The sequence below is a fragment of the Aegilops tauschii genome, chromosome 3, assembly GCF_002575655.3.
Source record: "Aegilops tauschii subsp. strangulata cultivar AL8/78 chromosome 3, Aet v6.0, whole genome shotgun sequence".
Classification (NCBI taxonomy): Eukaryota; Viridiplantae; Streptophyta; class Magnoliopsida; order Poales; family Poaceae; genus Aegilops; species Aegilops tauschii.
Window position 1 is genome coordinate 514,762,016 of NC_053037.3, and position 72,089 is coordinate 514,834,104.

Genomic DNA, 72,089 nt, shown 5'->3' on the forward strand with positions numbered 1-72,089 from the left:
GACCACCGTAACCATTAAGGCGCGGTGCTCCTCTGAAACGGACGCCTGTCGCAGCATGTCCGTCAGCGTCTTCGGCACTCCTGGGTCTTTGAACACCGTTGCCGGAGCACGATATTCCTTTAAAGGAATCCGCTTAATTGCCTCCAGAATCATCTCCGGTTGTGAGCCGGACAGTTCGGGGCCACCATTCTTGACCCCCGAACCCAGAATGACAGAGGCACCACCTTCGGGTAACTCCTTCCTCGTTTCCTGTGCTACTTCCCGGTCGGGAGGGGCCCTCCGGGACGACACCTCCATCATCTCTGGAAGAAGGTCCCCCGAGGAGGAGGACGATTGAAAAACACCAGGCGTTAACCTGCGAGGACGTGCACATGTCGGAGAACTACTTCAGTAATAAGAAAAGAATGAGGTATGGTTAAAGTACCTCGCTTAACTTACGGTCTGGCCAGAGGTTGGTCCTCATCATCAGGCTCCACATTGACATCGGTCGCCTGGCTCAAGCCGACCGATGATGGCATTTGTCTTTTCTTGGAAAGTCTCCCCTCCTGGCCTCCAGAGGCAGCCCTCTTCTTGCCGTGGCAGGCATCTCCTTTGGGCTCCACGCTCTCACCCCCCTCTGCAGACACCCGGTACGGTGTCGGAATTGACATCCGCGTCAGCAGGGTGGATGCGGGATCTTCGGGAAGGGGCGCCGGACTCCAAATTAATACCGCTTTCTTTATCCAGTCCTGCGTAGGGGCGGAGTGCTCAGTATCTTGTAAAAAGATGTTGAAACAAAAGGTGTTGAATACTTACCGAAGTGTCCGGGTGATTGCAGTCGAGGCCAACATCTTCGATGGTGTCCAACCATTGCTCTCGCTCCCCGAAATATAATTTCCAAATTCCTTCGTGCGTCGTGCCAAAGAAGTGCTGAAGGGTCCGCCGCCCTTCTGGATTGAACTCCCACATATGGATAGGCCGCCGCTGACATGGCAGGATCCGGCGGACTAGCATTACTTGAACAATGTTCACAAGCTTGATGCCTCTCTCGATAAGGCTTCGGATGCGACTTTGCAGAGTCTGCACCTCATTAACGGATCCCCCGTTCAATCCCTTGTTGATCCATGAAGCGAGTTGAATTGGAGGGCCGGGTCGGAAAGCAGGAGTAGCCATCCACTTGGAGCCCCGCGGCTCATTGACATAAAACCATCCCTGCTGCCATAGTTCGGAAGACTCGGCGAAAGATCCTTCAAACTAACCCACGCTGGCAAGCTTGCTTATAGCAACGCTGCCGCAGTCTGCCTGCTCCTCCTCTGTCACCTGCGGTCTCACATGAAAAGTCTTGAGCCACAAACCAAAGTGCGGAGGAGTCCGGAGGAAGGCCTCACACGTGACGATGAATGTCGAGATGAGAAGAATGGCGTCCGGGGCCAGATCGTGAAAGTCTAGCCCATAGTAGAACATGAGCCCCCGGACAAAGGGGCTAAGTGCGAACCCTAGCCCATGAAGGAAGTGGGATACAAATACTACCCTCTCGCCAGATTTGGGGATGGGAATAATCTGCCCCTCGGCAGGAAGCCGATGAAGGATTTTTGGGGTTAGGTACCTCGCTACGCGGAGCTTCGCAATATCCTCCTCCGTGACAGAAGAGGCCACCCACCGGCCTGTACGGCTGGGCCCGGACATGATTGGGGCGGCTGGTGATTGGAACTCAAGGGCTAGAACTCGAGGACGCTGGGATTGAGGAAGAAGCAAGTGCAGAAGAGAAAGACAAGTCCGGGTCCCTATATAAAGGCCCAGAATATCGAGCGTCTCCTCCTGGGTCTTGAAACTTACCTATCCTCAAAGAGTTGTACCCAGGGGACGGTTGGGTTACCCATACCAACATTATTGAAAATCCCGTGAATAAGGGGACACGATCTCTGCTTTGACAAGATGTGCCAATAAAACCGCTTCCCGAGACATGGGGCGATAGGATAGCCAACGGTTGGAAATAATAACCGGGCGGGCATGATGAAACGTCGCAACAGTAGTCGACCGATTGGACTCGTGGAGTATTGTATTTTCTGCAATTATGTACACAGGTCCGGATACAATCATCACATCCGAAGACTATATCGGAGTTCGGAGGAAGGGGAACCCGCCTTGTAATGCCGAAGACAATCTGCGCGCCGGACTCCTCGTCATTGAAGCCAGGTTTAGGGGCTACTGAGAGAGTCCTGGACTAAGGGGTCCTCGGGCGTCCGGCCTGTTATCCATGGGCCGGACTGATGGGCTATGAAGACACGAAGACCGAAGACTATACCCGTGTCCGGAATGGACTCTACTTGGCGTGGAAGGCAAGCTGGGCGATTGATTATGAAGATTCCCTCTTATGTAACCGACCTCGTGTAACCCTAGATCTCTCCGGTGTCTATATAAACCGGAGAGCGTAGTCCGGATAGGACATATTCATTACCATATACTCATAGGCTAGACTTCTAGGGTTTAGCCATTACGATCTCGTGGTAGATCAACTCTTGTAACACTCATATTCATCAAGATCAATCAAGCAGGAAGTAGGGTATTACCTCCATAGAGAGGGACCGAACCTGGGTAAACATCGTGTCCCCTGTCTCCTATTACCATCGATTCTAGACGCACAGTTCGGGACCCCCTACCCGAGATCCGCCGGTTTTGACACCGACAATCACCAAGAACATGAGCAGCCCTTGACGAAAACCCTGAGCACCACGAAAAGCTTCTCCCTCGTCATGCTTCACAAATCTAACAAGGCGATCATTGCCAAGTGCTTGAGGCGGCAGTTGCAAAAGCGGGTAGCGGACCGCAACATCTCTAAGCTCAAACAGACCAAGAGCATGAATCCATGGGTGCACAAACCTCACAAAAACCCCATGGGCTTGAAGCCATTGAACTACTTCTTCCCTAGCAGACCCAATATGATCAGGCGGAGGATTGGCATTACCTCAACGAGCATGAACTCTTCATGGCGGCGCACAATCGGGGTATGTGGCGTCACAAAAGTCCGAGGCACCCAAGCTTCTCCACCATCCACAATGTGATGGCCCACCGGCATGTACAGCATCAGATCAAGGTGAAAGTTGGCCATCGGAGCAAGGCTAGAGGAAGGACTCGCCCTTGACGGCGAGCACTCCGGTGGTGGTGGGGTTTCGGGCGGCGCAGTCGATGGTGTCTTAGGGCCAGGGCTGATGGAACTGGCCGCAGGAGTAAATGTGGAAGTGCAAGGGAGGGTCAAGTTTGGTAAAAGCCTTGTCATAGAAATATTCCCGCTGCCAACCAGGCTATCCTCGGAAGTCGCAACGTTAGTAGGTTTTGGTTGCCAAACCAAACCCAAAATCTTTGCAAATCTATTGCAATCCTTTTTGGTAAGGCCAACCCGTGAACAAGCAATACACCGGAGTTTGGACGTGCACGCTGAGGCAAAATGACCCTTCCGTAGACACTTTTGGCACGTATGAATTTCATGAACCATTTCAGAGACCATAGCATGAAAATCATCCCGGGCCTGCTGAGAAGATGGCACGTCAGAAGGCCCATTAATATTTTCAGGCTCGATCCGGCCCGTGGCACGCACATTTGATGGCCCAACATGGCCTGTAACGCCCACATTTGAATCAGCGGTATTCCTGCCCGAAGATGACGGCGCACGATCAGCCGGAGAAATCAAGTCTTGCACCGTTCCAAAAGATATCGGCGACATTGTCGATGTCCACCGGAGATTAGCCGGCGGCGTGGGGTAAATGACCACCCTTTCACGCCTAGTAATCGTATAACCGGCATCTTCAGTAGTTTGAATACAATTTTGGGTGGCCGGGTAACGATAACCATGACAAGTCGGATAATTTTGGAAGACGGCAAAAGATAATTTCTTGCAAACAGAACGATCAGATCTAATTGAAGGCTTCACCGGCTTAGAATGCATAGCCAACAAACCAAGAGCAGCATGCCTTTTTGAGGGACTCACAATGACCCATTCGGCATCACATTCTAATTTCCAAATCTTAAACTCATGATGTCGGCTAGGACTACGTCGATATTTGCCCAAAGAGGAAGGGATGATGCAGAACAGTGACGGTAGGTATTTCCCTCAGTGAAGAAACCAAGGTTATCGAACCAGTAGGAGAACCAAGCAACACAACGTAAACAGCCCCTGCACACAGATGACAAATCCTCGCAACCCGACGTGTTAAAGGGGTTGTCAATCCCTTCCAGGTAACGACGCCAGAAATTGGCAAACGAACTTGAGATAAAATTGTAGTAGATTGATAGATCAAACGCCAAATAAAATAAATAAGAATAAAACGCAACAAGGTATTTTTTATTTTTGGTTTAATAGATCTAAAAATAAATGCAAAGGAAAAGTAGATCGCAAAGGCAAATATATGAGAAAGAGACCCGAGGGCCGTAGGTTTCACTAGTGGCTTCTCTCGAGAAAAATAGCAAACGGTGGGTAGACAAATTACTGTTGGGCAATTGATAGAACTTCAAATAATCATGATGATATCCACGCAATGATCATTATATACGCATCACGTCCAAGATTAGTAGACCGACTCCTACCTGCATCTACTACTGTTACTCCACACATCGACCGCTATCCAGCATGCATCTAGTGTATTAAGTTCGTGGAGAAACGGAGTAATGCAATAAGAACGATGACATGATGTAGACAAGATCTATCTATGTAGAGATAGACCCCATCGTTTTATTCTTAGTAGCAACGATACATACGTGTCGGTTCCCCTTCTGTGACTGGGATCAAGCACCGTAAGATCGAACCCACTACAAAGCACCTCTTCCCATTGCAAGATAAATAGATCAAGTTGGCCAAACAAAACCCAAATATCGGAGAAGAAATAAGAGGCTATAAGAGATCATGCATAAAAGAGATCAACGAAACTTAAATACTTTCATGGATATAAAAAATATAATTGATCATAAACTCAAAGTTCATCGGATCCCAACAAACACACCGCAAAAAGAGTTACATCATATGGATCTCCAAGAGACCATTGTATTGAGAATTCAGCGGGAGAGAGGAAGCCACCTAGCTACTAACTACGGACCCGAAGGTCTACAAAGAACTACTCATGCATCATTGGAGAGGCACCAATGGAGGTGGTGAACCCCATCCGAGATGGTGTCTAGATTGGATCTGGTGGTTCTAGACTCTGTGGCGGCTCGATCAATATTTTGTCGACTCCCCTAGGGTTTTGGGAATATTGGGGTATTTATAGAGGAAAGAGGCGGTTCGGGGGGTACCTGAGGTGGGCACAACCTACGAGGGCGTGCCTAGGCCTCCTGGCACGTCCTGGTGGGTTGTGCTCTCCTCGGAGCACCCCCCAGGCGCAGCCAGGGCCCATTAGGTGTTTTCTGGTCCAAAAAAATCTTTGTGAAGTTTTGTTGCATTTGGACTCCATTTGGTATTGATTTACTGCGATGTAAAAAACATGCAGAAAACAACAACTGGCACTTGGCACTATGTCAATAGGTTAGTTCCAAAAAACGATATAAAATGATTATAAAACATCCAAGATTGATAATATAACAACATGGAACAATCAAAAATTATAGATACGTTGGAGACGTATCAGCATCCCCAAGCTTAACTCCTACTCGTCCTCGAGTAGGTAAGTGATAAAAACAGAATTTTTGATGTGGAATGCTGCCTAACATGTCATATCATATGGACATTTGGACTTTTATGTGATTCAAAGCAATAGTCTAGTTTAGACATGATAATTTAAATACTCAAGCATATCAACGAGCAACCAAGTCTTTCAAAATATCAACGCTAAAATAAGTTATCCCTAGCCCATCATGCTCAACCATTGAACCAGTCATGAAACACACTCGCATATTAACTACACCCAATACTCAAGTACGATCATATTGCCTCCTAGTTGGTGCTTTTATAAGAGAATATGGAGACTCAAATTAAAAATAAAAATTGCATAAAGTAAAAGAAAGGCCCTTCGCAGAGGGAAGTAGGGATTTGTAGAGGTGCCAGAGCTCAAAGCGAAAAACTTGGTGATAAAAACATTTTGGGAGGTGTATCCTTCCCACCAACGAAAACGACTTAGAGTTACCAACACTTTCCATGCTATATATATCATAGGCGGTTCCCAAACAGTAAATAAAGTTTATTCCTTTTTCAACCATACTTTCACTTTCCATGGCTAGCCGTATCCACGGTTGCCCTCGATAACAACACTTTCCAAGGAATTTATTATTTGACAAACATAAAGTAAATTCATTTTTCATTTCGGGACTGGGCATCCCTAATACCTTTGCCTTAATCTCGTGAAATGACAAGTGAATGAACTCTCATCGTGAGAATAACACATCTAGCATGGAAAATATTAGCCACCCCTCACCGCTCCGCGAGCGGAACGAACACACAAAAGAGAAGTTTATTTTTAAAATTAGAGATGGCACATACAAATTTGCTTAGAACGCCAAAAGAATACCGCATATAGGTAGATATAGTGGACTCATGTGGCAAAACTGGTTCAAAGGTTTTTGGATGCACATGTAGAGATCATACTTACTGCAAAATGAAGGCTAGCAAAAGATTGAGAAGCGACCAACCAAGAAATGAATAATCTCATAAGAGAGCATTAAGCATAATTAACACCGAATAATGCACCACAAGTAGGATATAATTTCATTGCATAATTATTGACTTTCGTGCTTGCATAGGGAATCACAAACCTTAACACCAATATTCTTACTAGAGCATAATTACTCATCAACATAACTTACATATTACATCATCATATCTCAAAACTATTACTAAGAATCAAGTTTATTTTGTCCAATGATCTTCATGAAAGTTTTCATTATATCCTTCTTGGATATCTATCACTTTGGGACTAATTTTAATATGTTGCTTTTGACAAGCTCAAACAAATATAAGTGAAGATCATGAGCATAATTTTTCTTTCTCTCAAATTAATTTAAGTGAATCAAGAGAGAATTTCTTGAAAATTTTATTAACTCTCAAATAAATCTAAGTGAAGCAAGAGAGCATTTCTTCAAAAATACTAAAGCACGCCGTGCTAAAAAAGATATAAGTGAAGCACTAGAGCAAGTCCATAGCTCATAAAAGATTTAAGTGAAGCATAGAGAGCAATTCTAACAAGTCATGACATAATTTTGTCTCTCTCAAATAGGTGTTTCCAGCAAGGAATCAAGACTTAAAACACAAAACAAAACATGCAAAGAGTCATATCATACAAGACGCTCCAAGCAAAAGACATAGTATGTGACGAATAAAAATATAGCTTCGAGTAAAATACCGATGGTCGTTAGAAGAAAGAGGGGATGCCATGTGGGGGCATCCCCAAGCTTAGTTGTTTGCTCATTTTTGGATAAAAGCTTGGGATGCCGGGGCATCCCCAAGCTTAGGCTCTTCCTACTCCTTAGTCCTTCATCCATCGTAAGATAACCCAAAACTTGAAAACTTCAATCACACAAAACTCAACAAAACCTTCGTGAGATCCGTTAGTGTAAGAAAGATAAATCACTACTATAAGTGTTGTATCAAACCAATTCATTTTTTTGCATTATATCTACTGTATTCCAACTTTTCTATGGAAAAACTCATCAAAGAAAACCATAGAGCCATCAAAATAAGCACACAACGCAAAGAAAACAGAATCTGTCAAAACAGAACAGCCTGTAGCAATCTGATTTGTTCGAATACTTCTGGAACTCCAAAAATTCTGAAAAATTAGGACGACCTAAGTAATTTGTATATTAATCTTCCAAAAAAATAATCAGGGTAAAAGCACGTTTTTGTGATTTAAGAAAATTATTTTCCTGAGTGCTTAAGTTTCTGTTTTTCAGCAAGATCAAACAACTATCACCCAAGAAGATCCTAAAGGCTTTACTTGGCACAAACACTAATTAAAAAAAACACAATCATAACAGTAGCATAATTGTGAAAAAAGCAAAAAATATTTATTCATTGGGTTGCCTCCCAACAAGCGCTATAGTTTTACGCCCTTAGCTTGGCATAAAGCAAAGATCTAAGTTTTTTCTTCTTTGTTTCGAGATCCATAAGATGCTCTCATGATTGATTCATAAGGTGGCCTAATTCTTGTTCTAGGAAAGTGTTCCATACCCTTCCTCAAAGGGGAAATTAATATTGCCTTCTTTCATATCAATCACGACACCGATAGTGCGTAAAAACGGTCTACCAAGGATAATTGGACAAGACGGATTGCAATCAATATCAAGAATAATAAAATCTATGGGCACATACTTTCTATTTGCAAGAATAAGAACATCATTAATTCTTCCCATAGGCTTTTTAATAGTAGAACCCGCCAAGTGCAAATTTAAAGAGCATTCTTCAAGATCAGTAAGACCAAGCACATCACATAAAGATTTCGGAATTGTAGAAACACTAGCACCCAAGTCACACAAAGCAAAACACTCATAATTTTTAATCTTGACTTCGATAGTAGGCTCCCATTCATCATGCAATTTTCTAGGAATTGAAACTTCCAATTCCAATTTTTCTTCAAAAGCTTTCATCATAGCATCAACAATATGTTTAGTAAAAGCTTTATTTTGTTCATAAGCATGGGGTGAATTTATCATGGATTGCAACAAAGAAATACAATCAATCAAGAACAACTATCATAATTGAAGTCTTTGTAATCCAAAAGAGTGGGCACATCACTAGCTAAAGTTTTGACCTCTTCAAACCCACTTTCATCAATTTTCTCAACAAGATTTTCACCCTCCGAAATATCGGGACGCCTTCTAGCTAAAGTTGACTCTTCTCCAGTCCCTTTTTCATCAATATTAACTTTACTAAACAAGGAATCAATAGAAGAAACACCCATCATTTTAAGATCTTCATCACTTTTGCGAAAGTAATAACTAGAAAATGATTTTCTAAAAATTCTCTTTTAGCTCAAAGCATAGCGGTTCTTTTCTTACTTTCATCCATAGAAACATAAAGAGCTTTAATTGATTCATCGACCTTAGGCACAAAAATTTTCATCTTGAGGTTTTCCACATCATGAGAAATTCTATCAACACTTCTAGACAAATCATCAATCTTATTCAACTTTTCTTCTATGGTAGTGTTGAACACTTTTTGTGTGTTGATAAATTCTTTAATATTATTCTCAAGATCAGAGGTGTTCCTATAATGATTATAAGATTGATTTCCATAGGAATTACCATAATTATTAGAGGAATTACTAGGAAAAGGCCTAGGATTAAAATTACCTCTATAAGCATTGTTGTTGAAATTATTTCGAGAAATAAAATTCACATCTATGGCATCACTATTTTGCTAAATCAAAGTAGACAAAGGCATATCATTAAAATCAATAGGAGCACTTTTACTAGCAACCAATTTCATAAGAGCATCAACTTTTTCACTCAAAGAAGAAATTTCCTCAACCGAATTAACTTTTTTACTAGTAGGAGCTCTTTCGGTATGCCATTGCGAATAATTTGCCATAATATTATCAAGCAATTTTGTGGCCTCACCCAAAGTAATTTCCATAAAAGTACCGCCCGCGGCGGAATCTAAAAGATTACGAGAAACAAAATTCAATCCCGCATAAAAAATTTGTATGATCATCCAAAGATTTAACCGATGAGTTGGGCAATTCCTTAGCATCATCTTCATCCTTTCCCAAGATTGTGCAACATGCTCATGTTCAAGTTGCTTGAAATTCATGATCTGGGTTCTAAGGGAAATAATTTTTGCGGGCGGAAAATACTTAGTGATAAAAGCATATTTGCACTTATTCCAAGAATCGATACTATTGTGAGGCAAAGAAGAAAATCAAATTTTTGCAGAATCACGCAAAGATAACGGAAATAATTTCATCTTCACCACATCATTGTCCCCATCTTTTTTATTTTGCATATCGCATAATTCCACAAAGGTATTAAGATCGGACGCGACATCCTCATTAGGAGTACTGGAAAATTGATCTTTCATAACAAGATTCAGCAAAGCAGTATTAATATCAGAAGACTTCGCACTAGTGGCGGGAGGAGCAATCGGAGTGCCGATAAAATCATTGTTGTTGGTATTTGAGAAATCACATAACTTGGTGTTCTCTTGAGTCATGATGACCACACAGCAAGATTGCACTCTAAAACAGATCCGGCAAGAAAACGGTGAACGCAAAAAGAGGGGCGAATAAAACGACAAATTTTTGTGAAGTGGGGGAGAGGAAAACGAGAGGCAAATGGCAAATAATGTAAATTGCGAGGAGATGAGATTTGTGGTTAGCAACCTGGTTTATGTTGAAGATCCTCCCCGGCAACGGCGCCAGAAATTCCTTTTGATGTCCGAAAGGACTACGTCAGTATTTCCCCGAAGAGGAAGGGATGATGCAGCACAGCGATGATAGGTCTTTCCCAAAGTGAAGAAACCAAGGTTATCGAACAAGTAGGAGAACCAAGCAACACAACGTAAACAGCCCCTGCACACAGATAACAAATCCTCGCGACCCGACATGTTAAAGGGGTTGTCAATCCCTTCCGGGTAACGGCGCCAGAAATTGGCAAACGAACGTGAGATAAAATTGTAGTAGATTGATAGAACGAAGGCCAAATAAAATAAATAGGAATACAACGCAGCAAGGTATTTTTTTATTTTTGGTTTAATAGATCTGAAAATAAATGCAAAGGAAAAGTAGATCGCAAAGGCAAATATATGAGAAAGAGACCAGGGGGCGATAGGTTTCACTAGTGGCTTCTCTCGAGAAAAATAGCAAACGGTGGGTAAACAAATTACTATTGGGCAATTGATAGAACTTCAAATCATCATGACGATATCCAGGCAATGATCATTATATAGGCATCACGTCCAAGATTAGTAGACCGACTCCTGCCTGCATCTACTACTATTACTCCACACATCGACCGTTACCCAGCATGCATCTAGTGTATTAAGTTCATGGAGAAACGGAGTAATGCAATAAGAACGATGACATGATGTAGACAAGTGGCGGTGTTAAAACCGGCAGATCTCGGGTAGGGGGTCCCGAACTATGCGTCTAAGGATCGAAGGTAATAGGAGGCAGGGGACACAATGTTTACCCAGGTTCGGGCCCTCTTAATGGAGGCAATACCCTACTTCCTGCTTGATTGACTTTGATGAGTATATGGGTTACAATAGTTGATCTACCTCGAGATCATAATGGCTAAACCCTAGATGTCTAGCATGTATGATTATGATTGCCTCTACGGACTAAACCCTCTAGTTTATATAGACATCGGAGGGGGCTAGGGTTGTACAGAGTCGGTTTACAGAGAAAGGAATATTCATATCCGCACGCCAAGCTTGCCTTCCACGCCAAGGAGAGTTCCATCCGGACATGGGGGAAAGCCTTCCATCTTGTATCTTCACGGCCCATAAGTCTGGCTCATGTCGCATAGCCCGGACGCCCGAGGATCCCGTAGTCCAGGACTCCCTCAAAAAGATCTATCTATGTAGAGATAGACCCCATCGTTTAATCCTTAGTAGCAACGATACAAATGTGTTGGTTCCCCTTCTGTCACTGGGATCAAGCACCATAAGGTCGAACCCACTACAAAGCACCTCTTCCCATTGCAAGATAAATAGATCAAGTTGGCCAAACAAAACCCAAATATCATAGAAGAAATACGAGGCTATAAGAGATCATGCATAAAAGAGATCAAAGAAACCCAAATACTTTCATGGATATAAAAAGATATAACTGATCATAAACTCAAAGTTCATCAGATCCCAACAAACACACCGCAAAAAGAGTTACATCATATGGATCTCCAAGAGACCATTGTATTGAGAATTTAGCGAGAGAGAGGAAGCCATCTAGCTACTAACTACGGACCCGAAGGTCTACAAAGAACTACTCACGCATCATCGGAGAGGCACCAATGGAGGTGGTGAACCCCATTCGAGATGGTGTCTAGATTGGATCTGGTGGTTCTAGACTTTGCGGCGGCTGGATCAATATTTCGTCGACTCCCCTAGGGTTTTGGGAATATTGGGGTATTTATAGAGCAAAGAGGCAGTCCGGGGGGCACCCGAGGTGGGTTGTGCTCTCCTCAGAGCACCCCCCAGGCGCAGCCAGGGCCCATTAGGTGTCTTCTGTTCCAAAAAAAATCTCCGTGAAGTTTTGTTGCATTTGGACTCCGTTTGGTATTGATTTCCTGCGATGTAAAAAAACATGCAGAAACAACAACTGGCACTTGGCTCTATGTCGATTGGTTAGTACCAAAAATGATATAAAATGACTATAAAATGATTATAAAACATCCAAGATTGATAATATAACAACTTGGAATAATCAGAAATTGATACGTTGGAGACGTATCTACTCACGACCCCAATTTGGGCCACCGTTACCCCAAAGATGGAAGTAACATTTAAAATGATCACATGAAAAAGATCCGAGACTAAGAATATCATTGCTACTCCTTTGCAGGAGACTTGAAATCCAAATACCTTATCTTTGATAGAGAAAACCAGGAGCTCAATGGCCGAACCACCAATGGCAGCCTCAAGTGCCGCCGCCACTGAATCCTCATTGAGACGAAAATCATGACGACCAAAGGAAACCACCATGGTAAACAAGCCCAAGTCATCCATGGGGTGAACTGAGAAACTAGTTGATTGGAAAACCTTATCTGCAAAAGCCAAACCCTTGGAGAAGTCCAAGCCAAGGGTAGATCCATCACAACCCATATGAGATGGGTATGGGTGTGTAGATCAGGAGACGCCGAAGAGATCTATTGGAGAGGAACTAAAATTTGGTGGCTAGTGGTGGAGATCGCCGGAGGTGGTGGAGATCGCCGGGGTGGGGTGGGAGAGAGCCATTGGTGCATTCTTAGTCATAGACTTAGAATGTCGTGTGATCTACCGCGTCAAATTTTCATCCTCGGGTAACTTGCCACGAGTGAGATAAGACAGATAAGGCAGGGTCCAGTCAGGAATAGCATGAAGAGCCGCCACCAATTGTCCTTCCGGGTCAGGTATAGCCAGATCTTCCTCAGATGCTAACTTAACCGAAGGATTGTGTAAGACATCGAGGAATACATTAGGGGGCACCGACTTACGTTGAGACCCAAGCCGGGACAGTGCATCAGCCGCCTCGTTTTCCGGTCGATCAATGTGATCCACCTGATAACCCTTAAAATGACCAGCAATATTATAAACCGCCTAAAAATAAGCCGCCATGAGTGGGTATTTAGAGTCCCACTTGCCTGAAACTTGCTGAGCCACAAGGTCTGAGTCGCCCAGACATCTGACTCGACTTAAATTCATCACCTTGGCCATACGAAGCCCATGGAGCAAACCTTCGTACTCAGCTGCATTGTTAGTACAAGGAAACACGAGTCTTAAAACATAACAAAATTTATCACCTCATGGGGAAGTCAAAATAACTCCAGCCCCGAGCCTTCTAATTGCCTGGACCCATCAAAGTGGATTATCCAATATGTTTTATCAGGCTTCTCCTCAGGTGTTTGCAATTATATCCAGTCATTTATGAAGTCCACCAAAGGGTGAGACTTGATAGCTGTTCTTGGCACATACTTCAGATTATGAGGTCCAAGCTCGATTGCCCACTTAGCAACCCGGCCAGTGGCTTCTCTATTTTGAATAATATCCCCCAAAGGAGCAGAGCTGACCACTGTAATAGGATGCCCAAGGAAATAATGCTTCAACTTGCGACTCGCCATGAACACCCCAAACACCAGCTTCTGCCAATGTGGATATCTTTGCTTGGATTTAGTCGAGACCTCACTGACATAGTAAGCCGGCCGCTGGACTGGGTACTCTTTCCCTACCTCATTGCGCTCCACAACAACTGCTACACTGACTGCCTTATTATTAGCCGCCACGTACAGGAGCAAAGGCTCTTTGTCTATAGGAGCAGCCAAGATGGGCGGCTCAGCCAGGTGCTTTTTGAGTGCCTCAAACCCCTCATTAGTGGAATCACTCCAAACAAAGTGATCCGTCTTCTTCATTATCTGATATAAAGGAATCTCCTTCTCTCCCAGGCGACTTATGAACAGGCTTAAGGCCGCAATGCGACCTGCCAACACTAGACGTCATTGACACATGCCGACTTAGAAAGTGAAGTGATGGCCTTTATATTCTCCGGGTTAGCCTCAATGCCCCGTTCTGAGACCAGAAACCCCAGCAGTTTACCTGTAGGCACACCAAAGATACACTTGGTCGGGTTAAGCATCATCTTGTAGACCCGGAGATTGTCAAAAGTTTTCTTCAAATCAGCAAGTACAGTCTCCTTCTTGCTTGACTTGACTACAATATCATCCACATAAGCATGAACGTTGCACCCAATCTGACCATGAAAACAATTCTGGACACAGCGCTGATAAGTCGCTTGAGCACTCTTGAGCCCAAAAGGCATAGACACATAGCAGAAAGCCCCAAAAGGTGTGATGAAGGACGTTTTCTCTTGGTCTTTAACTGCCATCTTGATCTGATGATAACTAGAATAAGCATCGAGGAAGCATAAAATCTCACAACCCGCCGTTGCATCAATGATCAGGTCGATCACTACTAGAAAAAGGGCTATAGATGGGATTGACACTAATGGCGCACCAGACAAGCGGTGCGCCATTAGTATATACTAATGGCGCACCACCTTCTGATACGCCATTAGAGTTGAAACTACTAATGGCGCACCAGGCGCAGGGTGCGCCATTAGTATAAAAAAATTTAACTAGTGCGCCTGTCCAAACATACTAATGGCGCATCCGGACACAGTGCGCCATTACTAGTTGTAACTAGTAATGGCGCACCTTGCCCAGGGTGCGCCATTAGTATCAAAAAAAATTTTAACTAGTGCGCCTGTCCAAACATACTAATGGCGCATCCAGACACAGTGCGCCATTACTAGTTGTAACTAGTAATGGCGCACCTGTCCCAGGGTGCGCCATTAGTATCAATTTTTTTTTAAACTAGTGCGCCTGTCCAAACATACTAATGGCGCATCCAGACACAGTGCGCCATTACTAGTTGTAACTAGTAATGGCGCACCAGGCCCAGGGTGCGCCATTAGTATCAAAAAAAATTTAACTAGTGCGCCTATCCAAACATACTAATGGCGCACCCTGGGACATTAGTAAGTGGGCAGCAACAAGATATTTTGGACAGCCTCTCCTACCCACACTCACTTTCTCCCCACTTCATTCTCTCCACCTCCGCCTTGTCTCGGGTGCCTCCTCTTTTTCACCTCATTTCCACCATAGATTCATTCAATTCATGGATGGCTATCGGTGGCAAGGTGATGAAGATGACTACGAAGTCGTCCATGGGGGCCGGGCAAGAAATAAGGAAGGGCAGCAAGACAACCACCGCGGCTCGGGCGGGCGAGAAGACGAAGAATCCCCAGGAGATGATCACGACGGTGATGCTGTACACAGTCATCATGTAGAAGATGCAGGACATGATGATGAGGAAGATGCCGGAGCAGACGACAGGCATGATCATGAAGATGATGATGCTGGCGGAGCAGACGACGCTGGACCATTGATGGGCTGGGTGCAGGACCCTCATATTCAAGAGCTGCTTCTCAAGCAGACGGATAACGCAAGAGCTGCCGCCCGAGAGAAAGCCAAGATGGATCAACTTGAGTTAGACGCGGTTACTCCATTGTATGAAGGATGCAGGCCCGAGGATACCCGCCTGAAAGTAACGCTCATGGCTCTGGAGATGAAGGTAAAACACAAAATGACCGACGCATGCTTCGACGAGAACATGTCATTCTGGCACGAACGTCTTCCCAAGGGGAACAAGTGCCCGACCAGTTTGGAGGAGGCGAAGAAAATCGTGTGTCCTCTGGATTTACCGCACGTGAAATACCATGTGTGCATGAACAATTGCATCATTTATCGGGACGAGCACGCGGAGTCTACCATATGTCCGGTGTGCGGCGTCACTCGATACAAGAAGAGGAAGAAAGCTCCTCGAAAAGTGGTGTGGTACTTTCCGATCACTCCTCGTCTGCAGCGGTATTTCGCGGACCCTAAGGTAGCAAAGCTCCTGCGTTGGCACGCGGATAGGGAGGAGAAGAAGCGAGAAGATGACGCAAATGATCCGGAGATAGATAAAGAAGACAAGATGCTGAGTCACCCTAAGGATGCGAGCCAGTGGCAAGCGTTGAACTTCGAAGACCTAGAATTTGGGAACGATCCAAGGAACATTGTGCTGGGCGCGAGCACCGATGGAGTCAATCCGTTTGGTAGCCAGAGAAGCACACATAGCACCTGGCCTGTGTTTGTGTGGATGTACAACCTTCCCCCCTGGTTGTGCATGAAGAGGAAGTACATTCACATGAGTATGCTAATCGAAGGACCGAAACAACCAGGGAATGACATGAGAAGCTTCTGTCGTACCCTTTACATGAGGATTCTTCCGCGGAAGAACAACTCATATTCGCCTTGTCACAGGGCGCCGAGCACAACCTGATGACCTATGAGGCGTACGATATCAACGGCTACACATTCTACACCGAGGCCAAGGACATGAAGAGCGATGGTTATCAGAACTCCGGGGTAACGATGGAATCCTACACCGGTAACGACAAGGACAGATACAACGGAAGGATCGAGGAGATCTGGGAGCTGAGCTACGCTGGAGAGAAGGTCCCGATGTTCCGTGTCAGATGGGCCAAGAGCGTCCTAAAAGAAGACCGGTATTTCACCACCATGGTTATACCCGAAGCCAAATCCAAGACCGCAGGCGCAAACGTCACCGCGAAAAATGAGCCATGGGTACTGGCTTCCCAAGTGGACCAATGCTTCTTCATTACCGACCCGTCAAAGCCCAGTCGTGTTGTCGTGAGGAGAGGCAAAAGGAAGATCATCAGAATGGATGGAGTAGCCAATCAGCAAGACTTCGACAAGTACGGCGACCCGAGAATCGAACATGACGACGATGATGAAGTAGCAGCATACACCACAAGAAGAAGCAGGACCACCCTACCTAAAGGACGTCCGTTCCACAGAAGAACTCCATTTGCGAAAAAGAAGGGCAAGAAGATTGTGAACAGATAGCTAGCTAAGATCGATTGTATTTAAATCGTAGCCTTCATTTCTCGATTGTATTTCATGGGCACTTTTTGAACTATCATGAATATTTTTAAATTTCATGGACACTCGATCTCGATCCCCCTCCATCTCGATCGCTATCCCACCTCGCCAGATCCGGTCCCCCTCGCCGCCGAGCACCCCCCGGTCCACCGGCCCCCCGCACCCCGCGCACCCTCCCCCGCTCCACCGGCATTACTGTTTGATGATATTTTTTAAATAATTATTACTGTCTTATAAAAAAATATTACTGTGATGATTTAAACAAATTTGAACATATTTAAACACAAATAAATATCAAACAGCATTTTAAATGCATAAAAAAAATTTGTGGAGCCTGGGAATCGAACCCAGGACCTCCTGGTGTGAGAACTGGCTGCTGACCAGTCGAGCTAGTAGAGGGAACTTGGTGTGAATCAGGTCAGGTGGAAGATAACCTGTTGGCTCGAGCAGAAATCAAAAAAAAATACTAATGGCGCACCAGGGTGAGGTGCGCCATTAGTATGGATGTACTTATGGCGCACCGAGGGGTGGTGCGCCATTAGTATTGTGCCCTCGCCCTCGCCTATCCCCGGCCCAAACCTATCCCCTCTCTCTCCCTCGCCCTCGCCCTCGATCCCCTTCCCCTCTCCTCTCCCGATGCCGCTGCCCCGCCGCCTCGACGCCGCCCCGTCGTCCTCGTCTCCGCCCCGACGCCCCGACGCCGCTGCCCCTTCCCCTCTCCTCTCCCGACGCCGCTGCCCCGACCTCCTCCTCGCCCCTCGACGTCGCCCTCGATCCCCTTCCCCTCTCCTCTCCCGACGCCGCCGCCCCATCTTCCTCGTCCTCGCCCTCCTCCTCGTCCGCGCCACCGCCGCGCCGCTCCGACCTCCTCCTTGTCCCCTCCGGCCTCCTCCGCCTCCTCAGGTACTGCCCCACCTCTCCCTCCCCCTCCGGCCTCCTCCTTCCTATTTGAATGCTTAATTGGGAACACAACTTACACTATATGCTATACTAGTAGTATGTTGCTATGTCAAGAACACTAGAACGAAGAGTATGATGAATAAGACCACCAGGAAGAGGATGAGCATGATCTGCCCCTTGATACAACCGAAATCAATACAATTGTTCAGAAAATCAATACAATTGTTCAGAAAATTATCATATAATTTGCTATCATAGAATTCAATTCCTGAGCTTGAAGAATTGTTATTCTCCATAGCTGAAAAACATAGGAGAAAGGCTACATCCCATGTATTAAATTAAATCGAATTACTAGTGGCAGCGTCAAGGTATATATTCTTCTGGTGATGTTTTGTGATGGACTGACACACTTGTTGAACTAAATTCATATATAGTCTGACGAAACTGAAACTCCAAAATTGTATGTGCTCCAAACTGTTCCACCTAAATATTTTTTCAACAACCGGCAAGAAAGCTGCCTAAACATCAAAAGATGCAAAGTGGCTACCATCGGCCAGAGATAGTCTGAACTTGCTTTACCGATACATCAAACTGGTGCAACAGGGCTGCAGGAGTCAGTCAGACAAACAAGCACCAGAAAGAAGAACTTGAGCAGAGTATAGGACTACCACCTTCTCACTATAAGTCTATAACACAACATGCATGTAGCAAGTGAACATTACTATGAATCATTTCTCCAATTGTTCAGAAAATCAATACAACCGAAATCTAAAGTCGACTGCACTTTCGAGGAGACAGTACCCAATTAACACCAATGGTGTTCTAAAATAACAGATTTAGTTACATAGCTACAGCTATAATTCAGTTACGTCAAAGTTGAAGTTCTAGAAAGAGCAGAGCAATAGAGATGTTTCTAAAAAATCTATAATCTAGTCAGAAGTACCCAAATAACATCCGTGGAATACTCAGACGGTAACACGTTTAGTTACAATACTACTCCAGTAGTAATCTACACAGAAAAAGCAACTATGGAACAAAACAACACAGCCAGGGTAGTCAGGTTAGCTTCAAAAATGTTACGGCACTTATTCTGGCAGTCACAGGAGCTGACGGAGTAGTCCAAACAACAGTGGCAAAAAAATTAGGTATAAAAACAGTAGCAAATAAAAAAAGAGTAGCAAATATAGCTAGGGAAATTTTGTTTAGGTATAAAAACAGTAGCAAATAAAAAAAGCAGTAGCAAATTAAAAAAACAGTAGCAAAAAATTAGGTATAAAAACAGTAGCAAATATAGCTAGGGCAATTTTGTTTAGGTATAAAAAACAGTAGCTACAATTTGTAAAAAGCATGAGCAACTGATCTGATTCATCTCATCCTCTCTCGATTTGCAGGATACAAGTGGAACAAGGCAGGGGCGTAGGTGCTTGCTACTCAGGCACGGCGGCAGAGCCAAGCACACCCTCCTCTCCCAAGGTACCAACCCCTCTTCCTCTCCCCCTGTATATACTGCTGTCCAGTACATTTTTTTGCTCAATTTGCTGTTGTCCAGTACATCTTGTTAAAATTGCTGCTGACCAGTACATCTTTGCAATATATGGTGATGTGTACCATTCTTGATAGGATGTATCAATTGTAGTAGATGGTCAAGAAGATGTATCAATTCTTGACATGCCAATGTATTTTCCATGTTGTAATGGAGGCCTTTTTTGCCTTGTCCACCCGAGAGGCCCTTGAGTTTGCCGGAATGTCGATTAACTTCCGTTCCGGCAAATTCGGGTACTCCATATGTCCTAGTTTCAGCAAAGGTCATGCTGAAATTTTCCGTGAATTTTAGCATGACTTTGCTAAAAATAGGACATATGGGGCACTTCCGACTAATGCATGGGCCGGGGTATCTTAGTACTTAATTAAGTAGGATCAACTGCCTCTTGTGTTATTCATATAGAAGTGTGATATCTACTCATAGTTATTACTAATGTCAGTTGCTCGTCATCGATAAACCCTAATCTGGTAGGATGACCTACTAAAAAAGCCCATACCACATATTCTATTTGGATGGGCGTGTTTTCACCACACTGTGGATTATCTTATTGGACCCAACAGAGATGATGTAGTTTTGAATTATGAACATAGGAAATGTCGTCATCGGACGACGAAAGTCTCTCGGGGGAGTGCGACTGGTGCCACGACGGTCGAGGTCTGTGCGACAGGCCTCACCTAGACGATGATCGGCGCTTCAGCATTAAGCTCGAGGAGACCTTTGAAGTTGAAACGGTACGCAACGACGACAAGTGTTTTTTTCATAATTAAGCATGACTTCAACTATTCCAACGTGTAATTTCATCTTTTACAATTCGAGTATAGTTTATCCCATGCCATGCAAGACGCTATGTCTTGGAGAGGATGGATTTTGAAGATCATGAAAATTTTGAAACGAAGAAAATTCACCTAAGGACACATCATGATGTGGATTTTGAAGTAAATCTGTATAATGCTGAGAGTGTAACCCATTTTGGTTGCAAAAATTGGGAAGCATTTTGCAAGATGTATGGTTTTGATGAGGGTATGCTTGTCACCATGGATCTTGGTGATCCTGGCATCGACCAAGACAATATGGACATTTGGGTCCTTGTTGATACGCCTCCAGTTCTACCGCTATGTGAGTTTCTCAAACATAGTTAATTATTAACTAATCTATATTGTTTATTTCAAAATAGTTGACAACTTATTTCCATTGACAGCTTATTTTGATTGTTCAAAAAATGTGCGGAAAATGGTAGACAAAACCCACTACACCGATGGCTCCGAGTTAACTTATCAGGAGAAAAATCATCTGGTCGGATTTTGTACTGATCTTGAGAATTACAATATCTACAATCAAACTCCTCAACATTATGGTCAATACGTGCCACTAGTGCACGTGTTGAACTACGGTAACTACCATGGAGATACCCTGGTAAGATTTCTTACTATTACGACATCCGTGCATCTTTTGCATACTTCTAAAACTAGTACATCATTGCTAACTGTGAAGTTATTACTATGTTTTTCAACAGAGAATCCCAGAGGATTGTGTGCCTCATTTGATGTATCAGAATGGCAGCCTTCAAGTTTTGAACTTATATCCAGGTCATCCTACAAATCTCAACTGTCCATACCGGATTTCTAGAAGAAGTGGAGACATGCTAATCAGAGAATGGAAAAAATGTATGGACAGTCGTAAGGAGGTTCTTGGAAGCAAAAGGAAGCGCCGCGCAAGAATTGGAGATAGGATGATCTCCATTCTCCATAATGGAGAGTCAGGGTCTATATTGTTTTATGCTATTTTACCTTAAATAGGGTATTTTAGGTCCTGCCTAATACTGATGATCATGTGCTAAGAACAATTAAGTAGGGTTGGTTCGATGACTATCAGGATGATGATCGTATGACTTGTTATTAATAACGAGTAGAAGTTGTATGATGATGATTAGTAGGACTTGTTAGGATTAGTATTAATTTCGACAAACTCGCTACTCGCGGTCTCGAGACTTGTAATGTTCTATCTTTGTTTGGTCTTTTGATTTCGGAGACTAATATGATGAATTGTATTCGGAGACTAAAATGATGAATTGTATTCAAAGACTAATCTTCTATTGTATTCGATGAATCTGTTGTTGATGTGTTCTGTCTATATTTTGTCCAATTATACATTTTGTAACCTGTGCAAAAAACAGAAAATAAAAAAACAAAAAAAAACTAATATTCATACTAATGGCGCATCACATCATAGTGCGCCATTAGTATGCCAGAGGATACTAATGGCGCATCACTAAACAGTGCGCCATTAGTATGCCGAAGTTACTAATGGCGCATCCCTTTGTTGTGCGCCATTAGTATGCCAAAGCACCTGGGTATAGATGGCCCCCTGGGAGGCATACTAATGGCGCACTGTTGTATATACTAATGGCGCATCTGGGGTGCGCCATTAGTATACCAGATACTAATGGCGCACCAGTGGTGCGCCATTAGTAAAATATACTAATGGCGTGCTACTAATGGCGCACCACTAATGCGCCATTAATGGCCAAATTAGGTGCGCCATTAGTAGGCCTTTTCCTAGTAGTGGATGCGGGGAGAGCAAATGGATCATCTGGACAGGCCTTGTTGAGATCTGTGCAATCAATACACATATGCCATGTTCCGTTTTTCTTAAGTACAAGCACAGGGTTAGCCAACCACTCAGGGTGAAAAACTTCCACGATAAACCCGACAGCTAATAGTCGGGCTACATCTTCTCCAATAGCCTTACATCGTTCTTCATTGAAACGATGGAGGAACTGTTTGATCGGCTTAACTTTGGGATCCACATTAAGGTGGCGCTCAGCAAATTCTCTCGGTACACCCGGCATGTCAGAAGGTTTCCATGCAAAGATATCCCGATTCTCACGGATTAACTCGACTATTTGGGATCCATGTTAGCCCCCACAGTGAACTGCTGAGATGAGTCACCAGGGACAAAATCCACTTGCTTGCTATCATCAGCCGACTTAAATTTCAACAGAGGGTCATTCTCAGTACTAGGCTTTTTCAGAGGGGTCATATCAGCCGGGTCAATATTGTCCTTGTAAAACTGGAGCTCCTCAGTGGCACAAGCCGACTCTGCATAAGAAGCATCTCCTTCCTCGCACTCCAGGGCAAGTTTGTGATTTCCATGAACTGTGATTGTCCCTTTTGGCCCTGGCATCTTAAGTTGCAAGTAAATATAACAAGGGCGAGCCATAAACCGAGCATAAGTCGGTCGTCCAAATAAAGCATGATATGGACTCTTGATTTTGACCACCTCAAACCACAACGTCTCTGCTCTATAATTGTATTCATCACCAAAAGCCACTTACAGTGAAATCTTTCCAACAGGGTAAGCCGACTTGTCGGGCACCACGCCATGGAATACTGTGGATGATGGCTTGAGATCCTTGTCAGTTAAATTCATCCGGAGAAAAGTATCATAATTTAGGATGTTGATGCTGCTACCACCGACCATTAGTACTTTAGTGAACTTATAGCCACCTACCTAAGAGGCCACCATAAGGGCTAAGTGACCCAAGTTATCAACCCGTGGCGGGTGATCCGCTCTGCTCCACGATATTGTATGCTCAGACCATCTCAAATATTATGGAACAGCCGGCTCTACTACGTGACCCTTCCGGTCTCGTTTGCAAAGACTTGTAGTGAAAACGTGGTATTGACCTCCATTAAGCTATTTTGCATTACTCTAATATCCTGACTGATTATTTTGCTGCTGGTTGCCCTGGCCAGACTGTTGATTATGACCGCCTTGACTCTGATAGCCAAAATTTGAGCCGCCGCCACCAAAGCCGGATCCTTGAGAACCGGATCCTGACATGCCAAGCGGTCCATTACCGCTACCATGATGTTGGTTAAGGTTGTAATTCCTGAACTCCCACATAACATAACAATCCTTCCATGCGTGAGTGGACGGCTTGTTAGGAAAACTATGTTTTAGGCAAGGTTCATTAAGCATCGCCTCAAGGTTAAAAGGATTTGCTCCGCCAAAAGGCGGCTTACCATTACCATGGCGGCACTAGTTTTTGTACCCGGTGTTGGTGTTAGCCACTAGATCTAACCCGCCATCTGGGTTTCTTCGCTTACCACCGTTACCCTGGTTGTTGCCGTTATGCCCTGCTATATTCTGCTGCTGACCCTTACCATTGCCATTCTTCTTACCTTGTTGGATTTCTCATCATCGAATACAGGGTCGTTTGCGTTATCTGAGTCTACATATTTAATGAGAGCCGCCATGAGTTCGCCCATGTCATTGCAATAACGCTTAAGCCGCCTGAGCTTCTACTTAACTGGGACAAAGTGACAGTTCTTCTCTAAGATCAGAACCGCCTGACCCGCCGCAATACTATCAGACGAGTAAATAATAGCGGAGACCCGCCGGACCCAATGGTGGGCTGACTCATCCTCATGTTGCATGCAATGATCCAGATTAACATTCGTCAGAGGTAGCTTGCATGCCCCTTGAAAGTTTTTGATGAAACACACTTCTTCTTCCTCCCAAAAAAATCACCATCACTCTGCCCATGAACTGATAGAATTAGGAGGTAAACTTTTTAACCATGTACGAGCTAGCCCTTCCAACATCATAGTAAAGTATTTGGCACAGACAGCATCATTAACATCCAACATCTCCATGGCTAACTCATAACTCTCAATCCAACCCTCAGGAGATAGATCAGCTGTATAATTGGGCACCTTGCAAGGACCCTTAAAATCTTTAGGCAGACGTTCATTACGCAAAGCCGGTACTAAACACGGCACTCCAACCGTCCTGGAAGTTGTCCCGGCTCCTACTGAGGCCGAAGGGGTCACCGGAGGCTGCTGATAAGCCCCCTGTTGAGCCACTACTGCTGCCTCACGGCGGACTTTGGCTTCATCCACGATCGCCTGGGCATCAACCCTTGGGTTAAGGGGCGGGTTATCATCACGGGGCGGGTTACGTCACCGTTCACTGCTGGAGACTGCGGGCGACTCAATGCGCCGGCTATAACTACGGCTTGGGGGAGGAGTTGAGTGCACCCGATCGCGGATGTATGAATAAGCCACTTGTTGGGCAATGCTGTCTGTTAGAGCTCGATTGCGTTCCCGATTTTGACCGCGACGGGCGACTCGCCAGTAATAGGAATTGCCGCCAGCCGGGTTGCTGCCGCTAACATGTTATCCACCGGGTTAGAAAAATGCCCGGGTGGTGTCAGGACCACATGGAGGCGGTGTCCGATTGGGGGCGGGTTAGGTGCCCGCTCCTCCCTCTGTGCCGGCTCAGGCTGGCGAGGTTGAGCCATCGCCCGATTCTCTGGCATATCCGGGTTTAACTGAGGATTCACCCGTGCATCTGGAGTGCTTGGACTCGCCCAGGAGTGTTAAACAAACGCCTCGGGTCATCCGTCAACGGTAGGCGACTCTAATACCTTCTCTCGAATACTTTGTTGATGACCTAGAGTATCTGCCCCGCACTATTTATCATATTATCAGGCAAACTCTTTGGCCTATCAAGGGACATTCTCCTGCAGCGAAGCTTGAAGGAGCAATGAAGACATTGGTTTTCTATATCTTCAATGGCATCAGCTTCAATGCTCAAGACTTCTTCATCAGGAAATTGGCTGCATCTGTCTCTGATATCTTTGGTCTGAAGTTCTATGCTCCATGGGTTATGCGCCTTATCAAGTTTCATTCAGCTGTCAACTATCAGCCCTCTGCACGCAACCATCTGATATTCTTGCCAGAGGTTGATATGTCTGTTCAAGCCATTTACCCAAAACCTACCAAGGAGCCTGTTTATCTTCACAATGTTGATCACCAAAGCTTCACACAGCCCATCGAAGGAGTTCAGGCCGTCACTCGTGTTTATCCTTTAGTTGGCAATACACGTGCACCTCACCGTGCCCATACTGAAGCCACTGAAAGTACTATTGCTCAAAGGCCTCGGAAGCGATCTCGTGTTCTCAATGACCGAGAGCTTCTCGTCACCTCGCATCAAAAACCGGATAAGCATCATGACTGGCTGAAGCGACAGATGCAAAGCCTCTTGGTGGATGTCAACCGCATTTGCAATCTTGCCACCAAGAATGCATGTCACTCATGAAACCTGTAGGAGGTCATGGAAGAGTTTGACATTGCTCAGTGCTGAAGCTGATCTTCAAGACGATGGCTTCACAGAGAGATTCAAGTTTGACTCCACTCCTCCAAGGAATGTTGTCTTGCGCCGGACTCCCTCACTTGAAGACTCTGACTATTCCTCCTCAGCTGCAACTGTTAATGCCAGAGTCATTGATGACCAAGATGATGCTACTTCACCACCTCCAACTTCGGCGCGTATCGACACTGCACCAAGTTCTTCTGCACCACCAAACCTCAACGACGACCCTGCTGCTTCACCTACTCATGGCAACGAGTAGAGGCTCTATGTCTTCAACCTTTTTGGTCCTTACTGACAAAAGGGGGAGAAGCATATGAGTTGATAGTCTTCAAGCGGGTCCATATGGGTGGATGCTATACTTTTGCCAAGTGTTTACAACTCTCGCTTTTCATACATTTGGTTCTTTGAGTTGTAACACTTAAACTTGATGGCCGTCTGCTACTTTTTCTGCTATTCTGTGGTGCGATGATAAATTCCGCATGTGTGATGATAAATCTCACACGAAGTCATATTGCAGACGTCCATTTTTCATTATGCATATCATTATCTTCGTTATATCTTTTATGCATGATGAATTGTCTTCATAAGTTGAAGAGGATCTCCACAAGTACAACCTGCCATTTGCATTTGCATTCCAAAAGCAAAATACTTATATGCACATCTTCAGGGGGAGCCTTTTGCTACTTATGAAGACAATATCTTAATCCTTTACAATTTCACATAATTTTATCCCCGTTGAAAACTTCAACCAGTTTGTCATCAATCACCAAAAAGGGGGAGATTGTAAGTGCATCTAGTGCCACCCCTAGTTGGTTTTGGAGTATTGATGACAAACCTGGTTGAGGGACTAATGTGTTTGTGAGAATTGCAAGATAACACAGGTAGTAGTCCCACATTGATTCGGTTTACCTACCGGAGATGACCCCTAAAAATGTGTGAAGACATTGAAGACAATGGTGGTATGTGAAGACATTCACATTGAAGACTATGACATGAGAAGACATCGCATGAAGACTTTGGGGCGCGAAGACATAGTTGTTTCGTAGTTTCATTTTCTTCTTTGTTGAGTCATAGGAACCACCGTACTGTTAAGTGGGGTCCAAGTGAACAACGTCAGAGTGACTGAAGTGATGCTCAACCAAATCCTATGTCTTCGAGCAAAGACAATAAGAGCAAATCTTATCCAGAGGCGGATGAGTCAGCTTTACTTGTAGCCCAAGTCAAGCTGCCGCGTGTGTTTGAAATCTGACCATTGGAACATGTGTCAGTTCCTTAGTGACCCAGGGTCATTTCAGAGAAATTAGGTCGGGTTGCCTAGTGGCTATAAATAGCCCACCCCCTACACCATAAATTGGTGGCTGCTCAGAGTTAGTGCACGGCTTTTGTCGTTTGAGAGCAACCCACCTCCGAAGCTTTTGAGAGAGAGAAATCCTTGCGAGGACAAAGCCCAAAACACCCAGAGCCAAAGAGTGTTAGGCATCACTGAAGTCTTTCTGTCCGCGTGACCTGAAGACTTGTTACACTTGAGGACTGTGAATCCTCCAGCCGGTTAGGCGTCACGTTCTGAGCATCCAAGAGTCATTGTGGATTGCCGGTGAACGAATAAGGGGAATAAGGTGAAGACGCGGTCTTCTGAGTTAAATCTCAGCCTCCCTAACCAGACGTACAGTTGTCACAGCAACTGGAACTGGTCCAACAAATCCTTGTCCTCACCAAGCGACTAGTTCTATCTTCTCCATCTCTTTACTTACAGTTTGTCTTCGTGAAGTCATTGCCTGCTTGCGTTACCTGTTTGACTTCACTGTGTGACTACTATTGTTGTTTGGCTTCATACTATCTTCCATCCTGATCTTTACTACCTAGCTGCTATTAGTCTTCGTGCTTTTACTTCATTGAATACTTGACAATGGCTTGCCTAGTGTAGTCTACCTTCCGCTGCATGTCAATATGTTCATTTCTATTGTTTGTCTTCGAAACTCTCATGTTTTGAAGACTTTCATAAAAATCGCCTATTCACCCCCCTCTAGTCGATAACTGGCACTTTCAATTGGTATCAGAGCCTGGTACTCCCTTGTTCTGTGTGATTCGGTTTAATCACCTGGAGTTTTAGCTATGTCGACTGCAGGGATAATCAAAGTCTCCGCTGCGTGCTCTATCTTCGATGGCACTGAATATCCCTACTGGAAGAATAAGATGCACATGCATCTTGAAGCCATTGATGTCGACCTCTGGTATGTCGTCAAGAACGGCATTCCCAAGACCGGTGAAGGTGTTACTGTCGGTGTCAAAACCGGCGGATCTCGGGTAGGGGGTCCCGAACTGTGCGTCTAGGATCGATGGTAACAGGAGACGGGGGAGACGATGTTTACCCAGGTTCGGGCCCTCTCTATGGAGGTAATACCCTACTTCCTGCTTGATTGATCTTGATGAATACGAGTGTTACAAGAGTTGATCTACCACGAGATCGTAATGGCTAAACCCTAGAAGTCTAGCCTATGAGTATATGGTAATGAATCTGTCGTATCCGGACTATGCCCTCCGGTTTATATAGACACCGGAGGGATCTAGGGTTACATGGAGTCAGTTACATAGGAGGGAATCTTCGTAGTCGGTTGCCTAGCTTGCCTTCCACGCCAAGGAGAGTCCAATCCGGACACGGGTATAGTCTTCGGTCTTTGTGTCTTCACAGCCCATCAGTCCGGCCCATGGATAACTGGCCGGATGCCCGAGGACCCCTTAGTCCAGGACTCCCTCAGTAGCCCCTGAACCTGGCTTCAATGACGAGGAGTCAGGCGCGCAGATTGTCTTCGGCATTGCAAGGCGGGTTCCCCTTCTTCCGAACTCCAATATAGTCTTCGGATGTGATGATTGTATCCGGACCTGTGTACATAATTGCAGAAAATACAATACTCCACGAGTCCAATCGGTCGACAACTGTTACGACATTGCATCACGCCTGCACGGTTATTATTTCCAACCGTTGGCTATCCTATCGCCCCACCTCTCAGGAAGCGGTTTTATTGGCACGCCTTGTCAAAGCAGAGATCATGTCCCCTTATTCACGGGATTTTCAATAATGTTGGTATGGGTAACCCAACCATCCCCTGGGTACAACTCTTAGAGGATAGGTAAGTTTCGAGACCCTGGAGGGGACGCTCGATATTCTGGGCCTTTATATAGGGACCCGGACTTGTCTTTCTCTTCTGCACTTGCTTCTTCCTCAATCCCAGCCTCCTCGAGTTCTAGCCCTCGAGTTCCAATCACCAGCTGCCCCAATCATGTCCGGGCCCAGCCGTTCAGTACGGTGGGTGGCCTCTTCCGTCACGGAGGAGGATATTGCGAAGCTCTGCACAGCGAGGTACCTGACCCCAGAAATCCTTCATCGGCTTCCTGCCGAGGGGCAGATTATTCCCACCCCCAAATCTGGCGAGAGGTTAGTATTTGTGTCCCACTTCCTTCATGGGCTAGGGTTCGCACTTAGCCCCTTTGTCCGAGGGCTCATGTTCTACTATGGGCTAGATTTTCACGATCTGGCCCCGGACGCCATTCTTCTCATCTCGGCATTCATCGTCACGTGTGAGGCCTTCCTTCGGACTCCTCCGCACTTTGGTTTGTGGCTCAAGACTTTTCATGTGAGACCGCAGGTGACAGAGGAGGAGCAGGCAGAGTGCGGCAGCATTGCTATAAGCAAGCTTGCTAGCGCGGTTTGGTTTGAAGGATCTTTCGTCGAGTCTTCCGAACTATGGCAGCAGGGATGGTTTTATGTCAACGAGCCGCGGGGCTCCAAGTGGATGGCTACTCCTGCTTTCCGACCCGGCTCTCCAATTCAACTCGCTTCATGGATCAACAAGGGATTGAACTGGGGATCCGTTAATGAGGTGCAGACTCTGCAAAGTCGCATCCGAAGCCTTATCGAGAGAGGCATCAAGCTTGTGAACATTGTTCAAGTAATGCTAGTCCGCCAGATCCTGCCATGTCAGCGGCGGCCTATCCGTATGTGAGAGTTTAATCCAGAAGGGCGGCGGAATCTTCAGCACTTCTTCGGCACTATGCACGAAGGAATGTGGAAATTATATTTTGGGGAGCGAGAGAAATGGCCGGACACCACCGAAGATGTTGGCCTTGACTGCAATCATCCGGACACTTCGGTAAGTATTCAACACCTTTTATTCCAACATCTTTTGACAAGATACTGAGCAATCCGTCCCTACGCAGGACTGGATAAAGAAAGCAGTATTAATCTGGAGTCCGGCGCCCCTTCCCGAAGATCCCGCATCCACCCTGCTGACGTGGATGTTAATTCCGACACCGTACCGGGTGTCTGCAGAGGGGGTGAGAGCGGGGAGCCCAAAGGCGATGCCTGCCATGGCAAGAAGCGGGCTGCTTCTGGAGGGCAGGAGAGGAAACTTTCCAAGAAAGGAAAAATGCCATCATCGGTCGGCTTGAGCCGGGCAAGTGATGTCAATGTAGAGCCTGATGATGAGGAAGAACCTCCGGCCAGACCGTAAGTGAAGCGGGGTACTTTTACCATACCTCATTCTTTTCTTATTACTGAAGTAGTTCTCCGACATGTGCACGTCCTTGCAGGTTAACGCTTGGTGTTTCTCAATCGTCCTCCTCCTCGGGGGACCTTCTTCCAGAGATGATGGAGAGTGACACGCCTTCTCCGGCCTCCTCGCCCAATAGGGCGGATAATCTTGAGGTGTCGTCCCGAAGGGCCCCTCCCGACCGGCAAGTAGCACAGGAAACGAGGAAGGAGTTACCCGAAGGTGGTGCCTCTGTCACTCTGGGTTCGGGGGTCAAGAATGGCGGCCCCGAACTGCCCGGCTTACAACCGGAGATGATTCTGAAGGCAGGTAAGCGGATTCCTTTAAAGGAATGTCGTGCTCCGGCAACGGTGTCCGAAGACCCAGGAGTGCCGGAGACGCTGACGGACATGCTGCGACAGGCGTCCATTTCAGAGGAGCACCATGCCTTAATGGTTACAGTGGTCGAAAAGGTTCTCTCTGCGAAGAGCGGGTTGAATGAGGCCTTCATGAGCCTTCTAAGGGGTTTTGAGGTTTGTGATGTAATTTTGTCAATGGAATATTATTGGCCGAATGCACCTGTTGTATATGCAGTAGCCCCTGAGACTCGGATTGCCTTCGAAAAGAAGCGATCGGAGGATCGAAAAGACACGCTCAGGTACTGACCTTGGTTTAACTTGGAATGCAGACTGTCTCGCTTCCTACGGCTACCCGTGGTACGGAAGTGGCCGAACTGCAGCGAAAGCTGGATACTGCGGAGGATGACATTGCATTGATCAACAGGCGTCTTGACGACTCGTAAGGTATGTTTTGTGGGCATTCCTTACACCATTGTGCTTGTAATTTAAGCCTGACTCTGAAAAGATTTTTATATGGAATATGCATGAATGCAGATGGTGCTGCCGCCGTGGAAGCCCTTCGGGCGGAGCTAGCCCGGGCCAAGGAGCAGGCCCGGTTTAGTAATGTGGCCGCCGAAAAGGCATCGGCCGAGTTGAAGGCCGAACAAGCCGCGCGGCGCCAGGACAAGGAGGCCATGTCCACCATGGCGCGCGAGTTAGAAAATGCAGCTGGCCGCTGTAAACTTCTTGAGAAGGAAAATGAAGCCAAAACGGTTGAACTTGACAAGGCCTTACGAGAGGCGAGAGAGGCGCGGTCTGAATCCAGAGCAACCCGTGAGGAAATCCGGCAAGCTGGGGATATTGTGGCTGGCAAGCCCTTTTTGCTACAGGCTAAGTTCGGCGATCCGAACTATGCTCAGCTTAACCAAGTATGGAGTTCTCCGGACAATTTTTTAGACTTGCCGAAGAGTTCTTCCGATGTGGCGCAGTTTTATCAGGCACAAGAGGGCTATGCAACGGAGAAGCTTTTCTGGTCGCAATTCGGCGCGTCGAAGCGCCCTCTGTTGCTGAATGAACAGATGTCCCAGTGGCCCGAGCTGCATAGGATATCCGACGCTGCCATGAAGAACATCGTAGTCCATTTGTGGCCGACTGAACCTGTTCCGAGTAGTTACTTCAGCCTGGTGCAGCGGCTTGCTGACGCGGTGCCGCGTATCGACACTATGAAGCGGTCGGCGTGCATTGAAGGTGCACGGATGGCCTTCGCCCGAGTCAAGACGTTTTGGGGGAAGATGAAGGCCATCAATATTGCGACGAAGAGTCCACCCAAAGGCAAGGACCGTCCGGAACCGGAGCATTATTTTGGAGACGTCCTAGAGGCCGCCCGCTTGATAGAGGGTCAGTGCTCAAAAGACATAATATTCGAGTGATGTGTACAAGGGTTGTAACAGACAACTTTATAGTTAATCTATTTTTTTCTCGAAAGCTTGTATTCCTCCTGTGCGGCCATGTTAATGTAATTTGAATGTTTTCCAATCGTCGGCTTCAGCCCCCTCGTAGGAAATACGGAGGTGTTCAGAAAAGCATTGAATCACTCTTTATCCAACGTCTTGGTCCATAAAGGAGGTGATAATGCGGCGAACCAGGCAATCGGACTATAGGGCGTTAACACTTTCACTTAGCCATAGGAGTTTTATGGTGGGGCTACGACATAGCCCCTAGTATGTATGCTGCGTATCGTAATATTGTGCCTTACATGTTTTGATCTGAAAAAAGACCCTTCGTGTGACACGGGGAATCGCTAAAGATTCGAATAAGTCGTCAAGTGGTTGACCAGCTCTCGCCGCATCATGACAGTCAGTTTTCGTCTTTCTCTACTGAGGTGCTCATCCGGTCAAAGCCAGGGCACAATCGCAGTAGTTCTCCCTTTACTACCCTAGCCGATAGAGCGGAACGTAGGGTAGCAAACACAGGAGCTGGGCAACCCAACTATTGACCAAAGACAATGATTCAGAGCTGATGCATATAAGGCCAAACTTGCGATGCCGAAGTATGCTATAGAGCTGTTCGGGCTTTTATTGGCGACTCATTTGTTCCCAAACCGAGCCCCTGGCCGGTTATGCCGAGGTGCGTCTTGTAACACCGCCGTTGCGGCCGTACTCATTGTAAAAAGAGTATAGAAGATTAGTTCGGATGAAGTTTACTGGGAGTGGAGCAATAAGCCAATGATAAATTCATATATGAAAAAGGAAAAATCCACAACCCCGCCATTTGACATGCTCAGGGTCAGGAACGGAGGAAAAAAGGCATAGTACAGGCTCAAAATAAAGAGTGCGGTCTACAAAAACTATTTTGGACCTCCTGTCGCATGTCTGCGCCACCCGTCCTCTTGGAGGGGAGTCCTTATCTGAAGTAACCCCTTAGGTGAGTATGCGGATCCGAACTCCGACAGAGTCCGTTGTATATCAAGTCCTGTCGGTCACCTATTTATAATAAAGAAAAGTAAAGAAGAATGGATAGAAAACTTTACGGGAATGCTTGCAGGGTTGTCCGTATTGTGCTTCCGCCGATGCCCATGGTATCTTGAGCGCGCAGTGATGTACGCGTGGTGTAAATCCTGCCATCATAGTGAGTGGGTGGCGGAAGCCGAACTGCTATTTCCGCTCCAGTAGTGGTCGAACGTCGGAGGGAAACTGCTTCTGGCTCCTGGTGTTCGGCTGGCGAGCCTTGCCGTCGTCTTTATCGCTTGGTGGCCTTCTCCCCTTGTATTCGGCATTAAGCTTGCCTGCCTGCTTGAAGACCCAAAAGTTTCTGTTGGTATGATTAGCTGGCGTATCAGGGTGGCCGTGAATCTGACAAGGTCGGTCCAATATCCTGTCAAGGGCGGATGGTCCGTCCTGTTTGGCCTTAAATGGCTTCTTCCGTTGACCGGGTTTCGGATTGTAAAATCCGGCGTTGACCGCTATGTCACGCAATCTTTCGTTATTGCTGCGACTGTTATGCTCGTTTAGTCGTGGCTTGCCGTTGTCGTCTCGGATTTCGGAAGTGCCCGGGTCACTCGCGTTGTTGCTTTTGCGAGCGAGCCAGTTGTCTTCTCCCGCACAAAAGCGAGTCATTAGAGCGGTAAGGGCTGTCATGGATTTAGGTCCTTCCTGGCCGAGGTGACGTGCTAGCCATTCATCCTGGACGCTATGTTTGAAGGCCGCTAGGGCTTCCGCGTCTGGACAGTCGACAATTTGGTTCTTTTTGACTAAGAACCTAGTACAGAGTTCCCTGGCTGACTCGCCGGGTTGTTGGACAATATGACTTAAGTCATCGGCATCTGGTGGTCGGACATATGTTTCTTGGAAGTTGTCACGAAAGGCGTTTTCCAGATCTTCCCAGCTGCCAATAGAATTTTCTGGCAAACTGTTTAGCCAGTACCGTGCTGGCCCCTTAAGCTTGAGAGGCAGGTATTTGATGGCATGAAGGTCGTCTCCGCGAGCCAAGTGGATATGGAGGAGGAAGTCCTCAATCCATACTGCGGGATCTGTTGTTCCATCGTATGATTTGATGTTGATGGGTTTAAACCCGTCTGGGAATTCATGCTCCATTACCTCGTTGGTGAAGCAAAGAGGGTGTGCGGCTCCTCTATGTTGGGGCACACTGTGAATCACATCAGGTGGACTCCGCCTACGGCTTTCGGACCGAGCATGCTCGGGTCTGTTGTGTCAGAATAGATAACCGTTATTACTGGCCGGAGCATTTCTCCGCGATCTGTGTGTCGATTTTGTGTGTCTGGTTCTACCCTCCGGGTCTTGTTGGGTGTCGCGAGTGTTCCCCCGAGCCTCTTTATTCTTGCTTGGACGGCCGGATGGGTTGGTATGGTGCTCTGCTGGGGCTGCTGCTTTGCCCGGACCGAACTGTGGTCGGCCTACCGGCTTATTCGATGGTGGTGTGGGCTCCAAAGCCTTGCCATTGTATTGAGGGAGCCACCTACTGTTGTGGTGGCTTTTTTCTGGGATGCTAAGGCTGTATTCTTCGGCGGCCAGGACCACGGTCCATCTATCGTTGAGCAAATCTTGGCTCACTTGAAGCTGCAGCTGCTTCCTCCTTAGGCTCTTTGCAGTGGCTATGAGCCGGCATTTAAAGCGCTCCTGTTCTAGAGGTTCCTCAGGCACGATGAATTCCTCGTTGTCGAGGCTCTCTTCTTCCTCGGAGAGTGGAAGATAATTACTATCCTCCGAGTCTTCGTATGTGGCATGTTCATCAGGGCTATCCTGCCCGCTTTCCTGGTCCTCCTGTTCGGATCCTGTCTCAACAGGGGCTTCGTTGTCCGGAATACTATCACCTCTGATGCTAATATGGTTTTCCCTTGAGTGACGTGACTGAGAGTGGCGTCGGGGGCGCTGCTGTTCGGACTGTGTACCAGGAGGCTTATCCTCGACTGGATCCTCCTTGTCATCGTCGAGATCGTGGTTGGGTGTGTCCACCATACATACGTCATACCAGGAAGTGGTCGCCCCATGTCTAGCGGATAGTAAGCTCTGGTTTTGCCCCTCATCGTCGTCCAAACCGTCGATGTCTTCGGAGCAGGGGTCAAGCGTGTTGGTTGGTTCTTCGACGGTGGCTATGGAGTGGGTGGCAGGTGGGAAGCAAAATTCTCCATCATCCGCCGTAAGGTCAAACCGAACATAGTTCGGTGACGAGCCGTCTGCCAGGGATAGGTTTTTTCGTGAGTTTAGTAGGTCGGCCATGGGCGAGTGTTGGAAGATATCCGCGGCGCTGAACTTGAAGATCGATAGCCGATCGAGTTCGGTATCCGCGGGATCGGAGGGTTCGGAACTCGATATCGGAGACAAGTCCGGGGTTCCGTTGATGCAAGTATCGTACGAAGTGGAATCTGCATGTGGCTCCAACGCCGCCGAGTTGGTAGCCCCCATGATGGGGTTGAGTTTCCCATCTTCGGACGACTTGATCTGCTCCGGATCTAAAGCCAGAGTTGTTACAGGAGCTATCTCCTGGATGCGGCCCGATGACAGGTTTAAGCCATGTTTATTAGGGCGAAGGGGAGTGGTTGCCGCGGTCTCGAATCCGTCGAAGATCAAGTCTCCACGGATGTCCGCGACGTAGTTCAGGCTTCCGAATCTGACCTGATGGCCAGGGGCGTAGCTATCGATCTGCTCCAGATGGCCTAGCGAGTTGGCCCGCAGTACGAAGCCGCCGAATACAAAGATTTGTCCGAGGAGGAAGGTTTCTCCCTGGATCACGTCATTACTGACGATCGAAGGGGCCATCGAATCCTTTCGTCGACGGCATAGTGGAACTCTCGATGAAAGCACCAATGTCGGTGTCAAAATCGGCGGATCTCGGGTAGGGGATCCCGAACTGTGCGTCTAGGATCGATGGTAACAGGAGACGGGGGACACGATGTTTACCTAGGTTCGGGCCCTCTCTATGGAGGTAATACCCTACTTCCTGCTTGATTGATCTTGATGAATATGAGTGTTACAAGATTTGATCTGCCACGAGATCATAATGGCTAAACCCTAGAAGTCTAGCCTATGAGTATATGGTAATGAATCTGTCCTATCCGGACTATGCCCTCCGGTTTATATAGACACCAGAGGGATCTAGGGTTACATGGAGTCGGTTACATAGAAGGGAATCTTCATAGTCGGTCGCCTAGCTTGCCTTCCACGCCAAGGAGAGTCCAATCCGGACACGGGTATAGTCTTCGGTCTTCGTGTCTTCACAACCCATCAGTCCGGCCCATGGATAACTGGCCAGATGCCCGAGGACCCCTTAGTCCAGGACTCCCTCAGTCACCCCTGCTGATGTCAAGAAGTTCGTTCAACTGGATTCTACCGCCAAGAACATCATCTGTGGTCATCTGACCAAAGGACAGTATGGCCGTGTGAGTGCTCTGGAAACATCGAAGCTAGTCTAGGACTGGCTCTCCAAGGTCAACGAAGGCGTCTCAACCCAGAGAGATCAAAGGATCAGTGTTCTTCGCAACCTCTTCAACCGCTTCAGGAGAAACGACAATCAGAATGTCCAGCTCACGTTTGATCGCCTCACTGACATCACAAATGAGCTTCGTGCTCTCGGCGCCACTGAAATCACCAAGCATGAAATCGTCAAGACACTCTTGAGATCACTTGACAGCTCATTCGACACCCTTGCCCTGATGATTCAAGAACGCCCTGACTTCAAGACACTCGATCCGTCTGACATACTTGAGAGGCTCAACACACATGAGTTTCAGCTATCTGAGAAAAGAGATATCTATGGTCCCAACTATGGCCGAACTCGCGCTTTGAAGGCAAAAGTTGTTTCCTCATCTGAAGAAGAATCTGACTGCAGTTCTGGTGATCCTGAAGACATTGGAAAGGAGCTTGCTATGCTTGTGAAGAAGTTCCAGAAGTTCACTAAGAAGAAAGGCTTCAGAAAGTCTTCACGATCTAGCTCAAGAAATGATGAAGCTTCCACTCATGACCACAAGAAGAGAACATGTCACAAGTGCAAGAAACCTGGACACTACATCTCTGAGTGTCCACAGTGGGACAATGAGAACCAGAAGAAGAAGAAGAAGAAGAAGAGCAAGGAATGTGATTCAGATGACAAGAAGAAGAAGAAATCATCAAAGTCTTCTTCCAAGTCTTCGTCCAAGTCTTCATCACACAAGAAGAGCTCATCTGGCAAGGCTCGTGCTTTTGTTGGCAAGGAGATGGATTCAGAGGAGGAGTCTGCTTCTGAGGAGGCGGAGGTGGAGTCTGAGGAGGAGTCTGACTCTGGCGTTGCAAGTCTGGCTCTAGCTACATCCTACGTTGTCAAGTCCATTTTCAACACTGAAGACAATGGCTCCGCCACCAACGCTGATGCTAATGACAAGGACGACTCCGCTCCCACCTACTGCTTCATGGCACGTGGTGCCAAGGTAAACTCACGCGATGCTTACTTTCAAACATCAAGTGAAGATGACTCTGATTGTGAATCCAAACCCAGCTACATAACACTTGCTAAACTTGCAACTGAACAACAGAAAGCTATGGAACATACTCAAAAACTGTTAGAAAAAAGTGATGACCTGTTGGACGCGGAAATGACCTGATCTCAGTCCTTAATTGAAGACATAAAAAATCTTCATGGTAAGTACCAGGAACTTGAAAGTCATCATGAAACGCTCTCAACAACTCATGAAAAGCTTTCCTATGATTATCTTCAAAGGAAGCAAGAACTTGAGAAATTGAGAGCGGCTCATGAAGATCTTCAAAAAGAGAATGAGTCACTTCGCGCTCAACAGATCAGTCCCGCTCAGGAAGGATTTGAACCACCATGTCTAAAATGCCTTGAGCGTGATAACGCTACTTCTGTTGCTGAATGTTCTACTGCTGCTACTGTTGCAATATCTTCAACTGTTGATGTGGTAACTAACCCCTCTGCTGAGGATGCCACCACTATTGCTGATAAAAATGCTAGGTTGAAGACATTGCTTGAAACAGGGATGTACAAAAGTCTCAAAGGGCATCAGACACTGTGCGATGTCCTCAAAAAGCAGATTCTGAACCGAAACCCTAGGAAAGAGGGTGTTGGGTTCGAGAGGAAAATGAATGTTGATGGTTCTTACTAGAAGCCTGAGCAGTACCCCAAAACCACATGGGTTGCTGCAAAGGAACCTTCAGTGGATCCATCCACCTTATCTGGCTTCACTTGTGCTAACCCTATTATCATTGATGAATCCTTTGATGCAAACTATAAACTGTTTAAGAATCAGAATGGTGAAGTGTTTGCCAGGTATATTGGTACTAACTGCAGGAATGGGACGCCAATGAAGAAGATATGGGTACCCAAAAGTTTTCTTGAGAATATTCTTGTGAATGTCGTCATGACACCACAAGGGAAGAAGACAAACCCCAGACTAAAGGCTTCATATGGTCCAAAGGCTTCATACAGACACAGGACTCACCTGAGTCACCCTAACGCCAATGTTTTGCAGGGAAATCATACTCAGATGTATGAATATGAGCGTGTTTCTTCAAACCTCTATGTTCATAAGACCAAGAACTTTCTGCTTATTCATATCAGTATTATTCTCCTCCTGCAAGGCTATTTGCTAGGGCTCCAAAGCCGAAGTTCTCAGATGCTGCACTTAGACTCATTTTTTCGAAGCCACCCCTGAAAATGTGGGTGGTTAAGAAAACTTAACTCTCTGTTGCAGGGAAAGGTCTCCAGCCGGAAATCAAAGGCGTTTGATGCTAATGCTGGGGACCTAAAACATCTTGTAGGGCGCAAGATAAAATGCCCAAATGGTCTTACTATGTATTTTGTTCCTGAATCGCTTGCCAATCATCCTATCTGTCCTAATCTTGATCTGAGCTTTGATAATCCTCTTGTCTGTCAAATGTTTATGCTTCACAATACTCTTGGTGAAGCCTATCCCCCTAACTGTACTGTAGGGTATGACACCTCATGCTTTAGAATGGATTATGGACAGCGGATGCACTAATCATATGACTAGTGATCGAAGTCTTCTCATGGACTCAACCTTACGTCCATCTGAAAAGAGTCACATCACATTTGCTGACACTGGTAAAAGCAAGGTATTGGGTCTAGGTAGAGTTGCAATCTCAAAGGATCAGCACATGGATAAAGTGATGCTTGTTGAATCCCTTGGTTTCAACTTAATGTCTGTCTCAATGCTTTGTGACTTGAACATGATTGTGATATTTGGAAAATATCGTTGCCTTGTACTAATGGAATCTGACAAGTCTCTAGTCTTTGAAGGATATCGAAAAGATGATTTGTACATGGTAGATTTCTCAGCAGGACCACAGCTTGTCGTATGTCTTCTAGCAAAAGCTTCAGAGTGCCGGCTCTGGCATCGGAGGCTAGGGCATGCTGGCAGGAGGAAATTACACACTCTCGCAAAGAAGAAGCACATCATAGGCATCGAGGGCGTCAAGTTCAAGAAAGATCATCTGTGCGGTGCCTGTGAAGCTGGAAAGATGACGAGGGCCAAGCATCCCTCGAAGACAATCATGACAAAATCTCAAACCTTTGAGCTGCTACACATGGACTTATTTGGCCCTACTCACACTCTACTCTCACAACTACTGCTTTTCTCTATGGCTTCGTCATTGTTGATGATTATTCAAGATATACTTGGGTGCACATAATCTTCTACAAGACTGAAGTGCAGGATGTATTCAGACGCTTCGCCAACCGTGCCATGAACAACTATGGCGTCAAGATCAAGCATATCAGAAGTGACAACGGCACAGAGTTCAAGAACACCGGCCTTGACCTTTACCTGGATACATTGGGAATCACTCATGAGTTCTCAGCTCCGTACACCCCTCAGCAAAATGGCATCATGGAGCGCAAGAACAGAACACTCATTGAGATGGCTCGGACGATGCTTGATGAATACAAGACTCCAAGAAAGTTCTGGCCCGAAGCCATTGATACTGCATGCCACGTCATCAACCGTGTTTATCTTCACAAGCTTCTGAAGAAGACATCCTATGAACTCCTAACTGGTAAGAAGCCAAATGTTAGTTACTTCAGAGTATTTGGTGCTAGGTGCTGGATCAAGGATCCACATCACACTTCAAAATTTGCACCGAAAGCACATGAAGGTTTTATGCTTGGTTACGGAAAGGATTCGCACTCCTACAGAGTCTTCAACCTCTTTCACTATAAAGTGGTTGAAACTGTAGATGTGCGGTTTGATGAAACTAATGGCTCGCAAAGAGAGCACCTGCCAAATGTGATAGATGAAGTTCCACCTAGTGAATCCATCAAGCTTATGGGAACTGGAGAAATCATACCGTCTAAAGCTCAGGCTGAAGAGGAACTTATCATTTCTGCACCTAATCAACCTGAAGACAATGCTCAGCCTGAAGACAATCCTCCTAATGATGACAATGATCAGCAAGAGCAAAATCTTCGTCCAGTTCATCCTCGTGTTGCAAATGAAATACAGATTGAGAAGATAATTGATAGCATCAATGCACCTGGTCCACTCACTCGTTCAAGAGCAACACAGCTTGCAAATTTCTGTGGGCACTTTGCATTTGTCTCAATACCAGAACCCAAGAAAGTTGCTAAAGCCTTCATGGAACCTGAATGGATTCAAGCTATGCAAGAAGAGCTTCTACAGTTCAAGCTGAACAATGTGTGGGAACTAGTCAAGCGTCCTGACCCTCGCAAGCACAACATAATAGGCACCAAATGGATATATCGCAACAAGCAAGATGAGCATGGTCAAATTGTCAGAAACAAGGCTCGTCTCGTTGCTCAAGGATACACTCAAGTTGAAGGGATTGATTTCGATGAAACATTTTCTCCTGTGTCAAGGCTTGAAGCCATTCGCATACTGCTAGCCTACGCAAATCATCACAACATCCTTCTGTATCAAATGGATGTGAAGAGTGCTTTTCTCAATGGCAAGATTGAAGAAGAAGTGTATGTTGCACAACCACCTGGCCTTGAAGATCCAAAACATCCTGATATGGTATACAAGCTCAACAAGGCATTGTATGGCCTCAAACAAGCCCCTCGCGCTTGGTATGACACACTCAAAGACTTCCTGAAGAGCAAAGGCTTCAAACCTGGTTCCCTGGATCCCACACTCTTCACGAAGACATATGATGGTGAACTATTTGTGTGCCAAATATATGTGGATGACATTATCTTCGGCTGCACTAACCAGAAATACAGTGATGAGTTTGGACACATGATGCAAGAGCAATATCAAATGTCCATGATAGGTGAGCTAAAGTTCTTCCTTGGTCTTCAAATTCGTCAACAGAGCAATGGCATCTTCATATCTCAAGAGAAATACCTCAAAGACTGCCTGAAGAAGTTTGGAATGCAAGACTGCAAAGGTTACACGATGCCAATGCAAACCAAAAGTCATCTGGGTCCTGACGCCAATGGTAAAGAGTTCGATCAAAAGGTATACCGCTCCATGATTGGTTCTTTACTTTATTTATGTGCATCTAGGCCAGATATAATGCTTAGTGTTTGCATGTGTGCTCGATTCCAAGCGGCACCAAAGGAATCGCATCACTTAGCTGTGAAGCGAATTCTTCGATATTTGGCTTACACCACAACACTAGGATTATGGTATCCAAAGGGATCAGAGTTTGATCTAGTTGGATTCTCGGATGCTGATTTTGCTGGTGACAAGGTGGATCGCAAGTCTACATCAGGCACATGTCACTTTCTGGGACGAGCACTTGTCTGTTGGGCTTCAAAGAAGCAGAACTGTGTATCACTCTCCACTGCTGAATCTGAATACATTGCTGCTAGATCTTGTTGCGCTCAGCTTCTATGGATGAAGCAAACACTCAAGGACTATGGCATCCATCTGAAACAAGTACCACTCTACTGCGACAATGAAAGCGCCATCAAGATTGCCAACAACCCAGTTCAGCAAAGCAAACACTCAAGGACTATGGCATCCATCTGAAACAAGTACCACTCTACTGCGACAATGAAAGTGCCATCAAGATTGCCAACAACCCAGTTCAGCACTCGAAGACAAAGCACATTGAAATTCGTCATCACTTTCTCAGAGATCATGTCATGAAGGAAGATATTGATATCATACACGTCAACACTGAAGAATAATTGGCAGATATCTTCACAAAGCCCTTGGATGAGAAAAGGTTTTGCAAGTTGTGGTGTGAGCTAAATATCTTGGAATCCTCGAATGTCCTGTGATTAGGCAAACATCCTAACACTTATGCATGTTGATAACTTAGATGTGCAACACACGATGTAATGTATGTCTTCAATCAATGAAGACTTACACTCTGAGTGTGAATACATTAATGCGGAATTTGACTTCGGAGCGGCACGATAATTGTGCGCCGTGTCTGGGTCTAATACTTCCTATACGGTGGGTAACGCCACCACCAAATTCTTGTTTGAAGCGTTTTTCTCCCGGCGTTACATTTGCTAAGTCTTCGCATTTGATTTATCTTCAACATTGATTTGTCTTCCTGATGATTTTCACCTTGTTGATTTAGTTTTACTCAGATATATAAATATACTTGTGTTTTGTCCTCTACAGCATTCACTTATAGCTATGTCTTCTCGTTTGAACCTTTTGAACTAAGTGAATGTGATCGGACCCTAACCTCTCTATGCTTCTACCTCAAACTCTATCTATCCAAATCATATGCATTCTGTTGAAACTGTCGAATGTCTTCTCTGCGTCCTTGTCAGCAGAAGATAAAGAGACAAACATTAAATCTATTTTAAATGCTTAGTCCTTATTGCCTGAAACCCGGAGAAGCCGGAACGACCACCCGACAGTCCAGGCGTGCGTGGGAACATGGAACAACTTCCAATGTGTTGCATGTTCGCCACGTGTCCCTCAGATGTGAACCGCCAGGGGCACCTGCGTAATTGTGTTGTGCTGTCCCTCTCCCTATAAATGCACATCCCATCGCGGTCAAAATCTTTCTTCCACCTCTCCACCTCGACAAACCCTAGCGCCACCGCTAGCTCTCGACGGCGCCGGCGACTAAGCGCTTAGCTGCCACGACCTCACCGACGCCGTCCTCACGCCGGCCGCGGACCTCGCCTTCTCCGCCGCCACCGTAGGTGTCCTCCGTCCCCAAGTTAGGGCACGGAAGATCGAACTACTCAGCCTCCTCTCTACCCCGTCTAGCAGTTCATCGTGTGGTAATTAAAACTCACTTTTTACTGTCTTTTTGATCTGATGGATTCATCTTTCTATACCAAAAGTGGTTTCTGCCTCCACAAATTTGGATCTACCCTGTTCTGCATCTCATAACGAGCCTAGGGTATTCACTTATGCTTCACACATAGTTAGATTCCTCACTTGTACCTATTCTTGGATTCGTACAAATCTGGAACCAACTCTCAACATATAAGTGAATGTCTTCGCGCTATGAGGTCAATGTCTTCAAACTGATTTATCTTCAAAATCTTCTGAGAATGCATATGACCTCTTCCCTTTCCCTCGCATCTCTAATGTTGTCACAGGTACATGTCCGTGGGAGAATCCCTTGGTTCTCATAGTCTGCATTCATTTGCAGAATTCTTACAGCATCACATTAACTCTCCCGAAGCTAGTTCTTGTCTGACCAGCAGACGGAAGACTTTGACAGCTTTGAAGCCATTCAGTCTAAACTTCATGGCCATAGAAAAGGCTGCAAGGAAGGGAGGCAGGCAGCGCCGTGGGGGCACATCAAGGGATTTGCCACCAGATCTCTATGAGTTGTACAAGACTGATCCAGAAAAGGATTACAATCAGCGCAAAACTCGAATCCAGTGGATTCGACGATATTGGGCCGAGCAATGGTTCAAATACAGATTCGTGACCCAGGAGTATGCTGAGAAGAATGCCATCAAGAGTCCTTGGGGTGATATTCTCTTTCGAAATCTTCAACCCAAGAACAGAGCTGAAGCTATTGCTCAGGGTTTCTACCCCTGTATGGTCCGTGGACCACAGCCTGCCAATGCCGACCCATCATCATTGCTATGGTGTCGTGACGATAATCTTTTCAAGCACAACTTTCAGCATGCAAAGGCATCGGCCAAAGAGAACAAGAAGAGTCTTGGATGCAATTTCAACCCAGGTCTTTCTGCTCCGCGGGTTGATGGCACACGTGATGCCAATCCCAATGTCATCGGGCCCTTCGACAACTTTGATGGTCTCCTCTCCTACATCGCTGCTCAGAGGGCCACAATTGATCAGTCTGGAGATGAAGCTGATTTTGATGAAGCTCCTGCTCTGCCGAAGCCTCAAAAGCAGAAGAAACCCAAGGCTTCAAAGCCCTCCACTGCACCAAAAGCTTCGCGTGCGAAGCCCTTGGCCACTTCTCCTCCTGCACCTAGTGTGCATTCTGAAGATCTTTCTCGCATATCCAAGACTGAGAAGAAGAAGAAGCCCATGCAGATTACTGGTCAAACACTGACCCCAGCTGCAGTTCTGAGGAATGAGAACGAAGCCATTGATCTGTCTAGTGACGACGATCTTGGCGATGATGCTCTTGAGCTGCTGATAAAGAGCAAGCAAGAGGCGGAAATCTTCAGCGATCTTCCCCTTTTCGATGTGGACATCCTGAACAAGTTCATTGATGAGTGGTTTGACAGCCCCAACCTCAGTTTTGATGATCTTCAGCTCCCAATCGGCCTCAGCGTCTCCTTCCATGGAGCCATTGCTCCTGAGCTGGCTCTAGCTCAGAGAATTGTTGAACTGAAGCACAAGATTGACTATGAAAAAGCCCAGTTCAAGAAGCATATGGCCAAACTCAGTGTGACTGATGTCCAAAACTTCAAGCAAATGATGCATGAGCTCAAGGAGGCGCTTCACAAGAAACGTGACGAAGCTAAAGGTTCACGAGAGCGCATGAAGCTCCTCGCTGCCAAGTGTGTTCAAGCTTACAATGAAGCTGAGAAGCGCAAAGCACTTGGGCGTCCTGGCATCGACCACAAGATGGCTGCCAAGCAGAAGAAGCCTACTGTGGCCCCAGCTGAAGCATCCAGGCGGGAAGAACCTCGCATTGTCTTCCCCGCCAGCATGACTGGCGTGAAGCCTAAGGTCCCCACAGTGGCTTCGGAACTCAAGAAAACAAGGACAGCCGAAGCCAGAAAGCGCAAGAACAAGAACACCACTGACGATGCGCCACCGACCAAGAAGAGAAAGACAAAGAAGAAAGTCCGGGCTGCTCCCACAGAGCCCCTTGTCGTCGAGCCAATCTCAGTTGCTCGTCCTGCATCTGCACATCAAGAGCGTCATTTGATAGTTCATGAGCCTGCTACCACAGAGGCTCCTGAAGCTGAAGTCATTCCAGCTGTTGATCCCACCGCAGCTGAAGACATTGGTCCCCAAGACAATGTAGAAGATGATGAAGTCCTTCCTCAGATTGAGAACCCAATGGTATCATCGCCTGTTCTCATGAACAGCGAACTCATCAGCATTGGTCGTCCTTTGACGCCAATCGCTCAGGATGATTCATGGGCTGATCACCCTCAAGCCTCCCCCTGTCAAGATGAATCACCTCGTACTCCCCCAACTCAAGTCACCACTCCGGTGCTTGATGATGAAGACTTTGTGGCCCAAACAACTCCATCTCCACAAGCGTCGCCAGCATTTCGCAGGCTTCATAAAGGACCAAGGCCACAAGTCACTCTTTCGAGTGTTCCAGAAGGAGAAGAGCACCACCACTCCGTATCATGCCAAGTGTTTCCTGAAGCCACTCCAACTGCGAACATCTCAGAGTCTGAAGCCAAAGCTGCTGAAGACATTCCGGCTGCATCAGCCGATGAACAAGAAGAACCAAGAGAAGAAGAAGAACGTGTTGCTACACCCCCGTCAAACCCTGAAGTTGTTCTTGAGGAGAACGTGTCCGACCCTCCAGCTACTCAAGTGGAGGTTGATAACATTGAGGCGGATACCAACACCAACACTCAAGCCAATGACGTTGTCATGGCTGAAGCATATGTGGCGCCTGAAGTCAATGTGCCGCCTGAAGTTAATGAGCCTGAAGCTTCTAATGCACCTGAAGTTGCTGTTGCACCTGAAGCCATTATACCACTTGCAGCTCACGTCAATGCCGATGCTCCTGTACCGCCTCCAAGGCCACACACTATCGAGCTGACATTTGATCGCGACCAACCTGTCATGGTTCGCTGTCCCATTCTGGTTCCTCCACCTGCTGTCGGTCCACAATTTGACTATCATGTTGAGCACAGGCCTCAAGTCCAGAAGCCTAAGCCAAGGTTGCCAAGGTTTCCAGGTACTGCAACTTCACCAGGATCTTTCAATGTGAATGGCTTCATTGCACACAACACCTTCTTTGACAGCAACAAGAACCCATACTCAAGGCCAAGAATTTCATCTGATCGGTTCTGGAGCTACCAGCAGCGCAGTTACTATTCATGTGTTCTTTATGATCAAGGGCACATCTTTCCCCACATGCGTCTAGACTGCGAAGCTATTGTTGGACTACCCTGCTTAGAAGAAGCCCTTGACTGTTTCCGAGATGCTGGTCTGCTGCCATTTGTGACTGATAAAGAGCACTTGAACGAAGAGCTTTTGCTGCAATTCTATGCTACCCTCCACATCCGCGGCTACAACAGGGATCCGAAGACATGGATCCTCGAGTGGATGACAGGCAATACACATCATGAAGCCAAAGCTCTCGATATCATTGAGCTAATTGGCCTGCCCACTCTAGGTGAACTCTTTGAACCTGGTTGTCAGCTTCACCGCAATGCTTTGGAGAGCATCTTCCAGAAGCCTGAACCCAACATGAGCCAAATGTTGAGCATGATGAAGCCACTGCCTCGCGACGCTGAATATCCCCGGGAATTCTTTGTTGATGACCTAGAGTATCTGCCCCGCACTATTTATCATATTATCAGGCGAACTCTTTGGCCTATCAAGGGACATTCTCCTGCAGCGAAGCTTGAAGAAGCAATGAAGACATTGGTTTTCTATATCTTCAATGGCATCAGCTTCAATGCTCAAGACTTCTTCATCAGGCAATTGGCTGCATCTGGCTCTGATATCTTTGGTCTGAAGTTCTATGCTCCATGGGTTATGCGCCTTATCAAGCTTCATTCAGCTGTCAACTATCAGACCTCTGCACGCAACCATCTGATATTCTTGCCAGAGGTTGATATGTCTGTTGAAGCCATTTACCCAGAACCTGCCAAGGAGCCTGTTTATCTTCACAATGTTGATCACCAAAGCTTCACACAGCCCATCGAAGGAGTTCAGGCCGTCACTTGTGTTTATCCTTTAGTTGGCAATACACATGAACCTCACCGTGCCCATACTGAAGCCACTGAAAGTACTATTGCTCAAAGGCCTCGGAAGCGATCTCGTGTTCTCAATGACCGAGAGCTTCTCGTCACCTTGCATCAAAAACCGGATAAGCATAACGACTGGCTGAAGCGACAGATGCAAAGCCTCTTGGTGGGTGTCAACCGCATTCGCAATCTTGCCACCAAGAATGCATTTGTCACCCATGAAACCTGTAGGAGGTCATGGAAGAGTTTGACATTGCTCAGTGCTGAAGCTAATCTTCAAGACGATGGCTTCACAGAGAGATTCAAGTTTGACTCCACTCCTCCAAGGAATGTTGTCTTGCGCCAGACTCCCTCACTTGAAGACTCTGACTATTCCTCCTCAGCTGCAACTGTTAATGCCAGAGTCATTGATGACCAAGATGATGCTACTTCACCACCTCCAACTTCGGCGCATATCGACACTGCACCAAGTTCTTCTGCACCACCAAACCTCAACGACGACCCTTCTGCTTCACCTACTCATGGGAACAAGTAGAGACTCTATGTCTTCAACCTTTTTGGTCCTTACTGACAAAAGGGGGAGAAGCATATGAGTTGATAGTCTTCAAGCGGGTCCATATGGGTGGATGCTATACTTTTGCCAAGTGTTTACAACTCTCGCTTTTGATACATTTGGTTCTTTGAGTTGTAACACTTAACCTTGATGGTCGTCTGCTACTTTTTCTGCTATTCTGTGATGTGATGATAAATTCCGCATGTGTGATGATAAATCTCACACGAAGTCATATTGCAGACGTCCATTTTTAATTATGCATATCATTATCTTCGTTATATCTTTTATGCATGATGAATTGTCTTCATAAGTTGAAGAGGATCTCCACAAGTACAACCTGCCATGTGCATTTGCATTCCAAAAGCAAAATACTTATATGCACATCTTCAGGGGGAGCCTTTTGCTACTTATGAAGACAATATCTTAATTCTTTACAATTTCACATAATTTTATCCCCGTTGAAAACTTCAACCAGTTTGTCATCAATCACCAAAAAGGGGGAGATTGTAAGTGCATCTAGTGCCACCCCTAGTTGGTTTTGGAGTATTGACGACAAACCTGGTTGAGGGACTAATGTGTTTGTGAGAATTGCAGGATAACACAGGTAGTAGTCCCACATTGATTCTGTTTACCTACCGGAGCTGACCCCTAAAAATGTGTGAAGACATTGAAGACAATGGTGGTATGTGAAGACATTCACATTGAAGACTATGACATGAGAAGACATCGCATGAAGACTTTGGGGCGCGAAGACATAGTTGTTTCGTAGTTTCATTTTCTTCTTTGTTGAGTCATAGGAACCACCGTACTGTTAAGTGGGGTCCAAGTGAACAAAGTCAGAGTGACTGAAGTGATGCTCAACCAAATCCTATGTCTTCGAGCGAAGACAATAAGAGCAAATCTTATCCAGAGGCGGATGAGTCAGCTTTACTTGTAGCCCAAGTCAAGCTGCCGCGTGTGTTTGAAATCTGACCATTGGAACACGTGTCAGTTCCTTAGTGACCCAGGGTCATTTCAGACAAATCAGGTCGGGTTGCCTAGTGGCTATAAATAGCCCACCCCCTACACCATAAATTGGTGGCTGCTCAGAGTTAGTGCACGGCTTTTGTCGTTTGAGAGCAACCCACCTCCGAAGCTTTTGAGAGAGAGAAATCCTTGCGAGGACAAAGCCCAAAACACCCAGAGCCAAAGAGTGTTAGGCATCACTGAAGTCTTTCTGTCCGCGTGACCTGAAGACTTGTTACACTTGAGGACTGTGAATCCTCCAGCCGGTTAGGCGTCAGGTTCTGAGCATCCAAGAGTCATTGTGGATTGCCAGTGAACGAAGTCTGTGAAGGTTTGGAAGTCTACCTTGAAGACTTACCAGAGTGATTGGGCGATGACTGGGTGTCCTTAGCTCAAGGGGAATAAGGTGAAGACGCGGTCTTCTGAGTTAAATCTCAGCCTCCCTAACCAGACGTACAGTTGTCACAGCAACTGAAACTGGTCCAATAAATCCTTGTCCTCACCAAGCGACTGGTTCTATCTTCTCCATCTCTTTACTTACAGTTTGTCTTCGTGAAGTCATTGCCTGCTTGCATTACCTGTTTGACTTCACTATGTGACTACTATTGTTGTTTGGCTTCATACTATCTTCCATCCTGATCTTTACTACCTAGCTGCTATTAGTCTTCGTGCTTTCACTTCATTGAATACTTGACTATGGCTTGCCTAGTGTAGTCTACCTTCCGCTGCATGTCAATAAGTTCATTTCTATTGTTTGTCTTCGAAACTCTCATGTTTTGAAGACTTTCATAAAAAACGCCTATTCACCCCCCTCTAGTCGATAACTAGCACTTTCAGCTGTCAAGGTACCCATGAGATCCAGCAGTACTTGAGTCGGTGGCCTGCCTGACCCGGATCCACCAGCCCTTGCCGCGGCCGGGTTAGAGGCTGTTGCAGCCGCCGTTGAATTATTGAGAGTCGGCCCTGTGCCAGCCATGAAGATAGCAGCCCTGCACAGCGGCTCATAGGGGTCCGGAATACTGTGCCATTGAAATAGGCCCCAAGCCCGCCGTCTTGAAGCTGATAGATTGACTCTGTCTCTCCAGTTGAGGACTCATCACCTGAGTAGATGACAGTCTCTCCCCCAGATGCGGAATTTTCCACAAGCTCCAAGCCTTGCGTGAAGCCGATGAAAACACGCTTCCGGCCGGGTTGAACCCGGGCGGGCTGCGTGCACCGAGCCGACTCGATGAGGTCAGTGCAGGTGTCCGGCTCAGGCTCAGATTCGCCGATTTTGCCGATCAAGACGTGAATTCCGCCAAAGGGGACCTGGTACACGTACTCGATTGAGTCGGCCTCGGGGCCCAGCTAGCGTCGTCGATGTAGAGCTTGCCGCCGCGACTCTTAATCATCATATCAACGGCGTACCCCTCGATCCCTGGGAAAGATCCCTTCAAGAACTCGAAACCATCGTGCGCTGGCCCCACGATAGGTGCCAACTGTCGTGGGTAAACACGACAGATGCCCTAGTGAAAGGACTTAGGTGCAAGGCCATCGCTACGGTGATTAGCTTGAAGGGGTTGAGCGGGACAAAGGACATGATTTTACCCAGGTTCGGCCCCTCAAGGTGAAAGTAAAAGCCTACTCCTGCTCTTGTTGCTATTTCTTGAGTATCGATTACAGGGGAGTGAATTCGCTCGACCTAGCTATCGATTGATTGCAACTTTAAGTTTACCCATCGCAGGGACTCGCCTTTATATACATAGGTTGAGGCCCTGGGCTTACAAGAGTCCGGGGTCTGATTATACTTCGTAATCGATCTTGGCTCTAAGTCGCCTTGCCTTCTTTGGCAAGTCGCCGTCGGGCGTCTTACACCTCCGGATCACGCACCGTCTTCTGGTCCTGGGCCTCCAACTGGCCCTCCTCGTAAGCCGCCTCCTTGGCTCCGCATCTTGGTTTCTTGGGCCTTTCTAAGGCTTCATTGTTAAGTCGCCAGCAGCCTAACCAGGCCCTTTTAGGGCAGGTTACATCGTGGGGTCATACCCCCAACAGGATCGGAATTGGAGAGTGCAAACGCAATGGAGACGCGAAGATTTTTGGCATGGTTCCGATAGGTGGTGCTATCGTACGTCCATGTTTGATGGAGACTTCAACCCATGAAGGGTAACGGCTGCCCGAGTCCATGGAAGGCTCCACCCACAAAGGGTCCATGAAGAAGAAACCTTGTCTATCCCACCATGGCCATCGTCTTCGAAGGACTTGCCTTACTCGGGTAGATCTTCATGAAGTAGGCGATCGCCTTGCCCTTACAAACTTCTTGCTTCAACTCCACATCATGTCGGAGGCTCCCAAGCGACACCTAACCAATCTAGGAGACACCACTCTCCAAAAGGTAATAGACAATGTGATGATGATGAACTCCTTGCTCTTGTTCTTCAATTGATAGTCTCCCCAACACTCAACTCTCCCTCTCTCTCAGATCTGGCTATGGTGGAAGAAGGATTTGAGTGGAAAGCAACTTGGGGAAGGCTAGAAATCAAGGTTCAAATGGTAGGAATGGAATATCTTGATCTCAACACATGAGTAGGTGGTTCTCTCTCAGAAAATGAGTAGTGGAAGTGTAGGCACGTTCTGATGGCCCTCTTACTGACTAAGAGGGGTGGAGGGGTATATATAGCCTCCACACAAAATCCAACCATTACAAACTTTTGGCTCAACTCTGTGGCATCGATCAGAAATCTCGGTGGCACCGACCTGTGTAAAAGATATGAACGTTGGAGGTCTCGGCGGGACCGACTGGAAACAACTCGGATGGACCGATGTGCAATGGTTAGGGCAAACCTTGTTTCGGTGGCACCGATTGCATCAACTCAGTAGGACTGAAGTGAAGCAATAAGGCAACAGCTAGTTGGCAAGCCGTCTCGGTGGCACCGATCGCAAAACTCGATAGGACCGGAATAATTGCAACAGGTTCCAGAGAGTTGGCAAGGCCATCTCGGTGAGACCGAGATCCATATCGATGGATCCGATTTGTTAGGGTTTGGTTGTGGCAGTGTCCAGATGAACTCGGTAGGTCCGGATAGGGAAGTTTCAGTGGGACCGAGTTGGAATGTAGGGTTTAGGACAGATTTGGATAGAGAAAGTGGTTGAGGGTTTTGGAGCAATATCACTAAGCACTTGAGCAAATAGATCATAATCAAAACATCACCCCCTTTTAATAGTATTGGCTTTCCTATGGACTCAATGTGATCTTGGATCACTTAACCAAAAATGTAGAGTCTTGAGCTTTTGCCAATCCGTGTCCTTAGCATTTTGAAGGGGGACCACATCCTCTTGTCCCTTCCATGCCACTGTTGAACTTGTCTGAAATATACTAGATAGAACCGTTAGTCCAACAAAAGATATGTTGACATTAATTACGAAAATCACCAAGGGAGCACTTGTGCTTACACACCGAGAAAATGTCCATGTGGCAGAAGTAAAAGGGATCTTTGTCGTTGCTAGTGCAAGGCGTTCCTGAGCCAGACCAAGCCTTAGGTGGATCAGCCCATTCGTACAAGAGCCAACACAAGTGTAAGGCGGTCGCAAATTTATCGAGGTTGAGCACTCCCAGGACACCATAAATCTTGGCTTGCATACTATATTCCAATTAACCTTGAACTTTTGCCGGTCACTTTATCACAGCTCGCCCAAAGGTAGGCACGGTGTAGGCTATCAATCTTCTTCATCACCTCAACTAGAAGATCAAAAGGCGTGAGGTGGTAAATGGGAATGGCAGTGAGCACAACCTTGACTAAAACAATGCGCACCCACGTAGCCACATGCACAACCAACCAAGGTGGAAGCTTGCCCCCACCTTGTCCTCAAAATGTTGAAAGTGGATGCCCTTGAGCCTTGTGACCAACAACGGAAGAGCAAGATATCACACGGGGAAAGTAGTTGGACCGCTAGGAAGGCCTGCAAGATGTCGTCAAGGTCGATGTTGCCACAACGAATGGACGCCACAAGGCTTTTGGCGTAGCTGGTGACCATGCCGGTTACCTCCTCAAAGGAGCTTAGAGTCGATGCCAACAAATGAATATCATCCTTGATTGATGCAACAAAGATAGCGGCATCATTCAGATAAAAGGATGCACGGATGGGTCAAACACAAAGAGGATGCAGCTGGCCTTGATTGGTAGCCTTGCGTACCCATAGTTCGGTGGACTTGGAGCTTCATTACTGAGTCTTGAGTTGCCTAGAAAAGGCTATGAGGGCGTTTTGGCTCCCCGATGCATTCGCTCCCATATGGATAGTAAAATAAAATAAAAGTAAAAAGAATAAAAAATCCTGATTATTTTTATAGATGTTCGGGTTAGTGTCGCAAGTATGCTTGACAATTTTCATGCGAAATGAAGCAACATTGTTTTGTCCGGAAAAAAAACTTTGGATGTAACGTTTGGTGTTCAATTTGTTTTTTTTTACACGGGCCAAAATGCCTAACCTTTTACCAAAAAATTGCAGGTAGCATTTGGATGTGACTATGAACACGCCAATTTTTTGTCGAGATTCTTTTGACATTTTAAAAATTATTTTTCACGCACAGGATCATGTGTATCTAGGAGCCGAATTGGATTTCTGATCTGTTGCCGCTTTTCCACATTAATCAAAATTAAAATATACATCTCGTACTAGTATATGGAACGCATTAATCAAAACTAAAATATACATCTAGTACTAGTATGTGGAGCTGCAAGCAAGAAGACACAAGAACCCAGATTAAGGGCATCTTCGCATCCACTGGTGGGTTACAGATAGATAAGACTACTGCTTAGACCTGGCATATATGCACTGTCGTGGGCACATCGATTCAGTATGTCCAGTGTCCGCCCATTTTTAGCAAATCAAACCATCTTAACAGTGGAGTAAATTACTACTAGCATAGAGCACAAATAAACTACTACTATGTTTGGGGGAAAAAAAGATGAAAACATTTGAATATGGGCTGAAATGCTGAATATATTTATTCTTTAATCCATCACATCAGTTTCACGACAACAAGGTCAATTCATTTGTTCCCCTCTACAGTATCTCAGCAAGCTCGCCCTCGTGCCACCGAATGGGCATCTCTCTATGATGGTACTCCTTTAAACATCATGGTGCAGCCTCAGGAACATCAGGTCAAAAGGCTACAAGGCTATATAAATCATCACATGCTCTGCTTCAAGTGCAGACGCTGCCTTGGCGACATCGCTCGTCTCCCTGTCGAGGGGAAGAGCTCGGATATACATAAGGATCGGAGGAACTGAAATTGTCGATAAACATACAGAAGACAGACCGTTAGACGGGATGAATCCATTGATAAGATACACATGGGTGCATGGTGGAGAGCATAAGCCCTATGCTAGTACTATTCGGAAAAGAGGAGAGAAATACCTCCGAGACGACATCAGACGGGAAGAAGTGGCTGCCTCTCATCAGATCCATGGCGGTGTTTAGCCTGTATGCACATATGGAATGGCTGTCAGACTTACAAATTTGGCAAAAACAGCGCCTTGAAAGTACTATATAGTTACCTCACTTGCCACCGTGTCAACTTTGACAATTACAGATTCCACTAATCTGCTGGACAAGGCATCCATCAAAACACACATATTAGTATATTACGTACTAATGAAGTGCATCAAGTTTTCATTGGCTACAGTAGAAAACAATTAATTTCTTCTGAAGGCGAATCGCAGGATGAAACTTCAGAGCAATTTGGGTGCACCAAGTATCAACTAGTTGAGTACAAAACATGACTGACCTGTCATCCTCAGCATCAGACATCTCAATTTTGCTGCTTGGCACTTGATCCTTAATTTGGTTTGCGAGATACTGCAACAAAGACCCATCAGAAACATGTAAGGGTAGAAGTAACTTCAATGACTGAATCAACAAAGAAGGGAATGCACGTTACCTGATGCATAGATATAATTACTATTGATATTCCAAGAACAAAATTTATAGTCAGAGTATGACCGAACAGTATAGCAGACGCTACCCCAGTAAAGATTGTGGCGATTGTGGATGAGTACTTCTTCAAAATTGTATCTGCATTCATCATTAATGTGCTGAATCTCACCACATTTCACTTTGCAAAACTAACATACAGTAACCAAATTGCACATCATAGAATTAGAATATACATGTATATATGTATGCTCTCCCGACTTAGGACTGAATATGCTCATCTTCAGTGTGCTTTATGTACTCCGATTTTAAGCAAAACTTTGATTAGTTAGATGCTGAACATTTAATGCCAAAGTTTTGGTGTGTACATGCCATGTAAATAGAATAAGAAGTCTTCAAGGTTACTGAAGAAATGTGGTACTCCCTCTGTAAACTAATATAAGAGTGTTTAGATTACTAAAGTAGTGATCTAAACACTCTTATATTAGTTTACGGAGGGAGTACATTTCAAGAGCATGTCAAACAATTACAAGAGAAGTTTTCATGCTGGTAACATACCTGCATATTTGAAGAAAAATGACGAAAGTATGCCTTGTGCAGCATTGTTGCAAATAAGAAACATGGTGGCCTTTGAATGCCCTTCCAGAATGTGAAAGCTACGAGGTCCTGTAAATTTTACGCAACCAATATCTTATAGCAAGCTAACATAAGGCCAATTTGTATCCACAGAGCAAAATGTTTTGGCAACACAACACAGAACAAAAGAAAAGGACACAAAAGTGAAACTGTTTATCATGAGAGAGACGTACTCCAGAAAATTACCTTGGACGAGGGCAGTGATCACAAGCCCAAGGAAATTAAATATTGCACCATATCCATACAGAAATAAGTTCTGTAAAGATAACAAACATGATGAGAAGTAGCTTTTTAGAGAAATAGAACAAATGCATTAATATACTTAGGACATTGTCATTGAGTAGCAAATAGTGCCAGACCGAAATAGCCATAGAAGAGTACACAAGGATATGGTCATACCTGAAGATATATGCTGGTATCGAACTGGCTTTTCAGAGCCTTTTCATTGTAAACTGAAGCCAATGCAGGAACTGTTACCTGATTGTGCACAAAATTAGTACGCAATGTCACATGTCACATTAATTCTACTCTCTAAAAAATTCCTTTTAACACTTTGTTAACAACATTCAAATGAAAAAGAAAAGCTCCATATTGTTCCCATGTGAAGCATTTGAATGTATAAATTCTATCCCAGAGTGCTTACACAGCCAATTATAATTTCCACTGGAAAATTACTACAAGTTCTGGATCATATTAGGTAGATGCTGAAGTTGCAGGTAACCAAAAGCTGAACCGTAATATCAAGTAATATGGCTGAAAGCAAGAAATAGCATGCACCAAGCACTGTACCAACTAGACAAAAAACTACAACATTTCTGATTAGTTACAGCTAAGGAGCAGGGCCTATACAACTATTACATAAATGATAGTTCTGCTAGCCTCCCAAATTTCATCGGCAGGTTACTCAGGCACAAATTGTTGGAAAGTAAGTATGAGATAAATTAATTAAAAACTGAGCCGAAAGTCAAAACTTACAAAAAATAGTGTGTATAGGTAGGCCCCAGCTGCAACAGGAAGACCAAGTGCAGTAGAACCTTCAGGCAGTGATTTCAGTTGATTAACAGATATTCCAATTAACAACAGAGCAAGGGCTTCCCACTGTCGACAAAAAACAGGATGATGTCAATCACACAAGTTCATGGCATCGCAAAATAAGTATAACATTACATTTGGACATTTATATATAGATATGAAGAAATAAGTTATCAATTTTCTTTTAACTTGCACCAACAAAAAATAGACTTACACCCGGACCACTCATGCTTATAAATATTGAAACACTAACATGTCCAAGTTCAGATACATGACTGATGGTAATTAAGAGAAAACTTACCTGAATTGTGGAGAAACGCCTCCTGAGTAACACCTTTAGGAGCACAGCAATTATCAGAACCTACAAACATCGATATAATACATACTTATGATCACAGACCAGAAAAGTGTACTCCAGATGCAGCCAGGCCCCAAATGAAATTAATGACTGAAAGGCATATTCCAATACTGAGATTACTAGGAGGTTATGCATCCAACTCAAAAAAGGAGGTTGTGTATCTTATAAGTAAATCATGAACAAAAGAATGTGTGCCCATCCAAATGAACGTGTGTGGCCCATGCATGCATGGACCAGCCTTGAGATTGTGCAACTACCAAGACTCAGACATCTAGCATCTTGTAAAGAAGGAAACTACAATACCTTGAGATTACCCAGCATTTTCACTGTCGCGGGATTAAAGTATAGCTGCATAACACAGAGGATCAATTCTGTTGGTTAGAAATTTTGTACCAGATTCAAGTTACACCAATATAAATGTTGGGCTCCGCTATTTTACATTTTTAACAGAAAAGAGAGAGTAAGAAAAGGTTACTATGCCAAGCCTAATTTTCGAGGTCTTATCAATTCTTTACCTGCATTGTAAACTTCAAATAATTGTTGATGGCATAGAGAAAAGCAGGCACCGCGAGAAGAACATTGTTGCGGGCAGCCTGTCATATGGTAAATAATTAGCATCACATATGAGATCACTGAATTTCTAATATTTTTGCCTTCACAACAAAAGTATAGCTAGACTGATGGACAGTAGAATAATAAATGATTAGCCGTCAGTTAATTGTGCTATCGTGTAGCAATTTGACAGCATATGGCCAGGTAATGGGGATACACAACCACATGTTCTCTTCAAACAAGATAGCATGCATATCCATCATGCGGGGTTTTTCAATTGAAATCAGGCAAGGAATTGACAAGATGTTGCATAGCTACTCACCTGCACAAATGTTGAAACTGTGAGAAGTGGCTTCTCTCCCACCTTTACACGCCTAGCCTGCATGAGGTAAAACCAAACATGATAAGGGAGTCAGTCACAGAAATCATTACGGAAGGAAGTCTTATCTAATCAATGTTGCGAATAAAACGTGAGAATATTATACAGAATGCTCATTCAGCTCACTTGGCAGCATGCTCAAGTGAACAAACAGAACACCTAACCTCACACAAATTAAATTATTTTCTAATCTCGATAATAATCAAACTAAAGAATATGGACATAAAGACGCATCATATCAAAGCAACGGATTACAACGGAACTGCCGATAATTCAACATACCTGGAAGAACAGCATGATGATGGCAAAGATAACTTTTGTGATCTCTGTCAAGAAGTTCACACTGACTGGGCTAAATTTGAATTTCCCATCCACTTTACACATGTACACCAATATCGGCTACAGAAAAGGAGGTAGAAATGTGTCAACAGACATGAGGATGTGCAACATGAAATGCCAATTAGTTAATGAAAAGCTGGATGAACATGCTCAGTTGGCTACACAATTTATTAACACTGTTACTCTAGTCTTAAATCCTAGAATGAATTTACTGTTAGGTATCAACAATACGAGTTATAGAGAAGTCTATATCGGTTCTTCTACAGGCAGCTGGCGCGTGTTTCTAGACAAATGCTAACATCAATATACAGTGGAGAGCATCCAAGTAAGCACTCCAAAATATCAGTACTTTTCATCTATTAATGACCTCCTTCTGCAACATTGGGCACCGTCTAGTTACTCTAGTAAAATAAAAGTGACACTGGAAAACAGAGCTCAGGAAACTCCATACTGAAAAACTAGCATCAGCTTGTACTGTAGCTAGCCATATGCACAAAACATTTGTTGTTCTTCTACAGGCAGCTGATGCGTGCATTTAAACAGACCCTCCAAAATATCAATACTTGCTCATGTACCGGCGACACCCTTCTGCAACATTGGGCACTGTCTAGTAAAATGAAACTGAAACTGGAAAACAGAGATCATGAAACTCCACACTTTCTCTAAGCATTAGTTAGTCTACGCTGTAGCTAACTATATGCATAAAACATCCAAAACCACTCAATTCGCCTCCTCCACAGCACTAACGGTTCAGTCGTTACATGACAGTATGACACGCAGCCATTCGAGACCGACCAGACACACTGATAACACCGAGCAGAATGCAGAGAGGAAGCAAGGTCACCTGGAGGCCGGCGAGGACGCAGTCGCCGGAGACGAGGAGGACGTTGAGCGCGCGCTGCCGCGACGAGACGGTGCTCCGGTGGCTGTCGTAGGCCTTGGACACCGCCGCCGCCGGCACGGCCACCTTGGCGTGGCACACGCTGCATTCCACCTCCCCGCTCATCTCCTCCTCCGCCGGAGGAGCCCCGCCAAAACCCTGCGTACGATTCGGGGGAGCAGCGCGGACAAATGGCGGAGGGTTCCGGGGAAATCGCCCGAGAAATCGCCGAGAATTGCGGGCCGGGCCGGGACGGACCGGGGGGGAGGCGGGAGCCCTAGCCGCCGGCGGGCGCACCCACCATGGGACGGGAGCTCGCGGCGGCGGCGGCGATCGCGATGCGAAGCTCCTGGAAGGCGCGAGGTGGAGGACGAGGGGGCAATGGGGAGGGAGGAGAGGGAGAGGTCAGAGGAGAGGAGAGGCGAGGCGAGGAGCGGAAATATAAATTCCGTGGGAATATCCCGTCGAGAACGAAAGGGGAAAGGGCTTTTCTGCGAGGTTTTGAGTTTCCATGAAAGCCCCTGGCGTTTACTTGTTTCCATAGCAGGTCCCTCGTATTAACATCTTGCCTCTCTTTCCTTGGGGGCAATAATGGGTATAATTATTTTCTAAAAAATGAGTAGTATATTTTCTTCCGTTTCTGCACGCATGAAATGCTTATTATTCTGTTACCAAACTACAGTATGGTGTTGTGCTGTATTTTTTGCATTTTGTAAAAATATGCGGAAAAAAGGCTAGACAAAACATGATGATCAAAATCCACCGTCACACAAGCATTTTCTAAAAAATTACTCCCTCCGTAAACTAATATAAGAGTGTTTAGATCACTAAAATAGTGATCTAAACACTCTTATATTAGTTTACAGAGGGAGTACATTACTTTGGTGTCCCTGTGGATGAATGTGAAAAACTCGCTGAAACCGTGGGGCTTTTCCGATCACCGCAGTGCTAACTTTGGTCCATCATAATTGGCTAGGATTACCCGATATACTCAAGCATGTGAAAGGCATGAAACTATTACCCTATTAATGCGTACCATCTTTAGACCTACGCCTTTGGTATCATTATTAACTTGTTCCTTTATTTAGGGAAATAGTAATTCGTTCCTTCTATAACGCAGGTGCGTACCAAATAGCGTCCAAATTCAGTGTTCAGTCCACTTCACCAGCGCTGATTCATGTCAAAGTTTTCTGCTCACTTGCCACATGCTGCTTCAAAATACTGCCCCCCAAAAAACATGTCGAGCTAATCGGAGCCGAACTGGCCTGAGCAGGCAGGAAAGTGCAGGGGGCGAACTGAAACTCGGCACCGTCCATTTTCTGCCTCTGCTCGCTGAGGAGAGACGGCGAGTTACGCAGACCGACAAAGTGGAGGCTGCCCAGGCGCACACACCAGCGAGCCGGTGTTCCGAAGCTGCCCCCGTCCTCCGGCCGTGCCCGGGGACGACGGGCTCGAAGAGGGCAGGGGCGTTTCCGGTACTTCGTGTCGCGCACGCAGGTGCGGCCGCGCCGAACCGTTAGGTGGACGAATGGTGCGATGGATAAAATTGATTATTGGTTTGCGGGCTACGAGGAGGGGCTCGGCTTGCGTGGGTAATCGCTATCCGGTCCGGAGTCAAGCCTGCACATGGGAGCATCTGGGCCGTTGGGGCCGTGCAGGCGCCACGTGTGCTGCGTCTGCGGGGGGACTGGCACCGACACAGAGCCAAGAGGAAGATCGGTTTGGTCCACATATGGGGGCTCCTTTCCTTTGGCAGGAGGGATGGCAAGGCAGTGCCATCTTGTATTTCAACAGGGTTGAGGACGGTGTGTCGACCCGTTGGCTGGGCAGCTGGGGTTGCTGCTAGCCCACGCCGATTTGAGCCTTGACTCTAACACACGGTGTTCGCAGAGTTTCTCCTATAAATAAAAGACAACAAGAGTTAGCCTTTGGGTTGGTCTCATTTTTTGTATTTCAACATGGTTTTGAATGAAATGTGCAGTTTTTAAAACATATTTTTTAGTTTCTTGCAAAACAGTGGAACAATGTAGGTGTTGACGCGTGCACCATGACGCTCGCATTCGCTCACACGACGCATGCTTAAAAAACAGAGCGTCGGAGCTTTCAGGGTTGAAGGTCCATCGCGTTGTTGTTGATGGAAAATACATGTGTGGTCAATCAAATATAGCAATGCCGTGGGGTTTTATTCGTTAAAATGTAATCGATGACAGCCTTGATTGGTGGGCGGTGAGATGGGGCAGTTGATGATGTCCGGAACGAAGGAGCCAATATAGTTGCGGGAGAAAAGCTCATCGAGGTGGTTGGCTGGTGAGAAGAAGACATGGTGGTGAAGGCATATCTTGAGGACGGTGACAATAGGGAAGGGAATGCGAGGGCGGCGAGTGCCTTCGAGGCTGGCCATGGCTCCGCTTTGGTTTACGTCGGCGCGCTCATGTGTTTTGTAGTCATCACCTGCCTTGTGGCGGTCTTCGGTGGCCGCATCTTGCTCTGGCATCTCGGGTCGGATTCACCCACAAGCACACACTCAACTTATGATCTTTGCTCATAGTACTCGTTTCATTTCTGTAATCTTGCTAGCTAATGTGAGATTAAGGCGATGTCTTGCAAATGAAGCACTTACCTCCAAAAAATAGCAGACGATGATATGAAGCAAGAAAAATTGGGAAGTTTGTTTTTTCAAGAAGTTTTGACTACTTACAAAAACAACGATTCAATGGAAAATTAGCAAGCAAACACTTTCTTGCAAATAGTGGTACAACCTAGATGTCAACACGCATACCATTACACACACACACACTCACTCACACAATGCATACTTCAAAATTAGAATCTCAGAGCTTTCAAGATCAAAGAATTCACTGTGACGCTATTAATAGAAACATAGTCTCTCACGGAAAAAATAATTTGCTTTAATGAGAGACACATGGTTTCAAATATAGCATTGCCATCGGTTTTGTTCTTTAAAATGTAGTTGGAGACAACCTCGCACGTCAATGAACTATGAGACGGGGCTAAATATGGTATCAGGGTGAAGACAATAATATAGCTGAGGGAGAAAACTTCACCGAGGTGCTTGGTGATGCATCCATTTTGCATCATTATTTTTTATATTATAATTTTCTCTTTATTATCAACATTTTACACATTGTTGCTCAATTATAGTGTTTTTTCCTTCCAATTTGCATGAAACACACGAAGAGGGAATTTGCCAGGAAATTAAGAAAACATGAGCACGAATGTACAAAGAAAAAACAAAATTTTGGAGCTCCAAAAACACCAGAAAATCTTTCGGAAGAAAAGGAGACATGAGCCACAAGATAGGACGGGGGCACAGGGCCTCCACGCACCCCCTAGGCCGCGTGGAGCCCCTGGCTGCTGCTGCCTTCCTGCGCCCTTTGGCATTTTTTTCATTTGACCTAAAATCAGTGAGGGATTTTTTTGCCACCGTCTCGAGGCGGATCACTTTTGCCCTCCAGCGGACTGATTCTATCAAAGATCCATCCCTTTGGGAGGGGGAATTCAAAGTCATCGCCATCATCAACACTCCAATCATCATCTACATCAACACTGTCGCCAAATGAACTTTTACCTCACACCCTTTGCCGAGTATAATTTTTAAGTTAATTACTCCTTCTGGTTGATGCTTACAAGTTTCATTGGTAAAAGATTCATATGTTCAGATTATTATTCATATATTCATCTCCACTGATCAGGATCTATATGATGTGTTGTGAGCACCCCGTTACATTTTTGAGGACATGGGATAAACCTTGTTGTTATTAATCTTGTGAAGTTGAATATAGTTCAGTATTTTGATATTGTGTTGTTGTGTAATTCTCTAGTGGTGATATGCGAACATCGACTTCATATCACGTCACCTGTATGAGCCTAGAGTAGAGCATTGTGTGATTAGTTTGTTCATGGCCAGTGGTTGAAGTGACAAAAATTATTAAACCCTAACTTTATGAACTATTGCATGAGGGCCTTTTTGGATTTTTGATGCCTAATTATTTAGCTCTGGTATTGAAAATAAAACCATACATACGGCCAAGTCACATGAATGCTTCTTCAGCTTGCAATTTTGAGTCAACAATTGTAACTCGAGCACTTAGCCGTAACTGTTGCTCTTTCGTTCCTTGCAATTGGTTGCCTGTGTACCTACTAATATTTAAATGAGGATTTTCCAAATTCGTATTAGGGGGGCTATGCAGCAATTCGACTATTGGAACCCCAAAGTTTATGACTATGGTTCATTTGGGTTGTATTCCTGTGACGCCCGGGTAATCAAGCTACAGTAACCCTCTGGTAATGATGCCATGTCACCTCGATTACTGTTGATAATCTCGCGTTAGTTTAGAACCGATCCAAATTCAAGTTTGAATCAAAGTCAAAACAATTAAAGTTTTCAAAAGTCAAAACTAAATTGTTCCTATGTGTCAAATAATCCATAATAAATGTTGATGAAGAAATCATCTTTTAATAAAATACTTAAATGCACTAAATAAACTAAAACAACGATAAAACAATTATCTAAAGTGCTTTTAAAGTAATAAGCAAATGCAAAATAATTTATTTAAAGTACCAAAGTATTTGGGGCTGTGACCTATTTATTAACACCAAATTAGTTGTCGCTTTTAAATTTTATAAAACAAAAATAAAAGAAAACAGAAAAGAAATAGAATAATAAAAAAAGGCAGAACAAACAAAAAGAAGAAGAAAAGGAAACCCCCTTCCCCCCCACACTGGGCCACGGCCCAGCAGGCCATCGGGCCGCCAGGCCGGCCCAGCCGCACCCCCACACCCTCCCCCTTATCCACCCCACTGGGGGGAAACCCTAACCACCCACCCCACTCCTCTCTCCCCCTCCCCATTCTGGATCGGGATCGGGCACCCGACGCCCGACGCCCCGGCTCGTCCCCGCCGTCTCACCGTTCGCCGGTGACCGCCCCGTCCTCATCTCCTCCCCATCATTCCTTCGTCACCAAGCCGCACCCGCTCGTCGTCGCCGTGTGCCACCACCGCCGCCCGAAGGCCCCGCCGTCGCCGACCACCACCGTCGACTGGAGCTCCTCCGCCTCGACCACCGCACGTCGTCCCCGTCATCCTCCCCACGGGTCGCCCTCGAGCCTCGCCGCCCGATCACCTGCAACGCTGGTGAGGCCACCGGCCTCCTCTCCCCTTGTTCTCTGTCGCCGTTGTCGTCCGCCGCGCGCCGACGCGTTCGGTCCCGCGCTTCGTCGTGGGCTCCGGCAACCGCCTACCTCGCTGTGCGCTGCCCTGCTCGCTCACGTGCCTCGGCCACCCCACAACTGCGCCCGCGCCGGACGACCCGGGCTCGTCGTCCCGCTGCACCTGCCGCGCCTCACCCGTCCGCCCCACTCACCCTTCTGCCTGCTGCTACCGCATGCCACGCCGCGCCTCGCGTGCCTCTGGTCGCCGCGTTCGGCCAACGGCCGCGCGCCCCACCGGAGCTCGCCGCGGCTCCTAGATGAGGCCGCCGGAGTCCCCTGTCTTCCTCCCCCCCCCCCCCCCCCCCCCGCGTACACACAACCACTACAGGGGCACATTGTGCCCCTGACAGGTGGGGCCATCCCTTAAAAAAAGGAGAAGAGAATTTAAAGTAAATAAACAAATTAATTAATTAATTAATTAGCGAATTAATTAAGTTAATTAATCCTGGTTAACTAAACTAATTAAATGGGTTAACCTAATCTAGTAATTAAGCTAATTAACACTGTTTAGTTAGTCTGAGCCTATGACGAATGGGACCCACCCGTCAATTTGACCTAGTCCACCTTTGACCTTGCTGACTTCATGATGACATCACGCTGACATCATAATTGCTTTTTCTAATTAAATTAATAAGATAATTCCAATAATGATTAAATCTTTATAAATTAATATAAAATAATCCGTAGCTCGGATGAAAATACTTTGTACATGAAAGTTGCTCAGAACGACGAGACGAATCCGGATACGCAGCCCGTTCGTCCGCCACACATCCCTAGCATAGAAAACTCGCAACTTTTCCCCTCCGATTCATCTGTCCGAAAACGCGAAACACCGGGAATACTTTCCCGGATGTTTCCCCCCTTCGCCGGTACCACCTCCTACCGCGTTAGGGCACACCTAGCACCGCGCATTGTCATGTCTTCCATCGTCATGCTTATGTTTGCATTATATTCATTGTTTCTCCCCCCTCTTCTCTCGGGTAGACTACGAGACCGACGTCGTTGCTGGTGCCCCGACCGACTACGCTGTTGACGACCCCTACTTGCCAGAGCAACCAGGCAAGCCCCCCCTTTGATCACCAGATATCGCCTATTCTTCTCTATACTGCTTGCATTAGAAGAGTGTAGCGTGTTACTGCTTTCGGTCAATCCTATTCTGCTGCATAGCTTGTCATTGTTGCTACAGTTGTTACCCTTACCTGCTATCCTACTGCTTAGTATAGGATGCTAGTGTTCCATCAGTGGCCCTACACTCTTGTCCGTCTGCCATGCTATACTACTGGCCCGTGATCACTTCGGGAGGTGATCACGGGCATACGCTACATACTTTATACTGTTACATTACTTATGATACTATTCGGAGATGGGGACTGAAGGGGAAGGTGGCTCCATCTCGGTAGAGGTGGGCCTGGGTTCCCGACGGCCCCCGACTGTTACTTTGTGGCGGAGCGACAGGGCAGGTTGAGACCACCTAGGAGAGAGGTGGGCCTGGCCCTGGTCGGCGTTCGCGGATACTTAACACGCTTAACGAGTTCTTGGTATTTGATCTGAGTCTGGTCATTTGGCCTATACGCACTAACCAACTACGCGGGAACAGTTATGGGCACTCGACGTCGTGGTATCAGCCGAAGCCTTCTTGACGTCAGCGACTGAGCGGCGCGCGCCGGATTGGATTGGAACGCCTGCTAGGCTAGGTCTGCTTCCGGCCGCGTTCGCAACATGCAGGTGTGCAATGGGCGATGGGCCCAGGCCCCTGCGCCATAGGATTTAGACCGGCGTGCTGACCTCTCTGTTGTGCCTAGGTGGGGCTGTGACGTGTTGATCTTCCGAGGCCGGGCATGACCCAGGAAAGTGTGTCCGGCCAAATGGGATCGAGCGTGTTGGGTTATGTGGTGCACCCCTGCAGGGAAGTTTATCTATTCGAATAGCCGTGTCCCTCGGTAAAAGGACGACCCGGAGTTGTACCTTGACCTTATGACAACTAGAACTGGATACTTAATAAAACACACCCTTCCAAGTGCCAGATATAACCCGGTGATCACTCTCTAACAGGGCGACGAGGAGGGGATCGCCGGGTAGGGTTATGCTATGAGATGCTACTTGGTGATCTTACCATCTACTCTCTCCTACATGCTGCAAGATGGAGGTGGCCAGAAGCGTAGTCTTCGACAGGATTAGCTATCCCCCTCTTATTCTGGCATTTTGCAGTTCAGTCCACCGATATGGCCCTTTACACATATACCCATGCATATGTAGTGTAGCTCCTTGCTTGCGAGTACTTTGGATGAGTACTCACGGTTGCTTTTCTCCCTCTTTTCCCCCTTTCCTTTCTACCTGGTTGTCGCAACCAGATGCTGGAGCCCAGGAGCCAGACGCCACCGTCGACGACGACTCCTACTACACCGGAGGTGCCTACTACTACGTGCAGCCCGCTAACGACGACTAGGAGTAGTTAGGAGGATCCCGGGCAGGAGGCCTGCGCCTCTTTCGATCTGTATCCCAGTTTGTGCTAGCCTTCTTAAGGCAAACTTGTTTAACTTATGTCTGTACTCAGAGATTGCTGCTTCCGCTGACTCGTCTATGATCGAGCACTTGTATTCGAGCCCTCGAGGCCCCTGGCTTGTATTATGATGCTTGTATGACTTATTTATGCTTTAGAGTTGTGTTGTGATATCTTCCCGTGAGTCCCTGATCTTGATCGTACACGTTTGCGTGCATGATTAGTGTACAATTGAATCGGGGGCGTCACAATTCCTAATGACTGTTGGGAAACGTAGTAGAAAACAAAAAATCGCCCTATGATCACCTAGGAACAATATGAAGATGCATAAAGGGTTTGGATCAACGATCATTACCGACTCCAGAGAGCAGCAGAAGTAGATGAGTCGGTGTAGATCGTACTTGGAGTCTCTCGAACCGTTGACGACGATCCCATGAACCACCCTCGAATATCCCTCGAATAGAAGACCGAAAGCACGACCTCTCTACTTGGTTGCAAGTGTCCGGTCTTCACGATCCGACAACGCTTCGCCGTCCAGAGCTAATCGCCGCGGGAGAAGTGGAGAGAGGAGATTAGAACCACACTGAGCTTCTAATTATGAGGATCAGAGGAACTAGATCTAGCTCTAATTAGTCAACTAGGACCAACTAGAACTAGAACTAGTAGATGAACTAGAAGAGGCTCCAAAACTTGTATATCAATTGTGGCCAATACCTTAAGTATATGTAGGTTAGAGGGGGAAAAGAGGGCTGCCATCAAGAAGGGAAGTCCCTCCTTGGGGCGTCGCCCAAGGGGGATGAGTCCAACTCCTCCCCTAGTCCAATTCGACCTCCCCCTTGGGAAAGGGGAGGGGGTGCCACCTCCACTTGGGCCCTTGTTGTGGCCCAAGTTGCCTTTCCTCGCTAGGCATTTTAATGTCCATTGATATTTAATTAAATATAAACCTAAATGATAAGTGACACACGTGTGGCACGAAGCAACATGGTCCAAACACCCCCATTACTATCCATTTTGCCACATCAAACAAATGACATCTGATACGTCTGCGTCGTATCTATAATTTTTTATTGTTTCATGCCAATATTATACAATTTTTATACACTTTTGGCAACATTTTATATGATTTATTTGGACTATATTGATCCAGTGCCCAGTGCCAGTTCCTGTTTGTTGCATGTTTTTTGTTTCGCGGAAAATCCATATCAAACGAAGTCCAAACACGATAAAAATTTAAGGAGAATTATTTTGGAATATATGTGATTTTTGGGACTTGGAATCAACGCAAACAGGGGCCCATAGTGCCCAGAAGACACCAGGGCGCGCCCCAGGGGCCAGGCGCGCCCAAGTGGGTTGTGCTCACCTCGTACGTCGGTTGGAGCTCTACTTCGGGCGCAAGGAAGCTTATATCCGAAAAAAATAGTATTAAAATCTCAGCGCAATTGGAGTTACCGATCTCCGGGAATATAAGAAATGGTTTTCGGCCAGATCTGGGGAACGCAAAACAGAAGAGAACAGAGAGGGAGATCCAATGTCGGAGGGGCTCCCGCCCCTCCGCCACCATGGAGACCATGGACCGTAGGAGGAACTCTCCTCCCATCTAGGGGGGGGGGACAAGGAAGAAGAAGGAGGGGGCTCTCTCCCCCTCTTTCCCGGTGGTGTCGGAGTGCCACCGGGGCTAGGATCGTGACGGCGATCTACATCAACAATCTTGCTACCATCAACACCAACTTTCTCCCCCTCTATGCAGCGGTGTAACACCCCTTCTCCCCACTGTAATCTCTACTTAAACATGGTGCTCAACTCCATTTATTATTTCCCAATGATCTATGGTTATCCTATGATGTTTGAGTAGATTCGTTTTGTCCTGTGGGCTAACCGTGATCTTGGTTGGTATGACTGTATATTTTATTTATGGTGTTGTCCTACGGTGCCCTTCGTGTTGCGCAAACGGAGGGGTCCCCGCTGTAGGGTGTTGCAATACGTTCATGATTCTCTTATGGTGGGTGGCATCAGTGACAGAAGCACATACCCGAGTTTGGGGGTTGTTGTGTATGGGAGTAAAGAGGACTTGATACTTAATGCTATGGTTGGGTTTCACGACCTTAATGATCTTTAGTAGTTGCGGGTGCTTGCTAGGGGTCCAATCATAAGTGCATATGATCCAAGTAGAGAAAGTATGTTAGCTCATGCCTCCCCCTCATATAAAATTACAAGAATGATTACCGGTACTTCTTATCGATTGCCTAGGGAAAAATGACTTTCTTGTTGACAAAATCTATCTACTTTTATTACCTTGCAATTTATTCGTAGTTTTATTCTCGTAAAGTACTCATAGTTTTATTCCTGCAAAATAGTTTCATACTTGTTCTAGGTAAAGCAAACGTTAAGTGTGCGTAGAGTTGTATCGGTGGTCGATAGAACTTGAGGGAATATTTGTTCTACCTTTAGCTCCTCGTTGGGTTCGACACTCTTATTTATCGAAGAAGGCTACAAATGATCTCCTATACTTGTGGGTTATCAACATCAGCGTAATATTTTTGGTTTTTTGAACTTAAAAATGTTTTATCTCTTAAATAAACAATCCGATTAAAAATTCATTTTCATTGTTAAATCCGTCTCGACGAGATCTTCAAAACTAGATCTCATATTGATATGTTTCGACGACTTTTTTGGGCCAAAAGTTGCCATGATGTTACAGTGAAGTTGCCATGCATGGTGTTTACACTAAAGTTGTCAGGATATGTCTCATCTATTTTATTTTTTCTTCTAGATTTAAAGCTACCATTGTATTTCAATTTTCAACTACTTTTTCACGGCAAATGTTATTAATTGACCATGGCAATTTTTAGTAATTAACCACGGCAAATTTAATTCATGGATCATGAATTTTTTTAGTAATTCATCGGGGCAAATTTAGTTTACAGATCATGGCAATTTTAGTTTATAGATCATAGCAATTTTATTATTTTGAACATGGCAATTGTAGTATTTTGACCATGAAAATTACTTTTCTGTATGAACGATGGCATTTTTAGTGCATGTATCATGGCAAATTTAAGTAATTCACCATGGCAATTTTAGTTTCTGGTTCAAGGCAAATTTGAGTCATTGACCATGTATTTTGAAGTAATTGACGACGGATTTCTTTTTAATTATGAACCATTTCAAAATTATTTCATGGATCATGGCAAATTTTAGTAATTCACCATGGCAAGTTTAGTTTCTTAATTCCCTTTTTTTATAAGATGTTGAAATTTACATTAAACGTAGAAGAAAAAGTAATTGAAACATATCATGGCAACTTTAGTGTAGAAACCATGCCAATTTATGTGCAATAGACATGGCAACTTTTGACCACCAAAAATATCGTCGAAACATATCAATATGGGATCTAGTTTTGAAGTCCTCGTCGCAACGGATTTCATGGTGAAAGCATATTTTCAATCAGGTTTTTCATTTAAGAGATAAAAGATTTCAAAGTTTGAAAATCTCAAAAGATTCCAGCTAACATCATCTGTTTTCGTCCTATTTACATGAATGTGTGGAAGAAACAAAAGGATTGACATGTCACAATGAATGGCTAGAAGGGTGTTCAGCCCGTCCTCCTTCGTGCCACGCATGTGGTGGTTATCGACGTCTAATATAAAAGCCCTCTAACAATTACTAAAACCTTTTATATATAATTTAACATCATCGGAAACAATTTGCACCTATATATTAATTATCGGCAATACCCCTATTACATGATGAACTCCGAAACCCTTCCGGTGACCTCGAAACGCTTCTGGTTCCTCTCGAAACTATTTCGAATATTAATGGCATAATTCCACAAATAAATCCTAGATACTCTCATCCTACTAACACACAGCAGGTCATGATTACCTTAAGCTTGTGACCCCGTAGGTTCGGTAAATCATAGACATGAACGAAACCCTTCGTTCAATGACCAATAGCGAAACCGTGGACGTCGATATCGATCCCTGTGATTACACGAATGGCATTCGAGTGAACCTTTAGTTATTATGTGATGTTCCCGTTGCTTCGTGATACTTTACAAAGCCCGTGATGCATCGGTATCCTCCTGAGTCATGCACATGCTAACTATACCGTTGATCTCGTTGCCGGCTTTGTTCTTCTTTCTCGTTGAAGTGTTCCGACATCCCCGTGACGTAGTCACCTGTGTCTGGCCAGATGATGAAGGATGCCATCACACTGAGAGGGCCCAAGAATATCTCTCCATCGTCGGAGGATCAAATCCACTCTTGAGTTATCTAGTCTCTTGTCAAACTTTCTGATGAACCCGTAAGTTGTCGTTATGATCACCGTGTTACTAATAACGTTTGAGCAACCCCAAAGTCCACCATACAGTAGGAATTGACTACGATACTCTCATGGTTTGAGGAGCTACACATGCTAACACTCCTTGTTATGACAATTGATTTCAAACGGTATTATCTCAAAGTAGAACAAAGGAGATTGGGTCGACTCAATATGATCGTTCTTCTAACGTCATACTCTCGATGTTGTTTTATGGCTATTGTTACACTTAACGATATCATAAGATCCGGAAAACATGATCACAATCAACTCTTGAGCCGGTCTCAGAGGCAAGACCGGGAACCTATTCTTTACCATTTATCATTTCACACATGCATACGATATTTTCACTGAATCGCATATTCCAGTATATATCACAACAGTTATATCATGAAATATAAACTCTTAATTATGAATATGGAAATATAATGATACAATATTATTGCCTCTAGGGCATATTTCCAACAGTCTCCCACTTGCACTAGGGCCAATAATCAAGTTGCATAGTTTATTTTTAACATCTATGGCGTATCTGATGTTAGCTCATGCTTTGCTTGTGGTAGAGCCTACGTCATTAGTTTTGACATATTCAAAACCTTGCAATATTTGTGTTAGTCATGGTTGGTCTTGATTCCTTTTGCTTTTGAACAATGGCACTATTATTCATAATACAGTTTCATTGCACTTGGGATCACACCAACTATGTTAAGACAATTCTTATTAACACATTGTCATTGGTTTAATTGAACTTGATATTACACCAACTCATATCAAGACACTTCTTGATTATCTATATTCATAATATAGCGACATTGGTTTTATCACATTCGGGATTATACCGATCATATCAAGACACTTCTCAATTCAGACAATTTTAAAACATCCAATGGTTTAACATATTCTTCTTATGTTATAGAATTCACAATATTGTTCATGCTAGAAAAATATTCTATACAATCATAGACCAATATAACTTATATCAGTCATGAAGCTGGTGTTTGTATAACTTTTTACAACGAACTTCTTCATCTCCTCTATTAGACAAGTCTTTTGTC

General features: G+C 45.6%; 1 protein-coding gene across 2 annotated transcripts; it reads right to left on the reverse strand.

Moving 5' to 3' along the window:
- Positions 1–53,859: 53,859 nt before the first annotated feature.
- LOC109740434 (CMP-sialic acid transporter 3) lies at positions 53,860–59,449 on the reverse strand. Of its 2 annotated transcripts, none has more exons than XM_020299495.4 (15): positions 58,951–59,449; positions 58,050–58,166; positions 57,711–57,767; positions 57,352–57,429; positions 57,140–57,184; positions 56,780–56,839; positions 56,422–56,544; positions 55,846–55,923; positions 55,633–55,702; positions 55,369–55,476; positions 54,818–54,951; positions 54,665–54,735; positions 54,435–54,480; positions 54,295–54,358; positions 53,860–54,163 (listed from the first exon to the last, which is right to left on the reverse strand). In XM_020299495.4, exons 1-14 carry the CDS (start codon positions 59,110–59,112, stop codon positions 54,308–54,310), a joined length of 1,200 nt encoding a protein of 399 aa, XP_020155084.1. In that variant the 5' UTR covers positions 59,113–59,449; the 3' UTR covers positions 53,860–54,163; positions 54,295–54,307. The 2 variants fall into 2 exon arrangements, with proteins under 2 accessions (XP_020155084.1, XP_020155083.1); XM_020299494.4 differs by having other exon boundaries at positions 54,435–54,483.
- Between the last annotated feature and the right edge of the window lie 12,640 nt (positions 59,450–72,089).

Coding starts and splice junctions, on each gene's coding strand:
- LOC109740434 (XM_020299494.4), bottom strand. CDS start 59,112: ATGAGCGGGGAGGTGGAATGCAGCGTGTGCCACGCCAAGGTGGCCGTG. Junction 57,768..58,049: donor TCATCATGCTGTTCTTCCAG/GTATGTTGAATT, acceptor TACCTCATGCAG/GCTAGGCGTGTAAAGGTGGG. Junction 54,952..55,368: donor ATTTTTCTTCAAATATGCAG/GTATGTTACCAG, acceptor TGATGAATGCAG/ATACAATTTTGAAGAAGTAC.